Source organism: Anastrepha ludens, chromosome 4 (assembly GCF_028408465.1).
Source record: "Anastrepha ludens isolate Willacy chromosome 4, idAnaLude1.1, whole genome shotgun sequence".
Taxonomy (NCBI): Eukaryota; Metazoa; Arthropoda; class Insecta; order Diptera; family Tephritidae; genus Anastrepha; species Anastrepha ludens.
Window position 1 is genome coordinate 108,070,180 of NC_071500.1, and position 72,089 is coordinate 108,142,268.

At 37.6% G+C, this 72,089-nt stretch overlaps 1 protein-coding gene across 1 annotated transcript; it reads right to left on the reverse strand.

Moving 5' to 3' along the window:
* Positions 1 to 31,544: 31,544 nt before the first annotated feature.
* On the reverse strand, positions 31,545 to 58,061 carry LOC128860532 (hemocytin). Its single transcript, XM_054098117.1, has 41 exons — positions 57,621 to 58,061; positions 54,872 to 54,973; positions 54,555 to 54,626; positions 54,349 to 54,441; positions 52,734 to 52,772; positions 51,592 to 51,836; positions 51,344 to 51,503; positions 51,126 to 51,253; positions 50,955 to 51,050; positions 50,665 to 50,862; positions 50,375 to 50,538; positions 50,124 to 50,281; positions 49,046 to 49,200; positions 48,349 to 48,951; positions 48,054 to 48,282; positions 47,105 to 47,991; positions 46,780 to 47,029; positions 46,385 to 46,711; positions 46,001 to 46,317; positions 44,766 to 45,142; positions 44,434 to 44,605; positions 42,499 to 43,547; positions 42,158 to 42,422; positions 42,006 to 42,099; positions 41,692 to 41,944; positions 41,150 to 41,629; positions 40,794 to 41,082; positions 40,553 to 40,730; positions 40,173 to 40,483; positions 39,062 to 39,161; positions 38,583 to 38,998; positions 36,714 to 37,197; positions 36,348 to 36,553; positions 35,960 to 36,270; positions 35,602 to 35,886; positions 34,110 to 35,100; positions 33,834 to 34,049; positions 33,314 to 33,772; positions 33,097 to 33,249; positions 32,931 to 33,034; positions 31,545 to 31,778 (listed from the first exon to the last, which is right to left on the reverse strand). The coding sequence occupies exons 1-41, from the start codon at positions 57,722 to 57,724 to the stop codon at positions 31,650 to 31,652; spliced, it is 11,649 nt and encodes a 3,882-aa protein (XP_053954092.1). The 5' UTR covers positions 57,725 to 58,061; the 3' UTR covers positions 31,545 to 31,649.
* Between the last annotated feature and the right edge of the window lie 14,028 nt (positions 58,062 to 72,089).

Sequence of the window (72,089 nt, forward strand, 5' to 3'; positions counted from 1 at the left end):
AAGTCTACATCATAAGTGGCAAAAGGTGGGAAAACAGCAGCCGAGACAAATTCCTATGCACGAAGCGGATTTGAAAGATTGCCAAAAACACGAAGCAACGCTGAAAAGGAAGCAAATAAAAAACAAATAAGTATTTATGTAGTAGGGAAAGAAAGAAGACCAGCAGAAGTAGTAGTAAAATAAAATATGAAAACAAAAAATTATGAAAAAAAGACAAAAACACAAATGAACGCGCAACGGCATATGACGAATAGCAAAAGCAAAGAAGATGGGCAGATGCATACATACATAGGTTGGCTCGTGTATCAAACCAAAAAGCAATGAATGCAAGGCATTTGCTAGATATGTATGGTACAGGCACATATATACTGCACACACATACATACATATGTACAGCTTATGTACTGCGCAACAAGACAACAACAGCACGTGCTGCGAAAAGCACATGTCTGTTATGAAAATTACTCAAGGCATAAGCAGGCAACTGACGAAGTGTTTGTTTGAAAGTATGCCGGTGGTGTGGACGCCTATTTATATGCTTTGGTTGGCTAGTTGCTGGTAAGCACATGCGCTCTGGTATATATTTACTGCAACTTGCAGGTGTAAATAAGCAAAGTAAATACAGGATAGTGGATTATTAAAAACTGTTGACGATAATAGTAACAGGAATCCAAAAATCACATAATAATCGATTTCCTAAAGGTTAAATATCTACAATTTATTCAATTCTAATGAATACCTATAAGCAATTAATTTTTAGAGCGTTTATATTATAAGAATTAAGTTACTTATTTGTTTATATTTTCAGAGCAATTTAAGCGCAAAGTTAATTACAATACTCATCGACTAGCATTTGGGACGCCGTGAGCCAGGCTTTTCGCCAGTTCAACCGACTGAAGTGTTCTCAAGTTCACTTCGCTACATTGAGTTTTTAAATTGGGTTATCATCATCATCATGAAACAATCGCACGCTTTCTTTTTTGACAATCTGGCAATGTCTAACTACCACTCAAGACTCACATTTTTCTTATTGTGAACTTCTCAAACAAGCAACATTGGATAATTACTTAAATAATAGTGAAAAAAGTTGATAGAAAATTCTGGCGTCTCTTTTAAATTAGTCAACTTAGGCAGTGAAAACGCATTTTCCATATTTGAGATATCTCCGCTGCTAAATAAGAAATATTTAGCTGGTTGCAACTTTATGATTCTTCTTCTACTTGATTGGTGCGATAACTCCTTAGCAATTTTGGCCGAGTTTAACAAAACGCGCCAGTCATTTCTCTCTCGGGCTAACGCGGGCCAGTTGGACACACCAAGTGAAATCAAGTGCTTCTCCACACGGGCTTTCCAAGGCAGAGGAGGTCTTCCTCTTCCTCTTGTATCCACTTCGGACGACATGACCCAGTCAACGTAGCCGCTGGATTTTTATTCGCTGCGCTATGTCTATGTCGTCGATACTAGCCGTCACCAACGCGCAAAGGTCCAAAAATCTTCCCCATAATCCTTCTCTCAAACACTCCAAGGGTTGCTCACTCCAATTTACTGTCTTTGTTAATGGCATACCAGACAGGCGCGTACTAGAATGGATAAATTCGAAGCACAATACTCACAATTGGATGCTTCTGTTGCAGTGAATCACAATGTCGGACTAATACCGAAAATATCGGAACCGTAAGAGCTTCAGTTGAAAATGAGCCGAATTAGTTCATTTCACGTCAGGCTTGGAAGTCGCTTGATCAACATTGTGATTATAATTTTCTATGCCAATATTGATAAACATTTTTAAAAGTCGAAATTATTCCGAGACGTGAAGTCTGTTGGTAATTTGAAGTACCTTCACTGAGTTGGGCTGAGCAAAAGGTCAGTTATGTCCTTATTGAAAAGTCTCATACTTACTAAGGCGGTGTACGATAATCCCTACGCTTTCTTGAGTCCAATAAATATTATTTATGGTGACATTAATTGGGGTTTTGGGATTATTATCTTTTAATTTCAATTGTGCAGTTTCTTTTTTATTATGGGGGACTTAACTTCTGCTCAGCTTGGGAAGTTTTTCACTAAGAAAGCCAAGTAATCAAAGGATTTTATTACGACACATTTGATGAAAAAGATTAGCATGGAACAAACTTTGACAATAGCGCTACAACAACAAAGAAGAAGTTAAAATTTAGAAGTTTTCACGCAGAACTAAAAAAAGGGTGCGCAGTTTCAGAGTTCATTCAATTTTTGTGGTGCAAATTTGAAGTTGCCAAAAGATGCCGTTGAGCTTTTATAATTTATTTTCTTTAATAAAGATATGAATTTTTCCCATATAACAAATGCACGAGATTATTTTTTATATGGAAAAGAATTATCAAAAATCAACCAGAATTTCGATCCACCCAAGGCTAACTTTTAGTGGGCTATAAAACCGCGTACTCAAATTTTTTTTTTTTTTTTTAATCTGAAAAAAAATTTTGAAATTTTGTTGATAATTTTTCTAATGTTAATAAATCTTGTACAATTTTTGAAACTTGGATTAATATGGACTTTGTTATATCGAACGTTTATTAAAAGTTTGAGAACTTAAAATGATAATATTATACAAACAGAAATTTTTGATTATAATCTCTTAACTTCATGCCATTCATTGTTTTAATTTTATATCCGGTATACATCCACCGGCATATATCTCGATTGCACTCACCATACACCGACAGATCGGCAGCTCCTTCCTCATTTCGGAAGAAGTAAAGGTCGATAATGCCTCCAGTGCTTTATAAACTTCTCGTTTTATAGATTTACTTTTCTTTGAAGGTAAATTTTTACAACTTGGAAGTGTTGTTCTGGCGTTCATCGTTCTTCATGATGACTTTCCAAACCTTATTGAACGGAAATGTCAACCGTTTAGCGGTCGTTTTAGCTGTCAAACCATAATTAGCAATATCGTGAGTTCTCATGCAGCTAAAAACGCTTTTTCTAATAGCGGTCGCCCCCCGAGCGTATTTTTGCCGTGAAAAAGCTCCTCATAAAAACCATTCACCGTTCGAAGCCGGCTTGAAACTGTAGGTCTCTCAACATTAATCCGCACATCACAAATAGATGAATGAGCTTGGCGTATAGTCCAATTATTCATTTATTTTTTATAGAATTAGCTATATTTTTATAAACAAAATAATTCAAATTTACAAACAAATAGTCAAAACTTTTTACAATGTTGAGGGGCTAAGTTTTGTTCGAGGGCTATAAACCGTCATAGAACTGAGGCAAATAACATAGATTAGAAGTATGTGCGAAGACTGAGGATAACAGGCCAGTTAATATAGTGGCCATTTGATCGGGACTAACCCACATATCGGATCAGGAAACTTCAAAAAGTGGTCATGCATAGTTTTTTTCTCTTTTGTCTGGCTATCCTGGTTTTGATTGAAGGACTTTGGTAATAAGCAGATCAACACTCGAGTGAACCCCTTTTCAACACAAGAAATTAGTTCTGATCAAGTCACATAAACGCAACATAATTTGAACAAAAAATACTAGTAAATTGAGTTGCTCTCTTTCCAGTCCAATAATAAAACTTGGTGTATCTCCTTATGACTTCCACTAAAACATTTAGCATAAACCTTCAAACCATAGTTAAACTTAATGGCAAGCTCATGGCAGTAATAGACTAGACGACTTTCGAACGAAAAAAAAATGATATTTGTCGTTTCATGCATACGGTGGGCAACAAATATGTAACCAACCGATTGATAGTCAGAGAAACCCCCATTCAGCCACATTGGAGGCACTACCGTTAGTTATATTAATTTAATTAATCTTTAATTTCAGTTCTAATAAATCCTATTCGAAAAAATACCCAATCAATTACTCAAAATGTCTGCGGCTTAACCAAACCATGTAAACTTAATTATAATGACACGCACTGTGCCACACAAAGCAACGTTTATTTTTACACGCACACACACTCACACTCACGTATATAAAGCATACAAAACTAATTCATAACTTACCAAAAAAAGTTTGCCCAACTACAGCGATTAAAATATAATTTCCTTTTAATTAACACTTCCCCTTTTGGTAACGCAAAACGACATCAAATACCCCAACCCGGTGAGTGATGTAACAACAAAACGCATTTGCTTTATGCGCCGAAAATCAGGCAACCCATGCACGCACGCGATTCTCTACTCACTCACTCGCATGTACACCCGCACACACTTGGATACTCAATTATGGAGCTCGCAAAGGTGAAATGTCACGCCGAGCTCAAATTTATGTCAAACATTTCACGCAAAACAATTAACTGCGAATTGATTATTAAATTAAATAAACAAGAATGCAGGTGAGAAGGTGGGTCGGTTTGGATATGTGAGAGTGGGAATGACAGGAATGCAAAAGAAATGAAAGTGTGATTGCATATAAAAAATAATGAGCTTTAGTTTTAAAGCTTTTTTCGGGATCAGCTGACCAACTATAGAAACTGTTATCTAAAGTTGTTTTCAAGCGAGAGTGAGAATACTTTTTGCTGAAAAGGAGGTTGAAAGCTGAAAAAAATTCTGACTTTGCATTTGAAAACAAGGTCTACTTTGGTATTAAATTTTTCAAGATATCAGAAAAGAAGGAACATGAAATCGAGGAGAAGCCAAGTAGATATACTTTAACCCCGATCAGAAGTTTTAAGCCGACTCTAAACGGTAAATATTTTTGTTGTGTTTAGTAACAAGGTTTTCCATTGTCTGCCTAGGGACGACCGCTATTAGAAAACACTTTTCCTATCATTTTAGTATTTCATGCACGGAAATTCGAACCTGTGCACTTCCGAATGGAGCCCAACCCATTGGGGTACGGCACACGGCTAAGGAGTAGAATACTAAATTTATTTCCCTAATTAGAGCAGAAAATATTTTCACACTAGCAGTGCGAATATATCGATACTCACTCGAAACTCGCAACTGCCCAACGTTTTGTTCGTATTTTTTGAGCTTTTGAATGATTAGAGCATCGAAACAAAAATTTCTAATTTTACTTATCAGCATTTCTTAATTGTTCGACTTTAGCGCTGTGTATAACTAATTCCTAAAACTGCAAAAAAAGTTCTGACACAAGAGCGGAATTAATCAAAAGTATTGCTTGGCGCCCGCCGTAGCCGAATGGGTTGGTGCGTGATTACCATTCGGAATTCACAGAGAGAACGTTGGTTTGAATCTCGGTGAAACACCAAAATTAAGAAAAACATTTTTCTAATAACGGTCGCCCCTCGGCAGGCAATGACAAACCTCCGAGTGTATTTCTGCCCTGAAAAAGCTCCTCATAAAAATATCTGCCGTTCGGAGTCGGCTTAAAACTGTAGGTCCCTCCATTTGTGGAACAACATCAAGACGCACACCACAAATAGGAGGAGGAGCTCGGCCAAACACCTAAAAAGGGTGTACGCGAATATTATATTGCTTGGATCACTCGAAATCCAATTGTTGTGGACTGCGCTAAGAAAACCGACATATAAAAAAGCTACGGAAGGTATTCAATATCTTGGTGGAGCTTTTAAACCAAGTGCGTTTAGAACTACTCCACGGCAGCGTTTGAAAGAATAGTCAACCAACCACCGATTGACATTGCAACGGAATGTCTGGCAGCTAAATCTGCCGTAAGAACCAGCGCAACGGGTGACTTTATCCGTAAAACATTCGGGCACAGCTGAATAGGTATAATTTACAGGGGCAAGACGAACTATATGACTCCGAAATGCAATTGGGTGAAGAAATTCCGAACAACAATAGAAGAAGAGACATGGAAAAGAGGAATGAAATCTAGCCCCAATACTCTTACTGTATTTACCGTTGGCTCGAAAATGTTGGACGGAGTAGGGGCACGGATATATTGCGCAGAATTAGGCATCAGACAGCAATTTAAGCTCTCCAAACACTGCAGTATCTTTCAAACAGAAGTCTTTGCCGTAAGAAAGGCTGCGCAATTAGCATTCGCAAAGGCATCGAGCAACCCCAAATTAAAAATATAAGTTGACAATCAAGCAGCAAGAAACTCATACTAAATTTCACATAAAAATGTTCTAAAAAGATGGAAAGTCATAGACTAGCCGCAGTCAGACGGTTGTACATCTATTGGGAACCCGGATGAGGTTGCCAAGAGCGCGGTTTACATACAATTCGAACAAGAAAACTGCATACTGAAACCCCTAAAAACGATATAAAATGGCATCGTTGTGGACATGAAAACACCATATATAGAAGGTGGAAAAATCTAGCCACTTGCAAAGCCGCGAAAATTATGTGAACACAGAATGCAAATAAATCCGCCAGATTCACTCTAGCCCTGTCTAGAAAAGAAAGTAGTACTGTCGTAGGTATAATGACGGGCGAATATTTGCTAGAGGTCCACGCATACAAGATAGGAATTACACAACAACGATACCTGCAGGTTTTGCAATGAACTGGAAGGGAGAGAAACGCTAGAACACCTTCTATGTTCTTGCTTTAAAGGTGTTCTAGCGATTGAAAAGCTTTCGAGCTATACAATTTGAAAAGGTGGAATGTCTCTAGGAGTTAGAGCTTCAGAGTTTACTTCGATTCGCAAAAGACGCAGACGTATTACAAGGTGCCTACCACACAGAAACGTAAAGGTCTTGTTCCATGTGGTAACACTAAGGACTAATAGGTCTATATGATGGCTTTCAGACAGCCAGGTCAACCTCTCCTAAACTATGAATTCGCCTTGCTTGGGTATCAGAAATACGGAAACTTTTATTTCATTTATTTTATATTTATAGACAAATGATTAGTTTTCTTTTTCAGTGCACCAAAAGAATTTCCACATAAATTTTCTCTGTGCACTATACATACATACATGCAAACATACTACTTGTATGTGTGTCCTCATACATCACAGATAAGACGTATGCATCAAAAAGGTGAAAGGATAAAACCCAGTAAATGAAGCATTTATGTGTCTGTAATTTTGGTTATACAACACTTACCCGCACACACACGTAAATACTTATAAGTCAAATACACCATAAACATAGGTATGTGTGTGTATACCTGCACACGTATTTATGCTAGAGCAGTTTCGGCGGTGAAAGTGTTACTCTCGGATTAAGGTGAACACCAAAACAAAAAAAGTAGCTTACAAACATAACATAACAACACACTTAGCAAGTAACAGCACGCAAATAAATATATACACAAAACATGAAAATATACAAATTTATATACCCACAAACCCCGCAACACCTATTAGAGCGAGTTATCTGCGTAATAGCCCGGTTAAAGAGAGTGGTTGGCAGTTGAAGCAGCTATCATAAAAAATAACAAGCATAAAGCGCGCAATAATGACAACATAACTGTTTAATGTTTTATGCGCAGCAACAATGTAGGAGAACTGAAAACACAATCACACAACAAACATGCAACCAAAAACACGGAGCAGTAAGTAAGAAGAGGAAGGAAAGCATTGCCGAAAACTTCAAGTCAAAACGCAAGCTGAAATAGACTGGTAAAAAGAAGGCAAAATTTATGTAGTGCACACTTACATACCACTAAAGGTGGGCTACAGGCATACATATTGAAGAGATACTCTTTTATTCTACACCGCGATTTAGGCAGAACGGTTTCGCCTAATAAGCTGTTGCGAATGAAAATAAAGCAATTTGCGTTGATGTTGCAACATAAATACTTATATGAATGGATTACAATGTAACATGCGAGTGAGAACTCGTGAGCTATAGACACTTTTTTTTTGTTTTTTCCACTCAAGCAAAATTAGGCACGACCCAATCATTTGAATAGTTTGTTTGCCGAAACGAAGTACGTGACAAAATTATGGGCTTCTGTGGTATTATTTGCATAAAATTCGTAGTCATTTATTTTGTGGAAAAATTTTGGGCGGGATTAATTTACAATAGGATGAAAAAAGGGTTGTACTGACGGAAAAAAAATTACACGCCTCAGAGGCTAATAAATAAGTGCAGTTTTGAAGTTATAGATCTCGAATTGCTGCATTATGCAAGCAAGCGTATTAAGGTAGATTAAATTGAGTCTGATTTACAGGCTGTTGCTAGACAGAACCTACAGAAACTTATGCTGTAAAGCACTCAGAACAACTTTACACGTCTATGCTATTTTTTATTTATTTATTTAAATTTCATCAATTGGAGTATTATCTCAAAGAGATTATTAAAAAGTAAAAAATAATAATAACTTAAATACAATATTTTTTTTTTTGTTTTAAGGAGGTTTACATCAAAATGTCAGAAGCATTATTAAAGACGCCATCATATCAGTGGTATGTAAGGCATGCTTCCACTCATACTATAACAATCCTCGACCTTGGCTTAATTCCACTCCGGAACCTAAAGATATTATATCAGGGTGAAGCCGTGTTTCTATCTTCTGGCACAACAGGTAGAGGTATGCGGTTTTGCTCCTACCTCTGCCTTGAACGCAATGGGCCAGAGACCTTGCAGTCTCTTACCTGTTTAAGTGTATTTAAAACGTCCTCTACTGTCACTGATGGCACGTCTGTTCAATACAATTTACAACGTGTAAGTGGCGCAAAATCATGAAATTGCTCTTGTGAAGCATCTTGATAATCTAAGATCCCAAGCAGGACAATTAGCGTGAATTAACTCCAACCAAAACTGGCAGTTGATACGGCTCATGATCATGTCCCTAATAAACATAGCCAATACAATTCTTCTACGCATTTCTATCGTCGGCAAAGCCAACAGAAGGCACTTACTTTTATAATCAGGCATTGGAATTGTGGAAAGTGAATGGTATACTTAGTAAAGCGTTTCTGGACCTTTTCTACTCTTCAGGTGGAATCACAGTAGATAAGGATCCCAACTGATGCTTCAATACTCAAGATTTTGCCCTGCAAATGAAAAATAAAAGCTCTTGAGCGTGAAAAGGTCTTGCAATTCATTTGAATTCCTCGTTAGCAAGCCGAGCATAGACCTAAACTTATATGTATATATTTGTAATTGGCGCGTACACCCTTTTTGGGTGTTTGGCCGAGCTCCTCCTCGTATTTGTAGTGGGCGTCTTGATGTTGTTCCACAAATGGAGGGGCCTACAGTTTTAAGCCGACTCCGAACGGCAGATATTTTTATGTGAAGCTTTTTTTTTAAACCTAAACTTAGTAATCTTAAAATCTGTTGGTGTAGAAAAGGATATTTTCAAAGCAAACATAACCCCTAGGCCTTTCGTTTTATAGATTTTAGTGAGAGTATCAGTTCCTACTTTGATAGTCAATTGTCTTTTTACATATTTTTTTTGTTCCAAAATGACTCCCGTGTAGAGGAAACTCTCATGAGCACTGCTAGACTATATTACAAAATACTTTTTCATCATCATTACATCCACTAAAATGTACTGTTTGGTGTAGTTTTTGGGCTGGTGGAATACTTGTACATTTTTTTCTTCATCTTCTTACTGTCAATGGATATCGCTATATACAACTGATTGAAGATTTTTGATGAAGATTTCTCGTGGTGGTGGCATAAACTGGCCACATAAATTACACATAGAGTACTTTTTGTGGAGTTTTTTGAAAAGTTAGCTCTATGTGAATAAGCCAACAACGACTCCAACGCTGAAACCCCACATTCGGCTCGAGATCGCTGAACTTAATGCGATAATGTGTGATAATTATCCTATGACAGCCTGTAGAGGCTCTCGGTTCGACTCTTAAATTACACATGCCCCACAAAGTCTGCGTTCACCCTACAATAACTTTTTAGTGAATGAAAAACACAACCTGATTTTATAATTTTTATAAATTTGTATATATTTATATGTTTATTATATGTTTAAGTTTCAAAAACAAAAATAAATTTCAAGATTTCTCACATAAGTTTTTAGATAACGGTGAATAATGGATGTAACAAGTAAATAAAGCGACTTAAAGTCTGCGTTCAGTCTTAAAGTCTAATACAAAGACATAATATGCTATATGCAAAAATTATATCTAATATTTAGTTGGATATCCACGTTGCTTCAGGACTTCACCCAGCCTATTTGGCATTGAACTAGTTTGATTTCCTCTGCTGTTATTTTCCTCCATTCTGCCTGCATGACACTCCGCAAAATCACTTGCTGACGAATTCTTTTTTCCAATAGATCCCACAGATGCTCGATGGGGTTAAGATCTGGGTGCTGTGGCGGTGTTTTAAGCTGTTTTGGGGCGTTGTACAAAAGCCAAAGCTTAACGATCTCGGCTGTGTGCTTCGGGTCGTTATCTTGTTGAAACCAAAATATTCTTGATAAGCCGAGATTTTCTGCACTTTGCTTTAAATTCCGTTTTAGTATGTTCAAGTATCCTCATTTATCCGTCGTCGAATCAATAAATTCTAACTGACCCACCCCATTTGCCGCCATGCAGCCCCAAACCATAACCCCGCCACCTCCGTGCTTAACCGTGCCAACAAGATTTTGCTTTTCAAGAGCAGTTCCAGGTTTTCGCCAAACAATTTGACGGCCTTTTATTCCGAATATACAAAATTTACTTTCGTCTGAAAATATTACTTTTTTCCAGAACTCAGGAGGCTTATTTATGTACTCATTAGCAAACTGAATACGTTTACGTCTGTTCACAAGAGAAATGAAAGGCTTTTTTCGGGCGACTCTACCATGGTATCCAGGTTGACGTAGAACTTTTCTGGCAGTTTCAGCGCAAAGGCTTTTTTTAAATGTTTGATTTATGTTTTCAACTAATTTTGAGGATGTTATCCGGAGGTTAACCTTTGCCAAGTTGATTATAGAACGCTCTTCCCGGGTCGATAATTTTTTCGGACGCCCTGACCTGGGCTTAGATGTAAAAATTCCAGTTTGCCGAAATTTTTTACAACTCGCTGAATAGAGGAATACGTTCTCTTAATAGATTTTCCAATATTTCGGAAACTTTTTCCGTCTTTCCACATTTTTATATATATTTTCCTCTCAAAACCCTTATTTTTCCCCTTTCCTTCGATGTTCTTTAATTATCTCCAGTTATAAATAAAATGTTCAACTAAGCTTTGTTAACATTCAGTCGAAGTAATGCGTAATCAAAAATTAATATAAACAAGGAAAAATATCTTAAAATTAACGGTATCATTAAAAAAAACAGGCTGAACGCAGACTTTTTGGTGCCACATTTACATGCTGCTGAAACTATTTTCCCGTTATCTAAAAAGTGAAGTGGGGAATCTTGATTTTTCCCCCCCTTTAAAGCTGGGAATGTAGTGAATAAACAAATTGTAAAGACGTCAATTTAATCATAATATTCTATATTGTTTTTAATAAATTTAAGAAGGCTATTCGGCTGAACGCAGACTTTGTGGGGCATGTGTATGTAGTTTTTCATGTTTAATTTTTAAGGGCCATATTTTGAATAAAAATAGTGAAGCCTGCAAAAATCCAAATTTTTTTTAGTTTTATTCAAAAGACTAAATAAATAAATAGATTAAATAGGATATTAAGGGATTAGAGTGTATAATAATATATAAAATATCGATCACTGGAGTCATCTACCGGGAAAATAATGCGATAGATTTTCCCGTTTTCCCCAAACTAACATAATCAAAACCATCTGCGGCAGAACGTGCACTAATAATTGCAGGAGAAGCTCGGCCAAACATCTTAAAGTACATGTCAGTTTTATGTATGTATAAGTATATATTATATATACTTACATATATTAAACGCTTTCGTACCGTAACTCAACTCTGACATTTTTTCAGCTAGAAAACTGAAGAAGAAATTTAAGTAGGATAGCAGTTTTTCAATGACTCAGTAAAATTGAGTCATCTAAAGTGAAAGTTGTCACACACATCGCAGCAAAACCACATATATGTCTAAGTATGAGTAAATGCAATTTCGTACGAAGTAGTATGTAAGCAATGCCACATACACACATCCATATTAGACAAATTTACAATTGGCTGACTGATATGAAGCAGCTTTCGTGGTTGTAGATCATGTAAACAAATAAAGCACAGCCAGAAGCAAAGAAATGCACATCGCAATACATACCTATAGAGTTATAAGCTCTAGTATACATGCATACATACTGATATTAAATTTAGCATCTACGACATAGAAAGTATAAATGACGATTTTTTCATCTCTTGTCAACTACGTCGCGCTTTATCAACAAAAGCTCGTCAACAATGACACAGACTGTTTTTGAAGAAAGTGTTTGAGTGAAAGGATAAATTGCGCAAATGTACTGGCAGGCTATGTGCATATATCTGACATATACCTAAATGAAAATGTGCTCAAATATATGACTACTTAAATATAACAATGCCATATAGTTTTTCATATAATAGAATAAATGTATTGTAGTATACTCGTATGTTATAAATCCCAGTAGGGAAACCTGCCACTTGCGTCGAAAGAATTTCTACAAGTGGTATTCGATTTTTACTGACTTTTTCGTTTTTGATTTATTTTCAGCAGATTGGGCTTATCGTATCGTATCGTATAAAAAATTTAGAGCTAATTTTTATTACCGTCATCTCGTTAAACTCTCTAGAAGAGCTCACTTTTGTCAGACATACTAAAAGGACTGAATCGTTTGTAATTTTTCCTTTTTATTTTTTTATTTATTTTTTTTTTTTGTGTTTTTTTTTCACTATGACACTATTGAAGCATGCGAATAATACATCGAGCTTGTGATGAAACCCAAACTAACAGTAACCATTTTCTCCATAGTCCTCTCAAACTTAATCACTTAACACTCCATATCTTTCGGTCAGATCGCGTCAAACAGCACATTTTTTGAGCTGCGCGTGGATGAACTGTAACGAACACAGCAAAAAGGCGAACAGCGTAAATTTTGAAACAGTTGCTAGTTTGAACAAAAGATATGAATCAGAAAATCATTAAAATCACACACGAAACTTTACGCTTCCTACAGGGGCGCCAGTCCCTTTATTCTCCCAACTATACACACTTATGCACATAACCATCCATTCATATACTCTTTATCGCTGTTAGCTCATCACTCACTTAGTTGTCAGCTTCACGGCGACATCGTCATCAGCATCAAATCCTTAGCCACTAACTCTCACCTTCACCAGCTATATTCACGCCTTAATTTAGCAAATACAACCACCATTTCTGCTGCATCGCGTGCTTTTACCCCACACTCACTACCGTGCGGCTGTAGCTTCTCCAATTGTTGTTGCTTTATTAATCATTGTAATTTTTATTATCTCTGTTCCACTAAATCCTCTGCCTTTCACTGTTAGCATACTTTTGCGCAATGTTTGTGTTGTTTCCCCGTTTAGTGAATTTTTGCTTGGTCGCATATCCTTGCGCGTTGTTTGGTTCTAGAACAGCGGCACGTTTCTCGTCTCGCTAGTTAACAGACATTGACAAACGCCTGCCAGTGGCGATGTATGTGTTGTACACATTTTCATATGTGTGCTTATGGTAGTATTTGCCTGTTTCTTATCAGCGTACACTTATCACAAATGTCTTCTTCTACCAGAATCTTTTTTGTTTTTTTTAGTTCACCCTTTTTACCTCAATGTAGTGAGCAAACTGTCAGCCGCATGCCGTTTGGGTGTGTGTTTATATGTCAGCCGACTTGTCACTCATTGTGGGACACGCTATTGTCGCTCACTCTTTACTCGAATTTTTATTTTCCCCTTCTGCTTGGTGCTTCGTGCATGATGTGTTGTCATAACACACGCGACATGTGTCTCAACTTGGTTATATCCATGTATCCATGTTTCGCTCGAATGTGTTTAGTCGCTGTCGCTTGTATTATAACTTAATTTGTTTGCTTTCATTTTTCTCTTTTTCGCATTTTTCACTTGTCTTTTTGGGCAGTTATTTGCTTGTTTTCGGTTGTCTATTTCTGGTGTTCTTACTCATGCTTTATCATGTTTTGTTTAGGTAATGAAAATGTGGCATGCTATTGTACCACTTTTTTTTATTTTCTATTTTTTCAACAGTTTTCTGTGTCATCTCTGTAGGTGTTTGATGGGAGTGTGACAATATTAAAGGAGCCTGACAAATTTCTGCCCAAGCGTTGTGGAGGCATATAATTTGCACTAATGTGCGGGATTTTTGTGGTTTCATGACATGTTTTTTTTTTGGTATCTAACAAATTTGGGCATAAAATTTTGGGTCAGGTGTTTTGAGAATTTTAAGGTTTAATACATTAGAAGATCACGCAAAAATATGCGGTTAAATTTTACGTAACATGGATACAAAAAAATGTAACTAAAAAAAAAATTAAAACAGAAACACTTAACATTCTTTGTTTGGTATATGGCCGAGGTCCTAGTCATAATAATAAAAGTAATAAAAAAATACAATATAAACAAACTTTAACTAAAAATTAAGCTTACGTATGTATTTTCCCATAGAGAGAGGAAACGTTACTAAAAAGAATTTAATTTAAAAAATAATACATAAACAAATAACTAATTTAAAAAATAAATTGAAAAAATTAAATTTTTCTAAAATGACTGTTTTCATGAGTTTATAGTACAAATTGTCACATAGAATTTTGACTACCGTTTACCTTGGTCCGGCTCAAAGTAAAAATCTTGCATCTGGTAAGCACTCATCAACCAAAATAAGTGCTAGGAAAATTATGCCATATTTACTCCTTTTCAATCCATAATAATAGTTTGTAGCTATTCCACAGCTCCTCAGCAACCCAAGAAAATTTAGCACATTTTTGAGTGCCATGATGTTGTGGCCAGAAAATATTCTGCATTTGATTCATACAGTTCACAAAATTTCATATCCTGCCAGTTATCCTCTGAAAAGGCATCAAATCTGTGGCAGAAGCTGATAAGCCCTTTGGCAGAAGCTGATAAACACTTTTAAAAGTATTTCCTTCAAAACCTTCAGACACACGACTTTTAAAAATATTTCTCTCAGACACAATCTTGTAGACGTTTTTATTTAAACTTTCGGCTCGTAATAGAAATTTGTCGTCGAAACCAAATACCGCAAACGAAATATCTCAAATACTTCTTCTTCTTGATTAACGTTTAAGCGACTTTGGCGGAGTTTAACAAAGCGCGTCAGTCGTTTCTTTCTCGTGCTAACCGGCGCCAGTTAGACACACCAAGTGTAGACAAGTCCTTCTCCACCTGATCTTTCTAACGGAGAGGAGTCTTCCTCTGCGTCTGTTAACACCAGCTGGTACGGCACCTTTCAATACTTTCAGACCCGTAGCGTTTGTATTAATTTTATGACAGCTGTTAAAAATATGAAAGCTTTACAGCAAATATTTAATTGTTCAAGCTTTTTGTTTCATATCACCAATTGATTAAGAGTCTTCGGTCTAGGTGAATGAGTCTTTGTCTTAGGAGAACTACACATTTGCCGAAGATGTGATCTCGTGTTTCAAAACCCAAAAAGAGCAGGTGCTTGTTTCGATTAATCCTAGTTGTCTGAAAATCAAAGAGAAGACTACAACCTTCTTCTTAATTGGCGCGATAACCGCTTACGCGATTTTGGCCGAGCTTAACAAAGCGCGCCAGTCGTTTCTTTCTCGTGCTAACCGGCGCCAATTGGACACACCAAGTGAAGCCAAGTCCTTCTCCACCTGATCTTTCCAACGCCGTGGAGGCCTTCCTCTTCCTCTGCTATAACCAGCTGGTACCGCATCCAATACTTTCAAAGCTGAAGCGTTTGTATCCATTCGGACGACATTACCCAGCCAACGAAGCCGCTGGATCTTTATTCGCTGCGCTATGTCTATGTCGTCGTAAAGCTCATACAGCTCATCGTTCCATCGTCTGCGATATTCGCCGTTGACAACGTGCAAAGGTCCAAAAATCTTACGCAGAATCTTTCTCTCGAATACTCCAAGCATCGCTTCGTCGGATGTTGTCATCGTCCAAGCTTCTGCGCCATACGTTAGGACAGGCATGATGAGAGTCTTGTAGAGTGTTAGTTTTGTTCGTCGAGAGAGGACTTTACTCCTCAGTTGCCTACTTAGTCCAAAGTAGCACTTGTTAGCAAGAGAGATTCGACGTTGGATTTCAAAGCTGACATTGTTATCGGTGTTAATGCTGGTTCCTAAATAAACGAAGTATTTTACAACCTCGAAATTATAACTGTCTACAGTGACGTGGGTGCCAATACGCGAGTGCGCCGACTGTTTGTTTGAAGACAGGAGATACTTCGTTTTGTCCTCGTTCCCCACCAAATCCATTCGCTTTGCCTCTTTATCCAGTTTGGAGAAGGCAGAACTAACAGCGCGGTTGTTAAGGCCGATGATGTCAATATCATCGGCATACGCCAACAATTGTACACTCTTATAAAATATTGTGCCTGAGCGATTAAGTTCTGCGGCTCGTACGATGCTCCCCAACATCAGGTTAAAGAAGTCACACTAATTGGCACAAATAGCAGGATCGCCCTTCTTATGGATTGGGCAGAGCACACTTAAATTCCAATCGACAGACATGCTTTCATCCGACCACATTTTGCATAAGAGCTGATGCATGCACCTTACCAGCTCCTCGCCGCCATGTTTGAATAGCTCAGCCGGCAGTCCATCGGCGCCCGCGGCTTTGTTGTTCTTTAGCCGTGATATTGCTATTCTCACCTCGTCAAGGTCGGGAACGACAATTCCGTCGTCAACGATTGGGGTATCGGGATCTTCACATTCTCTATAACATGCGCAGCTGTCACTGTTTAACAGGTTCGAGAAGTGTTCCCTCCATAATTTAAGATTGCTCTGTACGTCAGTCACCAGTTCGCCGTCTTTGTTCTTACAGGAAAACGCCCCGGTCTTAAAACCTTCTGTAAGCCGCCGAACTTTGTGATAGAATTTTCAGGCGTTGTTCCTATTGGCCAGCATCTCAAGCTCCTCGCACTCACGTATTTCGGCCTCTCGTTTCTTCTGTCGGATAATACGTCTCTCTTCCTTTTTCAGCTCTCTGTAGCGATCCCACATGGCTCGCGTTGCGCCCGATCGCAGCGTGGCTCTATAGGCGGCATCCTTTCTTTCTGCGAAGGCAGTTCTCATCCGAGGCTTTGCAGTTCTTTTCATTGGGGGGGATTTTTAAGTGGCGGGTTCCAAACACTATTTCATGCCGAATACCCGACATATCTTCCTTTTAAACCATTTTATCTTCTATTAAAAAAGCTAAGAATGCACTGTTTTTTACAGGTTTTTTTCTCTGCAATATAATCATAAAATATTATAAAAGCTTCAAATTAAAGCAGACACATCTAAAATACCATCAATTAATAAAATGTTACTATATATATCTATAAGAAGCTCGTCATGTACTTGAGAACTCGTCTAGAGTCATTGTATAAGCATATCATATACTTAAAACTATTGTTTATTTTAGTACATAACATTATTAATACCAAATGAATAATCAACTTAAAAAAAAAAAAAAGGTTCCAAACCCAGCGCACAACCAGCTATCCTGGAATGCTTCGCCTTCTCACGTTAGCTCACTCCCAAACGGGTGTTCGGAAGCTACCCAGAGGATACGTGGGCTAATCCCGGCCGTTGTGAGCTGCTTGAACCATATGTAGAAGAATCGTCCTGGCCACTCCCAAGTGAATGGCGATCAGTAACTTTCCCCACTTGCGTGGACTTCTACACATGGAACCATCCACTACAATACCCTGTATAATATCAGTGAGAGTTCTTAAAATCTCTCTAACAAGAGTGAACAGCCTACTTGATGTTCTTCTAGAACGAAGGATAAATTATTTTGCCTGCATTTGTGTTGGACATTCCATTCAATGTCATGTGAATTTCTTATCTTCCCGGTCGTTGATAACTTCTTTTATGTGAGCTTTGGGAAGTCACCAAAAGGGTTCTGATCCATGCAGCTTTCTTGTGGTGCATAATTTTTACTAGGCAACCCGCCTGTTTGTTTTCGTCATGAACTTCCTGTCCTAGCACCCAGTCCAGCAAGACGGCGTTCTTTTCTCTCAGGTTACTGAGGACAGTGAAACATTTCCCAACGGGTTTAAATTTTATTATGCGAGACTATAGTACATAAAATCTTGTATAGCTGACTGACAAAACAACAATAAGCTTCGAAAAAAATTTTATTCAAACAACGCACCAGAAACGAAAAGCCTCTTAAGAGAAATAAAACCTCTAATGTTCGAAGAGCTCTGCTGAGCATAAAAACGATTTCAGGGCTATCCAAGATATGAATTTGGAAGCCAAGTAAGGAATGTTTAATAAAGCTAAGATCTGGGAGACACTTCGTTGCTAAGTATTTTCGACCAAGCGCTTAGAATGGCCATAAATGTCTTCAATATGAATTTGGGAGCCAAGTAAGGAATGTTTAATAAAGCTAAGATCTGGGAGACACTTCGTTGCTAAATATTTTCGACCAAGCGCTTAGAATGGCCAAACATGTCTTCAAATCTTCAATATCTCCTTAGCCTACTAATTAAAAAAAAAAATTTATTTAAAAAAAATTGATTTTCCTTCGCCTTTAAAATTTACACTATAACCCATCATGAATGCAGCTTCAAAACGATTTTGCACAACTATCCATTCGCGAACATAAGTCCGCCCGTCATTTGCTAGTAGCCCACAAGCCGCCTCAATTTTTTTCTCTTCCAGCAAGTTTTCTTCCATTATTATTGCATGTAAATCGATAACAACTGACACTCTTAAATCAATACATTGGATAGGCAAGTGCACTTATGCCTCAATAACAATAATGTACATAAACACTAACAACAGCACAACAACAACAGTAAGTTGCGGGATCCCCGAAACGGGGAAAAATATAAAGGGCAGCAATAAATGTTAGCGGGATATATAGCCTACTTTCACAACAACAATAACTCTAAATAATAATAAAACAACAATTGCAACAAGAATTTCACTACTTGCATCCACATATATACATACACACATATATAATATGTTCGAGTATGTATACACCGAAGGCAATAAAATGCAGCTACATTCCTACGGCACTACACCAATAACATTTGCAACAAAAATCACAACACTCTTCAATAATCACAATAATGTTTGTCATAATGACGATAATGTTGCTCGTACTTAAAAGTTATATATACAAATGTTGGAAATCATGAGGATACGCTGCTGCTTAACATCGTGAGGATAGCAGGGACTGAGTGCAGAAGTGGCAATAAAAGTGAGCAGACATATTGACACTTACAGAAGCAGCAAAGGAAACGGGGTATCAAATGCATTGCTCTCATCACATGCAGTCACATACATGCATGCATATATGTACACCAGTGTGAACAATAATAGCACCGCGACATATTAAAAGGTTTTGGATTTTATTATATTTTTATAATTTTGTTTATATTTTTATATTTATTGCGAAAAATTAAAAACAAAATTAAAACTTAAAATAACAAAAAAACTCATAAAAATTTCAAACCTTTTAACTAGAGTTTCTATAAAAAACTGAAGTATGCAGTTTCAAAAGAGACAGTTTACACATTGCATCAGTGGCACCAGCAAGAGGAAGCGGGCAGTCGCGGTAATACCGCAGACACACCAAAATTCAAGCGAAGTCCTCAACCATCTGTGGGATCCTTCTGACAGAAAAATGTAAAACACAGATACCACATTAAACAGTTAGAAGGCGTTGTTCCTAAACAACGAGAAGTGGGCATTCCCACTATTTAGGACTGGTAGCGGCAGGCTAATCACCTACCCTGGCAGAAAGCAAAATAGATTAACGAAACTAACGCAAGACTGAGTCTTCTCGAGGCCCTATGCTCCCGAGTGGAGTGAACAAGGAAAATAAATGCTGTTTTATAGTCCATCGAATTCTGGTTAAAAATTTGGTTTTTAAAAATTTAAGAAAATTCAAAAAAAATTTCGTCAAAATTTCAAACTTTCAATCAACATTTAAATATGCAGTTTCATAGCCCATCTAATTTTGGTTCAAAATTTGGTTGCTAAGAATTTAAAAAAATTTCAAACTTTTAATCAGAATCTTTAAAAAAATTAAGTATGCAGTTTCATAGCCCATCGGGTTAAAAAATTAGAGCACAATGTCGTAAAATTTTCAAACTATTAATCGGAGTCTCAAAAAAAAAATTCTAATTTTCCAATCGAACTTTAGTTAAAAATTTGGTTTTTGAATTTTTTTATTTAATTCCAAAAAATTTCATCAAAAATCAAACTTGTAATCACATGCATTTCAGTATGCAGTTTTATAGTCCATCAAATTTTAGTTAAAAAAAGTTCATCAAAATTGCTTACTTTGTACACACAGATGCACCGACATATGTACATACCTGTATACACAAATAATACACTTTCTCATTTCACAACACGGCCATGCAAATGCAAAATAGTGTACACTTTTCTGCAAAAACAACAACAACTGTTGTACCAGCAAAAGTCTCGGTTATTGAGGTAGTTGTAAATAGATACAAAAAAATCAAGTAGCATACAGCAACAAACAGTTTCAGATTTGCCACATCAGCGTCTGCTACGTATTATTGTTGTTGTCAGTTGATTTCTTATTGTATTTGCATTTGTTCCTTTCAGTTCAGTCTGACTGTTATTGCTAACATATTGAACCGCTAGTTTCCCCAACGGAGTTGAACTTGAGCAGCAAAATATTTACTATTTTTATTGCATTATCTTTGTGGTGGTGAGCTATGCTCTTTATTGTTATTGTTAATATAATATATTTTTCTATATATATTTTTTTTCTTCTCGGCCTTACTTCTTTGAGAAGCATAGAGCCTCTCTTGGTTGCTTGAAACGAAGAACTAAAAAAAGGAAAGCGCCAACTGTGCTGCATATTTCAAAAATTCTAGCGCTTGTTTCCTTCTTTTGTGCGTTTTCGTTTATTAAACCCTCGTAAAGTCTTTGAACTGTTGGCATAAACTTTTAAATAAAGTGAAAAAATAATCGGCCAAAAACAACAATAATCCTTATACAATTCCGATACTAATTTTTATTTCATTTTAAAGACCAAATTTTATATATAAGTACTCCTAGTAAAAGCTTGTACTAATATGTGAGTAAGGCTTTCTCAAGTGGGCCACAAAATTACCAAAGTGAATATTTTGCGATGAAATTCAGCCAGGACTGAGTTCTATCATCCAGAAAATTTTGTTGTAAAATTCCAAATAGTTTTTCTCTTATTAACTATCGAAGTTTCTTGCAGCGCTTGAATAATTATCACATTTCTCTTAAAGTAAGTATCCGATTACAACGATTTTTCAACTGCAGATTGATAAAGGATGATATTTTCCAAATACGTTATTTTTGTTCCGAAACTTTAACTAATTTCTGCGCCTCTGGGATGAAAAATTTTTAAGGATATTTTCGTAATAAACTTCTGTGCATTTATGTATGGAAGAAAATGCATGCAATTCGAAAAGGATTGACTACAATTAATTTTTTTGTGCCAGGTTGCGCGCTTCGACTTACGTGGACGCGCACGAGCACACAAACGGCGGCTCGCGGGCGGCTTGCGAAAAACCGTGTTTCGGACACGTCTCAACGCGATATATTCCGGAAGATCAGTTTTGCCGACATTGTCATTAGTTGTGCCTAGTCTCCTTCCGACTGCTGTGGTGATGTGTTATACTGGTGGAGATTTCGATGATAATAAAAACTGTGATATTATGTAAATCACGTACGTTAATGTGTACAAAACTAAGTATGGACTAATGTAATGCCACATGCAAATCGTTGTTGTAACCCTTTCGGAAAACAAAACCATAGTCGTGTTTACAAAAATCTAGTCCGAACAAGTGACCAAAATGCGAAATTTAGTGAAATAGCTGGACAATTTGTGTGCCGTTCTTGCAGGACATCTTTATACTAAGGAAAAGTTCACGTCTCTCCAATTGTATGTTCCACATACCTGTTAAAATACCGTTTTAAGTGTACTTATAATTATAAATGCATCATTTACAGGTTGGCCTAACTTTCAAAAATGATCCTCCGAATTCCATTGAAAATTTCCCTGACGAAATTATTACTACTGAAGATAATGAACAAGAAGATCCTAATTTCACTTGTGCGGCTGTTGATAACGAAAGAAAAATTGATAATATTAATAATTTACTAGAAAAATTTGCCGTGAGCCCGGTAAAAATTCGACGAGCGTTGATGAGTTGAAAAAGGGGCTGACTGTAGTACGCGTCTTTCTAGAAATTCTGAAATCGGAGGATTTGACAAAAACCTTGAAGAATTGCTGGTATTGCTTAATAGTAAGAACAATCGTACAGATAAAATACATGTGCTCACTTTCATCCCAGACTCATGGGCGATTAAACAAATTCGTGAATATTTTCATGTGTCTCAACTAAAACACTGCAGCTAAAAAACTTCGGAAATCGAAAGGCATTGGATCGCACCAGAGAGAAAAGAAGGTCGCCCAATCGATCCAAATATAATTGAAGCTGTTCAGAATTTTTATCGGTCTGATAAAGTAAGTCGCATGACTGCAGGTGTTAAACAATATAAAACAGTAACAAATATAGGAGCTGGCCATCGTGAACAGAGAAGATTATTATCAGATAAAATCGAAAACATCCATAGAGAATTCCAAGAGAAATTTCCAGGAATTCAAATATCACTTTCAAAATTTAAAAAATTGCGCCCCCAAGAGTGTATTTTTGTTGGTACAAAACACACGTACAATATGTGTGTGTGTAAAACTCAACAAAATATTCGTCTCAAATTTGTTGGATTGAATAAATTTATCAATAACACAGAAAATCCACTGCACTATCGAGATTATTTTAGCCGCATAGTATGAAAGTCCAAGTGACGTTTGCTTCTTGCTAGAATGCCATGACTGCCATGACTGCCCTGGTACAGAAGCTGTATCAAGAAATCTGAACTCAATTCTACAAAGTGCAAAAGCAACCTATGTGTGAATTACGATCAATGGGTAAGTACTGACAGGTATTGTGAACATTTCCAACGTTATTATTCAAATTAAAAGTTCCTATAAAATAAGTTAAAAAAAAGAACATTAAAAAAAACAATTCCAATGAAATTCAATGCAAATTAAACAATTTAGTTTGTACTTACATGCACTTAAATACTAATTGACTTAAAAATTTTTTGTTTACCTGTGCACAGTGTAAATATGACATAACATTAATGATAAATTAATTAATTAATTAATCACACATTTTGTTTACAGATGTACTTTGCAAGTAAAAAACGAACCCGTTACAGAATTCGTTGAAAACCTGAGTAAAGATTTGCTTGCTGTTTTAAAACATGATTTTTTCACGAAATCACAAGTACAGTATCTCGTCGATATTAAAAAGAATGTGATTGAAAAAGAATACGTCGTTTGCCTTGATTTCTCCGAAAATTACGCATGTCGTGTTCAAAATTCTGTGCAATCAGAATACTGGAACACAATGCAGGCAACAATACATCCTTACGTTGTGCATTACAAAGAAAACGGCGTAGAACAGCATAAGAATTTTGTGATAATTTCTGAAGCATTGGAACATGACAGTTCCACAGTCAATTTGTTCAATTCTAAATTGATTCAATATTTGATTAAACAATTTGATAAACGAAATGTGATGAAAATCTATTATTTTTCCGACGGGGCGGCCTCACAGTACAAAAACAAGTAAAATTTTATAAATTTACTATTTCACAAAAAGGATTTTGGCATCGATGCCGAGTGGAACTTTTTGGCCTCTGCATATGGGAAAGGGGCTTGCGATTGTATTGGCAGTTCCATTCTTTTATTTCAAAAGATAAAACTTCCATCGAGTGCAAAATATTTTTAGCCCACGATCAATCTAAAGTTATACCCATTATTTAGAAACAAACTACATGAAAAGTGTAAAAAGCGTGAATGATTTTCATTTTTTCTCGAAATAACAATTGAATATGCGATATCTGTATAACTTTCTATATCTGTTTAACTTTTTGTGTCCGTCCGTGAATTGTTGTTGTTTTTCAGCGAGATATTTTAAGGGCATTTGCTGACTGAACTTACAATGTATAGATCTGATATGTAAAGATAAACGTTAGTAATAAAGAAGTATATATGAAACCTTGCATGACAGCTTATACATTCCTTTGAATACATTTGATTTAATTATCATTGCGCATTTCTGCGACAGTCAAAGCGCAAATTCTGTTATACGTAAATTATCTATATGGCCAATCTTTAAAAACAAGGAAACACCAGTAATGGAAAAGTCGGCAAAACTAATCTTCCGGAAGCATATCGCGTTGAGACGTGTCCGAAACACGGTTTTTCGCAAGCCACCCGCGAGCCGCCGTTTGTGTGTTCGTGCGCGTCCTCGTAAGTCGAAAATTAATTGTAGTCAATCCTTTTCGAATTGCTCGCATTTTCTTCCAAGCATAAATGCACAGAAGTTTATTACGTAAATATCCTTACAAATTTTTCATCCCAGAGGCGCAGAAATTAGTTAAATTTTTAATTGTTTCTTAAAAAAAATTATTTACAACAAGAAAACATCAAGTTTCGGAACAAAAATAACGTACTTGGAAAATATCATCCTTTATCAATCTGCAGTTGAAAAATCGTTGTAATTATTCAAGCGCTGCAAAAAACTTCGATAGTTAATAAAAGAAAAACTATTTGAAATTTTACAACACAATTTTCTGAGTGTGCTTCTGGATGATAGAACTCAGTCCTGGCTGAATTTCATCGCAAAATATTCACTTTGGTAATTTTGTGGCCCACTTGAGAAAGCCTTACCCATGTACTAGTTGACTTAAATCTCGAAATTGTTGAGTGTAATCGTTGTCTTCCTCAGACGCAATTAGTCAAATATTCATTTAAAAAATCTTCTTTTTGAGAACGGAAAAATTTTATTTCCAGCACTGGTGCAGCTTTAATCATTTACTGTATTTAAGTTTGTATTTGGCGGGGAAAATAGCAACGAAAAATAACTGATACACACAGCATTTACCCTGAAAGATATACATAGCATATTGCATGGGAATTTAACTAGCAGTACACACACATCACGATGAACACTATGAAGTCGTGGAACAGGATACATTGTGCAGAAATCATTCTAGACAATATCGAAATCCCGAAAAACACCTCCGAATATACATATTTCCATGTGGAAATAGTTGCTCATACGTCACGTACTACCACAAGTAGGCAATGAACTTTCTATTCCAACCAAAGCTGAATTTAGATTAATATTCCAAAAAACTGCAATTACTTTATTAACTGTTACCCCGCACTCCTTGTATACAATATTTTGTGTACAGTACTTCTCCCCAAAATAAGCTACAACTACATAGGCATACCCCATAGGCTTGCAAAATTCCATATTTCTCCCCTACAAATCAATATGAGGACGACTACGTTCTTCCATGCTTGCGGGCAATTAAACTTCAAGCACTCTCCTCTACTTTGCATATCGTAACATTTATGAGTTATGAGTGTTGGCTACGCCCACACATGAAATTAGACGGCTTCTCTGCCATTTGCTATTTGAACTACATTTATTATTGTACTTTTTTTCTTTCAAAGCTTTGCACTTTCCAAAAGTTTGGCTGTATGCCAGTAATAATAGTACCGATGGGCGGGAATTTTCAATTCAATTTTTCATGAAACAAAAAATATGGATCAGTGGGCGTTTGGGCGGAAATGAGTTACAAGAAACCCGAATTAAACTGAAGAGGTTTGAACTGAAGGTTTGAGGTTAAACTGAAGGTTTTCTTACCTTCGATTGTTTTTATAGAAAAGTGCTAAGAAGTTAAAAGCGAGATTATAAAAGAAAATAAGTTTTATCAAATCCATAATTATATACATGTTCCTATATATATATGTACATAATTGACGCTTACCCCCTTATGCTGGGTATTTGATCAGACTCCTCCTCCTATTTGTAATATACGTTTTGATATTTTCCTTACATGCACGGACCTACAATTCTACGCCGCGCCCGAACGGTGGATTGTTTTTTATGAGGAACTTTTTCATGGCATAAGTACACTTAAAGGTTGCTATTGCCTGCCGACTATTTTCAAAAGCTGAAACAATTCTGCATAACTTCAGTAAAATAAGCACTTAGTCCCAACAGCCTTTATATACCTATTTTCAACCAGTTTTAGCTATGAAAATTATTTTACCGCTATTAGCTTCCGAACTTTAAGTTCACAAATGCTTGCTTTGTGGTTTTCAAAATATTAAAAAATTACTACATCAAGAAAATTGGATTGTAACTTTAAAAAATATGAACGAGACTTTATCAATAAAACGGTCCGCGGATGACATATGGCAAAAATAAATTTTTTGTTGGATGGTATGACTGTTTTAAGCTTACATGTCAAATTTCAGCGTGATATGTCACATAGTTTGTTTTCTTTGCTATTGTAAACAAGTCAAGCTCGAGTGTGTTTTTCGAATTTAACGATGAAAATTCAAGTTTTTTTTTATTTTTTTTTTTTTTTTTTTTTTTTTATTTCAAACATAATAAGTAAATTACAATGTTTAATTACACTACAACTAGTTCAGAAACTAACGAGCAGTTTGATTCGAAAATAAATTACAATTGATAAAAAGAAATTACAAACAATATTTCTTATTTTCTGTTAATAGCCAGCAAGTTCATGTGGTTTTTTCCTCTTTAATCTTCGAACTGGGCACGGGTTACTAAGGATGCTCCTAGCTTCTTCGTTTACATGCCCTTGAAGTCGAATTTGGTGCGCTTCTGCTATTTTCTTAATTTCTTCAGTTACAGTGTTAACTTTAAGGTCCCGATGAATATCAGCATTTCTGACGTACCAGGGTGCTTTAACGATGATTCTCAGCACTTTGTTTTGAAAGCGTTGTATTGCATTGATATTTTCTTCACTGGCGCAACCCCAAATCTGTGCACCATAGGCCCATAATGGTTTTAATGTTTGTTTATAGAGCAATAATTTGTTATATATGGATAAATGCGATTTCCATCCAATTAGCCAGTTCATTTTGTTTAGCCTGATGTTAAGCTCATTTCGTTTTATTTTTATATACTCTTTCCATCGCAACTTCGCATCTAGGGTAATACCTAGGTATTTTGCAGTATTAGCGAATGGGACTATTTCATTAGAAATCATTATTGGTTGGTATTTTGTAATTTTATTTGTAAAATTCACGTGAATGGATTTACTGTTATTGAGTTTGATTCCCCATTTTCTCGTCCATGATACCATAGAGTCGATTGCAGTTTGAAGGTTCCTTGCAGCTTTTTCTTCTGTCTTTTCAACACATAAAATTGCAGTGTCGTCAGCGAAGGTGGCAGTTAAACAATTTGCCATTAGTGGTAAATCTCGGGTATAAAGAATATACAGGATTGGACCCAGGATGCTACCTTGTGGTACGCCGGCTTTTATTTCAACCAGTTCAGAATATTCCTTTCCCTGTTTAATTCTTAAATATCTTGAAGTAATATATGACTCCAGCAGACTACAATATTGGTATGGGAGGCAAGTCTTTAATTTGTAAATCAAGCCTTCATGCCATACTTTATCGAACGCCTGTGCGACGTCGAGGAAAACTGCTGAACATACCTTCTTTTCCTCTGATGCTATTTCGATTTCTGATATTATTCTATGGACTTGTTCCAACGTGGAGTGTTTACTTCGGAAACCAAATTGGTGAGAAGGTATTAGATCTTTTAATTCAATAATGGGTTTCAACCTGAGGAATATTAGTTTTTCAAACAACTTGGATATTTGTGATAACAGAGAAATCGGACGGTATGAAGACACGTCGTGAGGATCTTTTCCTGGTTTTGGAATCATTATAACTTCCGCAACTTTCCACAGTCCAGGAAAATATTTTAGTTTAATAGCTGTATTGAAAAGATAAGCCAATCGTTTTAGAGCTTTATTTGGCAATTGTTTTAAAACTTCTGCAGTTATAAGGTCGAAGCCTGGAGCTTTTTTATCTTTAAGTTGCTTGATTTCCTTTCTGAGCTCATTTAATGTAATTTGTGGAATTTCAGAACGGTTTTCATATGTACCACAGGAGTTTAAGTCGTAGTTACTCTTATTAGGTGTGAAAGTTTTTTTCAAATACTTCGCAAAAGCAGTGGCTTTTTCTGCATCGCTTCTAGTCCAAGTACTATTTTCATTTCTAATAGGTGGAACATGGCATATTGGTCGTTTTAAATACTTTGTACTTTTCCAGAGAGAATAGTCATCTTTTTTATCAGCTGAAAGCTCTGATAGGTAACGTTGCATTGACTCATTTTCAATAACTGTTATTTCTTTTTTTAATGCAGTTGCTGCATTGTTGAGTTTCGTTTTATCTGCAGGTGAACGAGTTTGCTGCCACTTCCGGCGAAGTTTTCTCTTTTTTGCAAGAAGAAGTTTTATTTCTTTAGGGTAGTTGGTGCCTATCGTTTTCCGCCTCAATTCCGGCGTGTTTTCCCAAGCAGCTTTCTGAATTTTCTTCGTAAAAGAATCGATCTCAACCTCCAAACTTTCAGCTGTCAATATTGGTGCAGAAAAATGCATTGCGGTGCTAAGTGTTGATTTAAACGAAGCCCAGTCAGTGTATCTGTTGTACAGAGTCAGATTTGGTTCTTTTTCAACAACTGATTCACTTATGGTCAAGTATATAGGGGAATGGTCAGAATTCAGACTTAATCCCTCTTCTATTTTGACGAAGTTTTGGGATACTTTTCGGACCATGAAAAAATCAATTAAATCTGGTTTTTTGTTTACATCTGTTGGCCAGTACGTTGGTTTTCCAGTAGAAATGAAATCACATCCGGTTTCTTGGGCCGCTTTAAGTAGCTCCCGACCTTTGGTTGTAGTAAGGCGCGATCCCCAATAAGTATTTTTCGCGTTAAAATCTCCACCAATAATAAATTTGCGTTTGTGCATATTAATAAGAGTTTTGAAGTCGTCAGATGATATCGTGTACCTCGGTGGACAGTAAATAGCTGTGATTGACATATATTGGTGTTTTAACCTTACTGAAACAGTTGTTGTTTGGAGAATGTCAGAGCTAGTTTTATTTTCTTCGTAGTGTTCTAAACTGTTTTTAATAATTACTGCAGTACCTCCTCTTGCGCAATTGTTTGGATGTATTGTGTGATAGACATTATAATTTTTGAAGGAAATGTGGTTTTGTGTAGTAAAGTGTGTTTCGGATATTAGGCAAATATCTATTTTTTCTATATTTAAAAGTAGTTCGAGTTCCTTTTGGTTTTTTAATAATCCATTCGAGTTCCACGCTACAATTCGAAGGTTATCAATCATAACAATGTTTTTAACTTTTGTTCGAGATTATTTGGTCTCTTTTGGAGGTCTGTATTAAAAACTTCTCGCTTATTTAATTTATTAAGGATTTGAGCGAGAATATCTTCACTTTTTGTTTGGGTTTTGGTTATAACCAGTTTTTCACTACCTTTACCTTTTACTACATCGGAAAGGGTTGGTTTATTCCGATTACTATGTAAAATTGCTTGGCTATTATTATGTTTTGTCATATTAACAGGACGTATATTATTAGGCTGATTATCAGTAGCCGTATTTTGTTTCTGACCAGTTTTATTTCGCATTTTTTGAAGCTCTTTCGCAATTACGCATCCACGGTAATTGGCCGGGTGGTCTTCACCACAGTTACAGCATTTGGGCTTTTCATCCATTTCTTTAGTACACTCGATAGTTTTATGTTTTCCGCTGCATTTGACACATCTGGGTGATTTGTCGCAGAAGTTTCTTGTGTGGCCAAAAGCTTGGCAATTTTTGCATTGTGGAATAGCTTTGGAGTTTTTAACTGGTTCGATTATAACGACAGAATGCAGAATGTATTTAATTTCATAAATTTTCTTGATGTCTTCGGTGGAGTCGAATGTGGCAAGAAACATGTTTAGTGGTTCGCGGGTTTTCCATTTTAACTTGTTTACGACATTTGTTATGTTAAGGCCTTGTTCTTTAATGTCAGCCACTATCGAAATTGGGGTACATGAATGGTGTAAGTTTTTGATCATCACTTTTATTGGACGTGTTTGTTTATCTTCGTAGGAGTACCAAGATGAATTTGAAATGGTGAGCATTTTTGTAATGGATCTGTAATCATCACTTGAAGATGCATTAATTTTGTATGTTTCATTATTTAAAAGTTTTATAGCAAAGTGACTTTTGGCTGCTTTTTGAACAAGATTTCTAAGGTCCTGATAATTTTCGACGTTTGAAACCATAATTGGTGGGGGCCGAAGGTCACGCTTTTTACTTTGATTTATGACAGTGGCATTTTGAATTCTCAGTGGAAAACTATTTATATGTTCCATTTCAGGAGATTCTTCAGCCTTTCGTTTTTTGCTTTGTCAAGTTCAAGTTGAACAAAGAATTTGTTTGAAATTTTGTTATTCCAACAAAACTTCGGCTTCAGACGCCTTAAAAATGTTGCAGACAACCTATTGGGACTCTGCTCTATCGCGTGCACGTGTTTTCCAGTGGTACAAAAGTGGCTCCCCGGAGGAGCCGAAACCCAAAAAACCACGCCAAAATCGCTCCCTTCGATTACGAAGGTGTGGTGCACTCGGAGTTCCTTCCGCAAGGCTGATCGGTTAACGCTGAATATTATTTAGACGTTTTAAAGCGTTTGCGCGAGAACATTCTTCTTAAAAGGAAGGAATTGTGGGACAACAAGTCATGGTTCTTGCATAACGATAATGCACCAGCTCACACATCACGTCTTGTTCGCGATTATTTGAACAAAAATAATGTTAATATCGTTCCGAAAGCACCGTATTCGCCTGATATGGCTCCATGTGACTTGTTCCTGTTTCCCAAGCTCAAGTTGCCGCTCCGTGGAAAACATTTTGAGACAATTGAAGTCAAAAAAGAGAATTCGCAGAAGGAACTGAAATCCATACCGAAATCGGCCTTCCGGAAATGCTATGATGATTGGAAAAAACGTTGGCATATGTGTATCGCCTCCAATGGTGATTACTTTGAAGGAGATAAAATAAAAATTGAACAATAATTAACCGTTTGTGTTTTATTAAATCAGTCTCGTTCATATTTGAGCAGAATGTATATACACAAAACACAAAACCTAAAATACGTACCAATATACAAAACGTTTCCAGCTTTTCGGCTTTAGCATCAAATAGAAGAGTTAAGCTCTTGGTGCGACTATAAGCGAACTTTTTCGAATATTCATGAGTTGCAACAGAAGTTGAAGTGCAAAAACAGAAATAAACAAAATGTTCACTTCAAATCATTGCTTCTTGCCATCCATTTTACGACACTTCGATTACGTGGCAGACGCGGCAATAAATCAGCACGCTGGCAAAGTGGCAAATACTCAATGCTGTTACTTGAAATGCAAGCCACTAAAACTACTTAAGACCAACAGCATAAAAGGCATATAGAACAGTGAACTGCCTTGAAGAAGTAAGCGCTCCGCATCGACGATGACCCTACACTCATTGCTTGTGGACTGAAGAAGAACATCTATGATTCGCATCAATCGAAAGGCACCACAACTCATGAATTATTACCCAGGTCTGAAAAGAGAAAAAAATAGCCTCTAACGCCTTTAACGCAACACTCAAGAGTTGTAGTCAAGTACAATGTATAGTAGAATGAAAGAGAGTAAATTTGTTTGTAGTTTTGTATTCCAATTCAAATTTAATTTATCACTTAATAACCAATCTTAAGTGCTAAAAACATGTCTTAAGTGGCTGGCCATCTTCCATGTCGCCTCAAAGCGCTGGTAGTTGACCGGACAGCATTTTGGGTAATGCGTGCATACGAACATCAATTTTATCCCCAAAATCATAACCGGTCATTTCATCGCAAGGGCTGCACCCACAGCTCGCTGGCACATCCACCTGAAAATGGAAGTGAAAAATTAGGATCTCGAAAACTATGTCTCCATATAACTTCTCAGGAATAAAGGAATGATTTTTTTTCAATCTGAGCTTTAGACTCAATCTTAAGATCATTTGTTGGTTACAAGCTTTGCGTCACTCATTCAACAATAGAGCGACCTCAATTCATGTGCTCCAAGTATTTTGGTCATTGTCGTATATTTTTCAGAAAATTGGTTTAATTGTGAGTATAAAAATAGTAAATAGCAACAACTTTGAAGCAAAAAAACTTATAATTTTAAGAATTATTCATTGCAAAAACTTTCGGAGAGTTCTTTAACGAGGAATATCTTTGGTTCTTCTCACAATTTTTTTATATTTTTCATTATTTTTATTTTTAAGAAAAAATATTACTTTTTGAAAACTTCTTTTTGGAAAAACAAATTTTTTTATCATTTAAAGTGAAATATCTAGGGTTCTTCTTACAATTTTTTTAAGTTTTTTTTTATTTCTAAGAGTCCATATTAATTTTTGAAAACTTTCTTTTGGAATAATTTTTTTTGCCATTTAAGGGGCAGCTACTGCGTTCTGCTCAACATTTTTATACTTTTTTTTTTAATTTTTAGTAATGAATATTACTTTTTGAAAAGCTTTTTTGGAAAAAAGTTTTTTTTGTCATTTTTGAAAAATTGTAAATTTTGTTTTTCATTTTTTTTGATAATTGCGAATATTATCAGTAATCCCTGAAAGTTTTTCCATATTCCCATCAATTTTCGAGTTATATTAAAATACGTTCAGCGAACCAGCGAGAAAACAGTACGAAATCAATTGGAATATAACTCGAAAATGTATGGAAGGCCCACTATGAAATTTTCAAAAATAAGAAGAAAATTTGAGGAAGAAAGTTTTTCAAAAATTACAAAAATAAATTTTCCGAAAATTTCGAAAGAAAAAAAAAATAAATTAATTTTGTCACATAAAAATTTTCTAAAAAGTATATTTTACGCATAGAAATATTTTTCTTTACCCAAGATATTTTACTTTAAAAGGTTTTCTACAAAAATGTTCAGTATTAAATAAATAAATTATAACATTTTTTTTCAAAATTTCTTCAGTAAGTCTTATTATTCCTACGCCTACAATCGCTCCATAAGTGGACTTTCCGATACTTACCTTCTTCACTATCTTACTACCATTCGCACAAGTTAACGGCACCGGCACTGTTTTCCAACCCTTTATACTACAGCAGTGGCAATGTTTCTCGTGTGCAGCCGAAACTGTATTTATCAAAAACATAAACTGAAGATTATTTACCACTTGAAGACCTAATCAAAGTTACCTTTATTATATTTCGCACCCGACTGGCAGGCACCGTCGCAGTCTGTGAAGCCTTGGATGGGTTCCTTATTAACACATTTACCTACACCAGGCTGTGTGACTTCTATGAGTTCCACAGTCAGCGGTTCCGCCAATGAAACGGGCAAACAGTTCTCTGTAAATTAGCGGAAGATAATTAAAAACGCTGGGGTAGCCAACAATTCCTTAATACGACTTACTCTGCTCCTCAACATCCGGTTCAGGCCTGCACAGCTTACAACAGCCACTCTCGGAGGCCACCAACAAGTGCTCAGGACATGCGCTTACATCGGGGCAAGTCTCGTGGGATGATGATACTATCAGTAGCTCACCCTTGCGTAAACAAATGTAGGTGGTGCAATTGTCGGCGCTCGTCCATATCGCATCCTCTTCGTATAGCTGATTATCGATTACACATTTCTCTTGCACACATTCGCCGCAACACTTCAGCGTGGGCTGTTTATTCGCATACGTAAAGCCGGGCGGACAATACGTATCACAGGTCTCAGTCGTTGTTATGATTTGTGTGCTACCGCTCGGACCATAAGCGCACGTCTCCTGCTTACAGGGATCTGTTGGATGTGGCCATTTCGCGTTCAGCGGTTTGATGAACTTCTCGCCCAGTCCGTTTTGTACAATACACATGTCCTTGGGTGGTTCTGCATTTGGTGGTAGCAATTTAGAAAAACATCTAATTTCTTTTAGTGGAAAATAACTCACCGCATAAATAGTGTGGACAGCAATCACCCAACTCTTGTTTTCTTACTACCTCGTAGAAGCGCTCAGCGCATTCTTTCAGCGCCGGTGGGCATGTGCTAATATCACAAACGATCTCCTGTGTTGGACAGCAACCGAGATCCTCTTCCACCACCTTTTCACCTGGTTTAAGAGCGCGTGGCAACTCCAATTTTTCACATTCTTCTTTAGGCTTGCATTCTACGAATTAATATTTTCATTTAAAATTCCGTTACGCATTCATTTTTTGTCACCACTTACCACATATAAATTGCGGACAGCCATCAGCACCGGTTTTCTGCTTCTTGAACTGTCCAGGGCCGCATATCGGCATCAACGGTTCGAGACACAACTTTGCCGGCGGCAACTTCGGCTCCGGCACACATCTGTAGCGTGGACAACACACATCCGTTAATTCAATCTTTTTCGGTGTAAAGCCTTCAGCGCAGATATTCTCCTCAATCAGACATTTCTGCTCCACGCATTCGACTTTACCCTCGAGATTGCAATTACAATCGGTGCACTTGTCCTTCTTCCACTTGTCGCCAGGCGCATGCACCAAGTCATCGCATTTCACGCACGACTGTTCTAACACGCACTCACCATTATCCATTACTTGGCCCGGCGGACAGAAGCAACCTTCAAAACTTTCCTCGGCCAAACACATATCATTCACTTCTACGGTCTTCACAAACGTATCGGTCTTCATATTGACTGCATCATATTCGTGCAAAGCCTTTATGGTATCACAAGTCTTAGCGCAGCCACATGCCTCATAAACCATATCGCTGGGGCAATCGAAGGGGCACATATCGGGACGCCGCCAATTCAAACAGACGCCTTGTTTTGCGCATTCCCGCGCATAAGCGCTCATCAAATTGCACGAACTTTGTTTTTCGTTGCCGGGTTTGCACAATTCCTTCTGGCACAAGGCGACATATTTCGCTGGGTCAATGATTGTGTTGCATCGCCCGAAGAGCTGTTCATTGTAGAACAACATGCAAGGATCCTTCTCGGGCGGTGGAGGTTCACATTCATTTTCGGGTACATTTTCGCTGGAACAAACTTGCAAATCATTGCCCAGTTTGGGCTCCTCTGCCTGCCAACTTTGCAGAACAATTGCTAAATCTGTGCTAGGCTTACGTCCCTTCTTCTTGGCGGGATTTTCGAGTAGATCATTATTGGGATTGTGATCGCAGTCTCCGCAAAGACCTTCCATTTTAGAGCTGTACTTAACGCTGGGCACAGAGAGCTTAAAGTTTAGTTCAAAGGAAGAATAAGTATTAAAAGTTTAAATTAGCAAGATAAGGTATGGAGTAGATGTTATGAAGTGGGGTAAGTAGTAATTATTATAACCCCTAGTATGAAAACTGTCACCATGCGCGGTGACCAAGAAGGACTAAGGGTAAATAATCGGTCATTGCAGCGCCCCATAGCATGGCAAGGTCACAATTAAAACCTGAGGTGGCCTGATATCAGGCTGGCTCCGTTAGCATACAGCGTTATTTAATCAACCCGGCTGCCAAACCTACGCAATAGGCACGGGTCACATCACACCTAGATTTGAGAGAGTTTTTTTAATGAAGTTTACGTCTTCGACCTGTTGGTTCGCGGGGATATTTACTCTCCTACCACCCACATCTGGGAGGTGTTCCCCTATCAACCACCTGGAGACGCGCCATCTACGGATTCCAGATGCCCCCGAGGGCGCTTTGGGTACCGTAAAGCTATTAGATATAACTTTTCTACTTACCGTGTAGGCCATGTCATCATAAGACACCCGTAAGTCTACATAACTTTCCCGCAGCGAGAGCAATACTTCCTTGCCGTTTACTTCGCGCATACTGATCCAAGACTTTTTGAAAGGCACTTTCTCCTCTGCGCCATCAACTACAATTCTAGGAACTTTACCCACTTTCGGACGTTCAATATGTATGAGATGATCGCCATTGAAGACATGGAAAGCTTTAATGCATGATTCCTGAGTTGAATTGGCAGCATAACCAAGTCGCTGGCAGTAGTCCATTGTCACATAAACCTTCAAAAATAAAAGGCCACAAAGTAAAACGAAATGTTGTGTTGCTACCACAGACAACCAGCCAACGACTCACCTGGAAGTTATGCTGCCCGGGTAGTACTATATCACGTGAAAGCAGATACGTACAATTACCGTTGAAGTGGAAATTTCGCTTGTCATAAGTGAAAAATTGCGATTTGTCGAAAGAGTTGCATGCGCAATCCTTACAGTCAGCCACCGTTATGCACTTCTTACCCTGTCGCACGGTACCCTCGGGACAGTAACAGCCCGGGAAGCAGGCATCTGGTATAATCGGACAATCATCGGTATTCAGTGTGTCACAGGATGGCTCGCAGCGGCGCTTATAGCAATCGGAGTGAATAAGTGGCGCGGGACATTCAATTTCTAAGAGCAAAAAAGTGGTGAAGCAAAGTTTTTCAAATAACCTTAGAATACAATTCCTTACTCAGATAACCACTTACCACATTGTTGTATCGCACGCCACAAATTCAATTGTACATTGGGATTGATCGTCAAACACTTGGCAACAAAGTCCTGCAATGCATTGCATTTGCAAGTGTTGTCCTCACCCGGATGTGCCTGCAGGCACTCACAAGTGGTCTCGATGCATTTGCTAACGAACTGTTTGTAGTTGACCGCCTTGTTGCACTTAACGAACACCGGATGCCTGTCGGGGTGCAAGCAAAATTACATGACATTACACAAAATGCGCTCTTTGAACTCACAAAACTAAAATGCACACACATACGTGCATACATACACACAAATAATGCTCATGTGTTCTATGTAACGCGTAACAGTGGCACCCAAAATCATCTATCACTTACCTAATGGCATTGCACAACGCTAACGCCTTCTTTTGCGACTCAATTGGGCACGCTTGTGGGTAGCACATTTCCTTCGGTATCTTCTTGTCGAACCAGCTGTCACCAAACTTCACTGTGTTCTGCATCAGACTGCCATCCGGCGTGCGTTTGTCATTGCTTGGAATGCCATCGTAGTAGCCGCACAACCCATCCACGGTGCGTAGATACTTAGACGAAATGCCAATCTTGATGTAACCGATGTCATTGTAGAGTACCCAATAGCCATGTTTGCGCGACACCACCAATACAGTGCGGCCTGGCTGTGAGATGACGAAGGCCGCCTTGCAGATGGGTGAATTCATGAGTTGCGGTACGGTATACTCGAAGCCATTGAAATTCAATTTCATATTCGGCATAATCGTTAATATAGCCTGCGATTCGATATCTTTGATCGTGACCATTTTATGGCAGATTTTCCGTGCTTCATCTTCGCAGAGAAGTTGTACTGCAAACAAGATGAGAAAGAAAGGCGTAAAGAGAGATTTGCGGGAGGAATTGTGAGACTAATGGGATGATCTGAGATAAGAGTGGATGGAGGTGGGTTTATCAGACTATTTTTAGCCTAACCAGAATTCATTTTGTGATAAACTACAGAATTGATTGTGGTGCTGAAAGTTTCATATAAAAAGTTGATATATCCAGAAAGACATATTAGGAAGGTTAATTAGGAAAACTTCTTTCACGTAGAAAAAAATGAGCTTAAATTGCAGAAAAATATATATTTAAATCTATCATAAAATCCCTTGTGAGGATTGCCAATTTGTTTCACCCAAGCTTTTTTCCCAATGAATAATTGAAGCTTCCACAATACCATAAACGCATTTAGTTGTAATGTATCCAATTCAAATAAAAGTCTGTATCCAGCCTGAACCTACAATAATTAGTGATTCCACTAGATTCTGGTCAAAAAAGTTTGGCAAAGTTTCTAATCCGAAAGATATTTGAGGCGACATGTAGGGCACAGTTTCCTTAATGACGGATGACGCCAGCTGATCTGAAACCCATCATCATATTACGCAGTTGAACCGGTTTCCTTGACGGAGAAATCCAAAATTAACAGCTGAGCAGAAAAAATCGTTCCACATATCTTAACTCGTGTTGGCCGCTGTAGCGGAATGGGTTGGTATATAACTACTATTGGAAGGTACACTGGTTTGAATCTCCGTGCATAAAACACCAAATAATAGAAAAAGTTTGTCTTATTAGCGGGCGCCTTTCGACAGGCAATGGCGAACCTCCGATTGTCTTTCCGCCAAGAAAAAGCGCTTCAAAAAAAGCCATTTGGCGTTCGTAGTCGGCTTAAAACTGTAGGTCCCTCCATTTGTTGAACAATATCAGCACGCATACCACAAACAGGAGGAGAAGCTGGCCCAAACACCAAATAAAGGGTGTAAGCACCAACTGTATTAAGATTTTAGTTGTCTTAAATTGGCTATCAGATAGAAATAAATATTGATATGAGTTATTCAATTCGTTCTAAAGATCTGCTTTGGCCGTTTCTCTGCACAGAGCTTCCTCCAGACCCAATGCTCTGGTAAACTTTAAGAAAATTGTTAGCTGTAGTGAACACGTTCTTCAGCTATACTGAGCCAGCTGGCATCAGATTCGCGGCACACATGCATTGATGTCTCTGAGAGCGAGCCGCCCATCAAGCGTCAGTCGCTTGAAACTAAGCGAAGCATGTGCAGATGGCCTCTCAGCTTGTTTCAATATTTCAATTATTTTCCTTGAGAGTAGTAAAGGTGTTTTAAACTTTCTGTGTCTTTACCCTGCCACTGAAAACTTTATCTGCCTAGCCAAAAGCTGTCACCATTTCACTTATTAACTTACCAGTTATCACCCAATTGGAATTCTTGATATCACGCGCCAATATATGACTGCACGTCTCATACTTAAACTCAGTGCCATCAAAGGTGGTGAATAATTTGCCACTAATTTCGCAGGAATCATCTTTAGTCGGTTTGAGTACACACGCATATTTGCGGCATTGACCTGGCTTAGCATTCGACATATCCAATTCAATTTCGTAGTTTTCAGGGCACTTAGGCTCCACACAAACGACAGTTTCGTTTTTCTGCACCACTTTTGTTGGTATTGGCACGCACGTGAATTCGGCACATTCCTCCTCCTCTACACCGCTTACTTCTTCTGTCGGCATCATTAGGAATTCTTGAGTTTCGCTCACCATAACATTTGTCTTGATAATTTTGACCATATTATTGCCAACGGCCTCCATGTCGGTGAAACTAAAGTAAATAAGTTGGATATCATTAAGGGGCTTTGCATAATGAAATTTCAATTCTACTTACGACTTGGCAAACATCTGAGACATTTTGCGTTGTTTCTTTTCCAATAACTTTATCTTCATATTAGGCGGGCATTCGGGTTCTGGACACTTGATGATCACAGCTGTTTAAAGTGAGTGAGTTAAGTAACCGTTTTCATATCATTTTAACTATTCCCACCCACACATTTTACTAAATGTATGTCTTCCCTCTCAAAAGTTAACCGTCTATCCTGCTAACTTAAAGCTCATATAGTTCTTTAAAATGTTCTTACTTAAATATTTCAAAATGATCATATTCCCGGAATATTAAATATTTCAAAATGGTCATATTCCCGGAATTCTCATATTTCAAATTTTTTTCTGGCACGCGTTCCAAAGAACGAAAGCTATACTCTAGATCAACCGCTCCGGTATAATATTACGACCGTAGTCTCATTTGAGATATCATTTGTTCGAGTTTTTAGGAAAGCCTATCACACACTACACTTGAGAAAAGACTATTCCCAGTATAAAATAGTAAAACTGTTCCCCCTTTGTAAAACTGTTCTTGCTTAGTAAAATTAGTCCTATCTGCTAAAACTGCTCTCTCTTAGTAAAACTGTTCACATCTAATAAAACTGTTCCTACTTAGTAAAACTGGTGTCACATAGTAAGACTGTTCTCAACTAGTAAAAATGTTCCCCTTCAAACTTCTAAGTTATTACACTAATATAATTTATGAGCTCTTTAGTAGTTGTTTAGGGGACAAATATCTCCATTCTGAAATCGGACTGGTCCTAGTTCCACTTAAAATATACTGTTCCCACCAAAACATCTTAATTAACTGAAAGCCTCTAACCGAAAAATTTGATCTTTATGAACTGTTTAGTACATACAAGCGTCATATAGTAAGTTGACTGTCACAACTTCAATTTTTCAGTAATTTTCCTTTCGTAAACCATACGACTAATTTTTTAATTATTATTTAGCAAATAATTTTTCTTGCGTTTAAAAAAAAGTGTTCGAACTTACATATCTTACACAAATTTCTCTTCCCACCATCACTTACACATATCCCCAGATATCAAGGCTATTAGTAATATTTTCTACATTATGAACAAATTTTTCCCACCCAAAAAACGCCAAATACTCACTTTCATTTTTATTAACAATTGGTTGTGGAGTCACTTCGAACTTTTTCTCGCACGAGTCATCCTCGTCATCAGCGCAATCTTGTACGCCATTGCACCAAAGCAGTTCAGGTATGCAGTCACCACTTGACGGACAGATGCGTTGATATTTCGGGCAAGGTTCACATTTGCAGAAGCAATCTGGCGTAACCAATGAACGCAAGTTAGTCTCCACACAAGGTGGGCACTTCTTCGGCTTGCAATTGGAGTGGCCGCCTAAAACACAGACACATTCCTCGCAATGCTTATTTTCATATTTAGTGCCGATGGGGTAACTATTTATAACAGAATTAAAAGTGAGAATATAGAAACAGCTTGGCAGCTATGCACATTCGCAAACTTACGTGCTATATTCCTCAACACATGGGCATAGATTACTCTGCACGCAATTCTGTCCATCCCAGAACAAACCGTTACTGCACTTGCAGCCTTCACCTGGCGCGGTAGTATCTAGAACGCCATCACAAACATGGCATTTTGATTGAGGCTTGTCAAGCTCAGGCTCCTCTTCCTTAACCTCCACTGAAAAAGTTAAAGTTGGAAGTTTAAGTGCATAAGAATTCATGCAGAAATAATGCCACTTACAATATGTTTCGAAGCAGCCCACTGGCTCTATACGCATATTAATATTCTTCTCCCACTTGGAAGGCACAATCTTGAAGTACTGCGTCAATATAGGCGAACGGAAACTATTCACAACCTCGCTATTTGAATCGTAGTTGCCGCGGAACTGCTCGGGTTGTCCATCGAAATAGAGCACCTTATTCCAAATCAACTTATTCTTGGAGAACATAACCTTAAAGCTGGTAACCCAACCATCAGGGCCGCCTTTAGTGATAAAACCAGAGACATTACGTGGTGCCAAGAAGTCAAACTGTACAAAAGGCAAAAAGTCATCAGTGCATCATTACATTTTTTATATCTTTTACTCAAGTCCATACCTGCACATATTCATTCGGTGTATTAGCCACAGGCCGCCAGCCGACAGGAGAGGACAGCTTGAGCAGGTCTATTAAGCGTGGTTTTTTGGCCGGTTGTGGTAATTTCCAGATACTGCTGGCCTTCACTTGCTGCGGATGCATTTTACCATTGTCCACACCCATGCGATCCAAGCACTTCCCTGCACCCGGCCAAATAATCGGTTTCATGGTAGTAGTCATTATGAGTTTCTCAAATTTGGGCTGTTCAGTGGTTGTTGGCACTGTTGTTGTGGCCGGTTCCCCACAACCGAGCAGCTCTGCACGCATAGCGATACGACCATGCCATTTGAGTGGATAAATGCGTACAGATTTCGCTTCGACGGGAATGTTGAAGAGTGTCTTCTGTGGCGTACGCGAATCGAGGGGTCCATTGAACTTTTGTGGTGCATCGGTTTCGTCTACCAAATAGTAATAGGACTCGGCGTCGTGGCTGTAGAGCATCTATACGGAGCAGTGGATTAATTCGCGTTGTGTGCAACAAAAACTTGCGTTAAGAAACTTACCTTAAAAAGCGTAACATAGTTATCGAAATCGGGACTGCCGGCCATAATAACTCCGAAAATAGGTTCAGGCTCTGCGAAACTGATCTGCAGATACTGCATCTGGTCATCAATGATAGGCGACCAACTGCCGATGCTGCTCTTTGGATTCTTAGGAATACGCGCCATGAAGGGTGCATTGAAGGCGTTGAGTGAAGAGCTCGCGTTGAAGACGCTATCAGGCAATGGTTGATCGCCTTGTATTAACGGTATCAAGCTAAAAGCAGTGGAGGTTATTTTTGTGTACACTTACAACGATCTTCCAAAAGAAAACTCACCGTTCGGGCTCACAATGCAAATGTGGTGCCACTGTGGGTGGCAGAATTTCTGGTTCGTGTTCTTCCGTTGTAGGCGTAGTACTTAAGAAGTAGGCTGCTTGGAAAAATGTGCACTTTAGGAAAGAGCTAGCATAAATGCAATAAAAACGTACGTAATTTAGTCACCACCGGCAACTTATTTGGCACGCAGGTATATGCGTTGTCAATGCACTGACACACTTCGTCCTCGCCGAGTACAGGCATATGTGGCTGCACGTACTTCTCCGATTTATCCATGCAAGGGCATTCATCCATTTCTACGCAAGTATCCTCATCGCGCCAGTACTTACCCAATGCCCAACAATCGGGTCGATGCTTGTCCACGCATCCAGGCTTACAATGCTCGCCCTTCTTGCAGAGACCGCGCTTGCGCAATATCTAAAAGATGCATTGAGTTTTCATTCATTCAACTCATAAAAATTCACTCTCTAAATCCTCCGCGCTGCGTACTCACCGAACCATAGTAATCGCAAGTGAATTCGCACTGATTTGCACACTCCACCATCACTTTTCCTTCAGCGCACTCACTAGGTGTTTCAACCTCTGAGCTTGATGGTATCTTGCCACAGCTCGGTTTGATTTGCTGCACAGTCGCTATATGATCGCATACATACACGGTTGGATTAAACATCATATATTCACCACAAGTCTTCTCCACATATGTCCAACCGTTGCCATCGTTCGTTGGCTGGCAATGCAGGAACTTATGGCAGTCACCCGGGTACTCCTTATACTCGGCTATCAGCGAGTTGCATGGCAGTCCGATTTGTGGCTTCTCAGTCGGCGTCGGTGGTGTTACTACCTCCTCATCGCACTGGCAGAAGACACGTAACTCATAGTCGTGGCACTTGCCCTGGCAAACAAGTCCCTCCTCTAGATTACAGCGCACATTCTCATCCATGTAGTCAGGTGATTCATGTGTGCCCACTACACGGCATTCAATCTTCTTCATATACTTCTTCTGGCAGGTACCATAAATACTCTCCATGCGATCGTAACGAGGCAGCTTCTCCTCATCGTTTAGATGTATAATATTGCCCGACGTATCGGAGTCCTTATCGAACCAGCGTGTCCAACCACGTACACACTTCGGCTGCGTGTCGGTGCCCATTGGATGCTGCGTAGTGCTATCGACCACAATTTTGCTTGGGTGCTCAGTTGTTGCAGGCTCCTTACACTTAACGCCACTGCATACCTCTTTTTTCTTCGAGCAACGGCATGTGGCACAATCATCCACATACGTTACATCGCCTTCGTAATAGGTCTTGCCATCGCGCAGCATGCATACCGGTTTGCAGTCAGCCTTCGGTACGCATTCTTTGTAGGTATCATTGAGGTAGATCATGCCGTCGTCGCAGGGTTTGATGAAACAGCCCTCAAGGCAGTTCTCGCGGTTGCACATGCGTTCTGTCATGCCTTGGTCGAGGAAATTGTCGCAGGTCTCAACAGCGCAGGCGGGTGTGCAGGACTGATATTCCGAGCAATGGGAGTCGCATTGCATTGCTGGAAAGTGAGAGAGAAAATGCCGAAACTGTAGTCTTCCAAATTCTTTAGGCTATCCTTTATATATTTTTTTCTTTTTTTTCTTGCATTTCTATGCGAATTTCATCGCCGAAATAAAGCAAACACAAAACTGAAAAATTTGTACTTCACCGTATATATGAATTCAGGAAGACAACAACCCCATTGAGTATTCCTGAGTTCACATATTTCCTAAGCTACTTCGAAAGTAATTATATAATAATCAAAAAACCAACCAAATCGATTTCTCCTGCCACTTTGTGTGGCTGCTGAATGCCAATAAATTTTAATCTCAATATTTCTGTCAAGTGTGAATAATTGCTTGCGATCAAAATTAAAGGATTTCCTGCGCAGTCAATATGTGATTTAACTATTACGAGACTATTCAGCTGCGGTATAAGTCTCAGCACCAAGTACGATGTCTGTGTATGCAGGTGTGTTTCATGTATGGTTGTGTGCTTGTACAAAAATCACAATGAATAATTTTCAAGTATCAATTACGCCTAATCGACAAGTCTACTTGTAGAGCGGAGCACATGCACTTTTACATATACATACAAACATATCAAAGTATATGCAGTTATGCCTTTTTGGCAGCTCAATCGAGCCTGAGAACTCTTGTTTTTTTACGAGTTCGTTCGTAGGCTCCTGCTCGTCCTTTAGCTTGCCAGTTGCATTGTCGTCAGCGTCGCATGTGACGATTTGCACTAATGAATAATTGAAGAGACAATGATTTTCAGCAACGCAGCAACGACATATATACATCACTCACATGCATACACACTTGCTATGACACTTTTGCAACTGCCTTACACGTCTACTTGTGTCACGGCGCTACTATTCATTCATATGCATTTGGAGTACTTACGACAGAAGTGTGGCGTACGCCAACGTATATTGATGCCCTTTTGCGAGCAGGCGTGCGCATAGGTGGCCACCGCCGTACACAGGCATTCGCAATCGCCTCCCTGGTCGCAGGCGCACGTATCGAATATGCAACGTTTCAGGTACTTCTCAACAGACACTTCAGCGTGGCAATCCTGCGTTAGGTAGATGTCGCGGATGTGAAAGGAGTAAGCAGAAAAAAAGAAGAAGCACACTTAAGTATTAGCAAATGCAATGCGTATTGGAATTTTAATTATCTGTTTTCTGCTGTGCACGGCAGCTGTTCTTTGCCTCACCAGCACTCATGCCGCTTACCTTAAATATTTCCGATTTTAGTACACCACATTTGAGTTGTGCCCACGTCTCTCGTTCCGGATGCTCTCTGCACGCATCTATGGGTGTCGTTGGTTGTGCGCAAAATTGTTGCATCTTCCATGCATGTCCGAAGATGAGTGGACTTGTTTCGATGCCTTGAGATGGCGTTTGCATGTCATCCATGGCGTTGTCATTGTAATTGCCGCACAATCCTTTCACTTTGTTCTTCCACTCGTTGCCGAGTTTCACGTAGACGCGTGTGCCTTCATCCCATTTCAATTGCAATTTGAGTGGTATTACTTCGACCACAATGAATACGCCAGCTTTGTAGATGTGGAAGGCGCCATGACCTTTGGCATTGCTAGCGTCACGGATTTCTGAAAATATTACAAAATAAAAAGCTCTTGTCTATCACAATTACAAAGACATACTATTTGTATCAAAAACTGTAAGAATTTCATTAAGAGAAATAATTATAATAAGAAAACGGAACGAGTTGCATAAATAAAAATAATTGTCGTAAAAAATGAAAATTAACTCACTCATGACTATTTTCCATATACAAAATTAATAATAGTTACAAAGTAATATAATTTCAACTAGACACTGTACGAATTGCATACAGAAAAAGTATAGGAACAATTTATAAATCCATTCACGACCATTTTTTTTGTAAAATTAAATGTAACTACAAATTCACATGATTTGAATCCCAAACTTTAAATATTACAATACCTAAAAAAAAGTACAGAAAAAACATTAAAAATTAACCTATTCACGACCACTTTCGCTTTGAAAAATGTACCAATAGCATACAAACAATTACAATATTATAGATAAACAAAAAGCCAATTAACCCATTAACGCTTTTTTTGGTGAAATTAAAAGTAAGAGCAGATTCATATTATTTGAACTAAAAACTAAGAGGACTGCATAGAAACAAATACTTCTCGCAAGAACGGAAAAATTAACCTACTAAGACCCCAAATAAAATTAACTATTTATCCTAAGAAATTGTAAGAATTGCATAGAAAAACGGATACTAAGAAGGGAAATTAAACCCGTAAAAGAGCAGGGATTCGTTTACTTTTAAAATCTGCACTCGTCTCAGCACATCTTGAAACAGCCTATTTTGTTTTTGTTACCGTGGTTAGCCCTTAGAGAAACTAATTGATACACTTTTTACTTTAAAGAGAGGGAAAGAGTTAAAATTGAATCCTAACTCCCATGCTTACTTTTAATCGCCGATTTGTTCGGGTCAGTTGTGTAAGTCGAATCTGCAGCCAGTGTAATGGTATCCTGTACACTACCGGTTAATGAAATCTCGACCGACTTCGAACAAGTTACGCCCATTGTACCACACAAGACATTCTGTATTGTAACAGTAAAACCATCGCCATTGTCTGCCACACCCTTGGAGAGTATATAATCGCAGGCCCCTTGGAAGTCGAAGTCGTGATTATCGTATGTAGTGAAATGCGAGTCCCCCCATACGGAACAGGTCGAGCCACAGCCATTGGAGGAACACGACCAATTGCCACTCTTACAAACGCTAAATATGTGAAAGTAAAAGAATTTACAAAAAACAACAACAACATTATAGTTATTTACAAAATTACCATATATTACAATCCTCCTTAATCTTTTCGCCATCAGAGTAGCTCTTGCCGGCGTGATGACATGAACAATGCTCGGGTAGGACACAAGCTTTGCGTGAGGTGTCATAAACATAACCGCTCATGCAGACACAACCGGGCGCGCAGTCCTCAAGATTCTCCACATACTCATGCATATTCTTGCAGGTTTTCGGTTCATTGGGTGCACACTTAGAGAACTCGGCGTAGGGGCGATTCGCACAGTCGGCGCGCAGTTGTGATGAAGGTGGGTACTTCTCCTCATCACCAGGTTCGGCATCCTCACACTCCCATATGCCATTCGTGCAAGTGCTGAAAGCGCATACAAATCTCAGCACAAGTAGTAGCGAATAAGAGCAGTTGCTCGAGGTAATACTTACCACAAATCCAGGAACTTTTCACCCGGTCGCACTTCTTTGTAACCCGGTTTGAAGGTAATACTGTCGTAAGTGCAAGTACACTTGTGCTGTGGCACGCACTCGTTCTTTTCGTTCAAGTACTCACCATGTGGGCAACGACAACCCTCAACACATTCTTTCTTGCAACTATTTTTGGTAGCCAAATCGCTGCAGGTACGCGAACATGTGTCGCCGCACTCGTCATACACTTGACCCATTGGACATTTAACAGCTGTGAAATGTGAGTTTTGCGTTTATGGCCAAAGCCGAATAACCAATTAAGTAACTATCTATCTATCATACTTACCACATTCCTTTACCGCCATACGCCAGCCAGTTTTAATACCTTGACGCGTACACTCAGTACCGTAGGCAGCCAAGATGGGACAGAAACACTTGTCAGGCTCATCTTTGCACGCGCAGACATCATACAAACAGTCTTCGTAGTATTGCTCAGGTTCAACGGTCCAATGACAGTCTTGGAATATGTCATCCATAATCCAGTTACAGTATTTTTCTGCAACATCACGCTTGTCGGGGTTTGCGCTGCATGGATGTGGACCAGGTACAGTATCGGTTGGGAAATCGCAAGTATCCTTTGTGCGCCACTTGTCGGCAAACGGCTCTACAGCCGTCTCAATATCACCTTCCGGCGTTAAGAAGTCATCTTGTGTGTTCGAGTTGAAGGTGCCACATAGGCCTGCAGTCTGATTGCGATAACTTGGCGGTGCATCAATATAGACACGTGAGATACCATCCCACCAAATGCGTACGCCATCGGGGAATTCAACTGTCATGAAGCTCGAACTGGCCAAACGTATAAGTGCCTCGCCAGCGCCAAGTATTTTGGGAAACTTTGTGATTTGTTTCTCGTTTATATGCACAAGCATATCCTGACTCAGGCGCACAGTGGTCGGCACGCCGTTCTTTAGCGTAAAGCGGAGCGTAACCGATTTGGTGCATGACGGATTCTCTGCAGCGGCCACCAAATTCAAATTCTCAGAAATCGCGCCAGAACAAGCCACATTCTCTGCTTCCACCGACAATTTAGCTGTCTTAAGCAAATAGTAGGAGCACTGACCCATAAAGTCAAAACGTTTGCCATCGAACGTCTGATAATGCGGATCGCCTATGGCGCCGCAGCGAGCGCCACACTCCTCGTCCGTGCATTTCCACTGGCCAGATTTGCAGGTGCTATCGGTGAAGAAGGTGCATTAGTGTAAGTAAATTATTAAAAATTGTGACTTACTACTTACCATGTATTGCATTTCTTTTTAATGCTCGCTTCTGGCTTGAACTCCTTGCCGCGCATAGTGCATGGGCATAGCTCTTGTGTGATGCAGGCGTCCTTGTACTGCACTGTACCTTCAGGGCAGAAGCAGCCTTCATTACATTTTCCTTTGCTTGGTGTTACTGCCATGTCACAGGTGGGCTCAACATCTGGACCACATGGCAAATACACACGTCCATAGCTACAGCTTACAGCTGTGTAAATTCGAAATTTAAAAATTGCGCACAAGCACCGCCACCAAACAAGAATTTACTACTTACGACATATTTCTAAATCACGCCAGCCATGCTCCAATTTGACACCCTTGAAGATGCACTCCTTGGCCAACATAGAGACTGCATCACAGTTGCAAGTCTCTGGATGCTCACGATTCGGACAATTGCAATAATCGTCGACACATACGCGCAGCATTGCCTCAAAGTTAATGCCCTTCACACATTGCTCCAGTTTTTCATTTGACAAAAGCCGACTGCAGACTTCTACTGCCTTCTTCTGTTTGGAAATTTCACAGGAATCTATGCCAAAGTCTAACTCACGACTATTTTCCATTATACACAAATCTGATTTGTCATCAACGCGCCACGAGTCTGTAAAGGACTTAACAGTCTCCACGACCACACCACTTTTCGCCGTCAAGTCATTCTTGTAGTCACCGTCTAGCGAGCCGCACAAACCACCAACTTTAGACCACAGCAAAGGCCCGGCATGGATGCCCAAATACTGATGACGGTCCCAATCAATTTGCAGGCCAACAGACTCCAGCTGGATTTGCATATGTTGAGCAACAGGTATGATCTTCATGCCCATCACCTGTACGGGTATGGGTAATTTTTTAGCTGGCGTGGAAAGATGAATCGTGCCATCTAAGAGAGAATCAAAAGAAAGATAGAAAGAAGAATTAAGAGATTCAACTACTACTCACTACCAAGAAATATATTTTTTGCTTTTATTGCTTACTCAGATTGTCCAACGTATATGGTATGGATTGCCAGTATATCTGTAGCGAATGAGCACAGCCATAGCCAGAGCCATACGGACAAGCTTTGAGTGTTACATCGAACGTAGCATCGACTTTATCGTTCACTAGCGTATGGGAGCACGAAAGAGGCGCTCTAAAAAGATACAAATTGAAATGATGAAGCTTAAAAGCGGAGTTTAAGATTAAAATCAAAAGTAAAATAAATTTACAGGTCAAGGTTAGAGATTAGGATACTGATATGGGAGATTCAAGGAAAAAAAGTTTGAGATAAATATTAAGTGCTACATGCGGAAGGTCAAACATCCATCTTTCAGATTGCAGCTTAATATTGTAGTTGAAGACAACTGTTTAATAGTTGCAGGTTAGGGTTTAAAACTTAAACTTTAAACATCAATGACTAAAGAAGATTGAAGACTGAAGTTTGAAGACAGAAGATTACAGTATAAAAGTTAGAGGTTAGAGGTAACCGGTTAACGATTTGAAGGCTACAATTTAAAGATTAAAGCTTAAAGATTAATAGTTAAAGCTTTGAAATTTAAAGGTTAAAGATTAAAGATTAAAGTTGAAGGATTAAATATGAAAATTTAAGGGTTAAATGTTGCCTCAAGCCTGATTCGAGCGAAGGCTGAAGAAGTGGTCTGCCGTCTCATCCTCATCTCCATATGCTGGGCAGAGTGCACTGTCTGAGATGCCGACCTTTTCCATCTGCTCCGGCCATAGAAAGAGGCCCGTCATCAGCTGCCTATAGTCTCTTCTACTTATTAACAGAAGGATCTGCGACAGTCAGCCGAGCTTCCTTGTGGGTTGAAGTAACCCGTTTGCTAATCGTGGCTTTGATGGCTGCAGAAGGGAGTGGCAAAAACAATATTCAAGGTTGAAGGCTAGGGGCAATACAAGTATAGATATTTAAGATTAAAGGTTAAAGGTTCAAGGTTAAATGTTAATGCTAAAAAAACAAAGGCAAAGCAGGTAAAAAAAATGAAAACTCTAACTTGAAAGTTAAATTTGAATGTTTAAAATACTCAACTTCTAAAAGCTTAAATTATGGACACTTACTTAAAAACCAATCCATCGAACGTCTTCATGTTGACACCACCCCAAGTGGTGCACAACGCAGGCTTTGGTGCGCGATCAATCATCACATCCACGTCGCCCTCCATATATAGTGTAAAACGAGTCGGAGATATTGCCGTCTCTTCCGAAGACCACCATTCCTATATTTTCCAAATCAGAGTATGTTTTTTTTTTTTTAATGTAAACAATTTGAGAATTAAATTAAACGAAAGTTATGTGAAACTTCTACTTACACTATGACGCTCTATATCCTTATATTTGGCCAGTATTGCTTGGAGGCGCTCGCGTTCTGTGGTCCACTGCATACCAAATTCTGCACTACCACCACCGATAGTATAAGCCGCACTCTTCGAATATTGTGAAGCATGTGAACCAGGACGAATGATGTAACCAGGAGCTAAGCATGAAAGAATTTATTAGCTCGATAGTGGTAAATATTATTTGCTTCACAGGAATCAGATCGAATGTCAATAGCGAGAGTGTCGCTTCCTTGGATTTTAAATTTAAGTGAAAATCCACTCACGATATATACACTTCGGCAATGGCTTGGGGAAGAATTCGCCAACACTGTATTCGCAGGCATAGTCAATGTCCAAGCTGCCCTGCACTTTCAAACCCAGCACCGAGGGGCAAGAAAATTTGCATTTAGCTTCTATGCCATCGTAGTTACACTTGTAGCTGCCATTAAAGCCAGTCTTCGTCACATTGCAAGCTTGCACGCCTAGAATGGAGAATGGAGATTGGATGCCAATGTAACAGGCAAAGTAAAAAAGCATGAAATTGAACTGCTTGAAGCCAATGGTAAATACTCACTGTGTTGGCAGTAGTTGCCGCGATATTTTTGCGTACACTGACAAACATTAAAGGAAATGCATTGACCGTCGTTCTCGCAGGGTGGTTCACAAATTGCTAAAGGCATATGTGGCAAAGATTAAGAAATTGGGCTTTAAATCATTTTACAGTTTATTTTCTATCTCAACTTACGTCCGCAATCAGGTGGTTTTGGTGAATTTGACTTCTTATGAAACCAAACACCATCCACGCACTCGAGATTGGTTATAGTACTGCCATCCGGGTACTGAAAGCCACTCATGCACTCGGCATTGCAAACGCTGCAAGAAATTCAATACAATTTTATATTATTATACACTTTTTATTCAAATTTAAAACCAACAATTTCTTAGAGCAATGAAAACACTTACTTATTACTGCAACTAACTCGCGAGTTCTTCGGTATTGGTGGCTTACCGCCACAGAATGTTTTCTTATTCTGACACCATGGACCGTAGAAATTCTCAGCGCATTTACAAATGCCTGCTTCTAAGCAAATGCCGTTATTCTCACAGGGTGGTATGCAAGTAGCTGAAAGTGGGCGAGATATTTATTGTCATTAAAAGTAAAAAATCAGTTCTGTTTTTTTGGTTTTTTTTTTGTGTTCTTTGCGCCTCACCTTGACAGGGCGGCACAGTCGTAATAGCCGAATCGCGTATTATCCACGATCCACTCATGCAGATCATTTTCAGTAGGTTTGTGCCATCTGGAAAACTGTATTGTGGCGGACAACTTACTTCACATTGATTGTCCCGACATTTCACCTTCACATTCGGGGGTAGTCTGTATGCTGGGCAATTGGCGTAAGCGGATATTTGGGGGCGTTCGTGCGTCAGGAAGTCGTTATTTAATTGCACATTAGAGCTGTTAGAGATTTGGAAAATATATTTTTTTTACTACTTCTGCTTAGTATTTTAACGTAAAAAAATTTTGATGTTGAGACTTCAATTGAAAAGGAAAAAGCGATAAAAGTTTTTTTTTTCTTTTTATAAAATAAGCTTAAAAAGTAATTCTTATAATCTCGAGACCTTACGCTCAGTGTGTGTGTATAGACTTACAGTACTTTTGTACATTCAATTCTACAGTATAGGTTGGTTATTTTAACGAATTTGGTTATTGAATATATTGAATCGGAAGATGGGAAGGATAGGCGGATAATTGGGTTTGAGTTGCAGAACATTTATCTTCTGCGGACGAAGTACTTGTGTATTGGGCAATGGAGTATTATATAGGGTATGGTACTTATTACGCCCAGGTTGTACGAGCATGTAATTGAGTAAAAGTTGGTTATTAGATGTCCGTGTGTAGTCTTTGTATACCCAAGACGAAGTCGTCTGTATTTTATGACGTCAAGTCAAGTCACCTTATTTTTATTTTTTTTTGTAGTCTGTTGTATAGGTTTTTGTATGGTTTATTTGTTGGTACCAGTTATTAGTTGAGCTCCATTCATGGTGCTATTTGGTATAGAAATGTTTTTAATATGCTTTTTTCAATGTCATGGTGCTCAATATGCTAATAGTTTAGTGGTATAGTCGCCGAATTTTTTTCCCGTTATGTTAAATTCTATTTTAAAAGAAAAATATTCTCGATACTTAGTAATTTCATACTCTTCTAAATTTACATAAGATATAGTTACGTAAATATTTACAAAAATACTGAATTTTGAAAAAATCTTTTGTTTAATATATTTTTTTCTTTTAATTGTTTTGAAATTAAACTAAAATTTCTTTTAAAAATAAAACAAATTCATTATTCACTTACACTGTCTTTACGCCGAATGCTGGTGATAAGTTGTAGGAGCTGTAAAAATCCCAATAATACAACAAGGCATAAGTTATAAAAATATAAATTGTATCAATAAAAATATATGTATTTATTTTGGATTTGCACTGAAAAGAGTTTGGCAGCTCAGACAGGAGTAATAATTTTTTTTATTTTTCTCTAAATATAAACTAATTTTTTGTTTTTCAATTACAGTTTGCTATTTAAATTTGAAAAATGATAAATTGAAACGAGATCCATATTTACGTTGCTTGCACACTTAAGTCGATAATTTGCCGAGCTCGGCTAGTTGCCCGAGGACCTTACCACCACAATACTAGAATTCACTTGCTAAAAGCAATTCCTGCTATATCTGTTGTCACCCCTAGCGGAACGACAAGGAATTCAGCTGGTTAAATTTATATTGGAAGAGGAAAAATTTGTGCTATACATGTAAGGAATACCGAAAAAATTGGCTTCACTAGTAAGTCTAACCCTCGCTGAGTCCTACTCAATAGTGATTTTACAAAGCTAAGCTTCTGATTTATTCAGAGTTAAAACAGGAGTAAAGCAGGGAGACGCGTTGTCTAGGCTTGTGTTCAATCTGATTCTAAACTAAGTAATTAAAGATTTTGATCCATCAAGGGCTATATTCAACAAAACTTTTTCGCAATAAAGGAGGTAGGAGGCAGTCTTAAGCGAATAGCTTTTTCCGGCTATAATTGAATAAAAGTAGTGTCAAAAAACCATTTTTAATGTAATTGCACAAAGTTGAAATATTTAAGCGTAATAAAGGAAAATTCCTCATTTGCACTGATAGCATGTCGCCCATTAAAGTCATACAAAACATTTATAGCAATAGCAAATTGATCGAAAAAATAAGAGACCTTTCGTAACATAAACAAGATCAATATCATGCGGGTACCAAGCCAGAAAGGTATCCGAGGCAATGAGCGATCCATTGAAACAACCCGACTTATGCCATCAACAAACCCCTTACTTCTAGTTTTTTCAGAAAATGATTTACACAGATATATAAAAAGCTTCTTGAATCTATTAAACTGGTAGAATGGAATACGCTTAAGCAACGATATACTGCATTCAATGGCACGCGCAAATCAGCCCTCTATCCAAGCTCACACAGTACAGAAGCTACCCAACGACAATGCCATCTGAATCTATGAACGATTGGGTCACCTTAAAAACTATCAGAAAGAAGCACCCACTGTTTCTGTCGGCAATATAACTGCTTTAAAATTTTTTAAAGGATTATAACTAAACTACTATGATTTATTATGTTTTTCCAATAATAACCCAGGCACTTTTATCAAACTATCGACTTTTAGACCCTAGTACTCGTTCTCGTATTAGTTTTTAATATAAAATATTAATTCTAATAAATAATAAAAATCTTCCTTTCTCTTCCGAAATATGTACCAAAAAGTCAAATTTTTTTCTATAAATTATACAGATTTTCCCAAGCGTGTTAAATGCGATTTTTAAGTTTAGCAGGTCACGGTATTACAAATAAAATAAGCTTAATTTGTGTATTTACGCTGACAAAATCGTATACGGATAAATTAATTTATGCTAGCAAGTACAAAATCACACATACCTGCCGCCACCGTAACCATGACCATGGCCGTAACCACCAGGACCACCAGAACCGTGCCCATAGCCAGCTTGACTTGTCTTGATGCCAAAATGTCTATTTTGCGTTGGTTAAGCAAAAATAAGAGTTAAATAAATTTCCATGTATGTACTCGTATGGCTTGCGTATATATGTATAAGTATAAAAATAATCTGTTAAAAAAAACTTACGCTCCGCCGCCGTAACCGAAGCCCCCGCTCTTAGCTGCGCCATAGCCGCTATTACCGCCACCCAAGCCTATGCTGTAATTTTAAGGTTGCAAATAAGATTAATTTTTTTTATCGAAATTCACATTTTTCTAAGCTTCCGCTTCGGCTTGATATCGTGAAAATATTTGTATAGCCACTGCTTTAGTTTTGTATATTTAAGTTGCGACGTGAAACTCTTTCAAACGCGCAGGAGCTATGGTTCCTATGATTCATAGCATTGCAAATTTACTTGATAATTTTTGATGTTTTTTTTTGTGAACCTTAAATTTATTTCTTACCCCACCGTCGGCACTGCTGCTGTTTTTTTCTTGAATAGTCCAAAAAAGTCACGCTCCTCGCGGTTATTATCAACTTGTTCGTCTTTTTCGGCGCTGATTGGACTGGAAAAGTAATAATAAATAGTAAGTGAAAATTAATTTTTAATTAAAACAACAATGGTTTATATACATATAGTATATATGTATATATAAAATTGACGCGTACACCCTTTTTGGGTGTTTGGCCGAGCTCCTCCTCTTATTTGTGGTGCGCGTGTTGATGTTGTTCAACAATGGCTTATAGTTATTTCTATTTTTACAAAAAATATGTATATATATAATGAGAGTATGTATATATGTATACATACTTATAGACATTGGGCTTTATCCTGAATATGAGAACTGACTCGATTTTCTGTGACCTAATCTGCCCTAGAGTGGATGACTATTTGAAAAAACGCGTTGAACATGGTGACCTTCCATGTATCAAAAACCTTAAAAAGAGGTAAGGCATTTCACATATCAATAATAGTGCAAAATTATAAGTTAAAAGATACTCCACTGCCAATTCCTGTAATTTTGTTCGGCTGATGCGAAGGTAATCGTAAAATGTCCCCCGTCTCTTAACGAGGCAGCTTCGCCAACAGTTTCGAATATTTTACTGCTGTTATAAAATTTATAAAAGTTTGTACAAAATGACGCGTGAATATAGATTTCGTCTTTGAAAAGTGAGTCTCTTCATATAATATATTGATATTTTCTTCACATATTCATAATTTCCAAATATTTCACACATATCTTTTTTAATATTATTGATAATTTTTATTGATATTATTGGTAATAAAAATGAAAAATAAAAAACGACGTGAGAAATTGGCTGTCAGTTGTCAACAAAATTTTTCGAAATTACTTTTCTTTATTGTATTTTTTCTTCATTTTTTTGAAATAAAATAAAACATTTTTGTTATATTTCTAATAAAAGATAATAATTTCATAACGCTGTTCCAGAAAAAAGTTATTAGCTCTCAAACTAACTTTTCCAAATTATTCCTAGACTTTTATTACCTGTTGCAGCCTTTTGTTAACTCACAGACTAATTTTTTTAAATTACATATATAGGTATATAATTGGCGCTTACACCCTTTATTGGGTGTTTGGCCGAGCTCTTGTTGCTATTTTTGGCGTGCAACTTGGTGTTATTCTACAAATAAAGGTACTTACAGTTCTATGCTACGTCAGTAAGGCAGATGGTTTTTTTATGAGGCGCTTTTTCATGACAGAAATCTACTCGAAGGTTACATTGCCGACGAGCAACCACTATAAGAAACTCTTTTTTTTACCATTTGGTGTTTCGTGCTTGAGGTTTCGAAATCGAGCACTTCCAAATAGTACCCACACACCAAGACCTTCGGCTACAATGGCTACCGGAAGGATAACTTTTCTACAAAAAATTGCCAACTTTCAGCCGAATTTTTCTAACTTTTTTTAACTTTTGCAAAAGAAAATTTTTTTTACTAGAAAAATCCAGAAAAAAACCCCAAAAAAAATTGTCTACATTCTGCTGAACCGGTAAAAATTATTTGGCTTTTCTTTCCCTTTTAAATTTTTCGAATTAAGCAAGAAAAAACTTGTTTTAACTTGTACCCAAAAGAAATTTTTATTTTTTCTCAAACCATAAAAATAACACCCCAAACAAATTGTCAGCTTTTATCCCAAGTGTTCAAAATTACTTTTATTTTCTTTTTAAATTTTTCGAAATAAGCAAAAAACCAACTGTTTTTATGTTTTTCCAAACCAGAAAAATAACACGTCAAAAAAGTTTCAGCTTTAAGATGAATTTGTCGAAATTTTTTCTTGTATATCGGTTTCCTTTTAAATGTTTCGAAAAAAGTAAGAAAAATAAAATTGTTTTAACTTGTACGCAAAAAAAATTTTTTTTTCCCAAACCAGAAAATTAAAAAAGTGTCCGTATTCTGCCGAAGTTTTACAAATCAACTCTGAGCTTTTATTTTTTTTAAATAAACAAGAAAAAAAATTTTTTATAACTCTTACACAAAAACATCTTGTTTCTTCAAAACCAGAAAAATAACAACACCAAACAAAACTGTAAGTTTTTAACCATATTTTTTAAAATGATTTCTCGGCCTTCATTTGCTTTTCACATTTTTTGAAATGAGCAAGGAAACACTTTTTTTTAACTTTTATTCAAAAAATATTTTCTTTTAGAACCGAAAAATAACACCTCAAAAAAATGTTTACTACTTACATATGCCGACTTTTTCGATATTATATTTTGGATTTTATTTTTAATCTTTTCCAAAATAAAACAGAAAAATACTTTTTTTAATTTTTACACAAAAAAATATTTATCATATCAAAACGAGAAAAATAACACCTCAGAACACATTGTCAAAATATTTTTTTAACCAGACAAATAACTACGCCAAGAGAATTTTCAGTTCTCAGCAGAATTTTTCAAAATTATTTTAAACTATTGTATTTTTTTTCTTTTCAAAATTAAAACAAAAAAAAATTTTAACTTTTTTAGAAAAAAAGTTCTAGCCCTAAAGAGAGTTCTCTGCCGAATTTTTCGGAACTATTTCTTGATTTTCATTTTATTTTAAAATTATTGATACTACTACTTCACAGAAAAGTCTAAAGTTGTCTAATTTATCAAAAATCATATATGTATAAAAAACATTTTTTTTTGGTTATCCATTTTTCAGAATTTCTTTCCACATAATTTTGAAACGAAAACCAAAACACTTACTTTGGCGCCACCGCTTCCACAATATCGCCAGGCTCCGCCGCTGTTGGGTGGCCATAAAGCTGCATTAGCAGCAGAGTCACCACAAAACACCAATTCATTTTCATTAAAATCACAAATGTTTTTAAGTTTTCACTTTCAAAGTACAGTTACTGCAAATCCACTACCGGGGTGGCATCCGCTTTAAGCCAAATGCGCATATAAATAAATACGAGATCAAATACAGCTTTAAATTTAATAATCCTTGCATTTATTATCCTTGATTATCCTTGATTATCCTTTTTCTAATGGACTATGCACCAGGTGGTGTAAAGGACATATATAATTTTGTCCTTTAACGGTGCATATCCTTTTCAACACTTTTCACTATTTCACACTTTTATTTCAATTATACACTATTTGTTCACTATGTCCGAGAAACTTACCGACGTACCGAAACCGAGCGCCTTGCGCACGAAAACTGGCCACACCAAGCGCGCGCAACCGTTTTTATAGCCGCGGAGAGGGTTAGAAAAAAAATCCACAATCAATTTACTCATAAGAAAAATCTATTTGATTTTAAAGTGTTCCTTTGCAAAGAACTCAGTATTTCTCCAGATTCAGCTGGGCAGCTTTATCGCTGAAATATTTATTTATGTGAGTAGAAAAAAGGCAAAAACGCGCGAAAAATGTAGGAGCGTGTCATGCGATAGCGTTGCCATATAGTATAAGAACATTGAAATACAGCTTCATTTGCTGCTTATAGTGCGTAATTACATACAAACAAATGTAAATAGAAATATATATATTTCGGCGTAGTAGTGCAGCCAACCCACCCGCAACTCGTTATCGGGGCAGCTGCATGCGCATGCCATTCATCCAAAAATATTTAAATCGCATAAAATATATTTGAATGCACACACACCCACAAATGTACATACATTCACAGCAAGCATTATTTTGATAAAAATGCGTGAATTGAGTAAAAAAATGAATGTAAGCACAAAGGAGTTGAAATGGCTGTTAATGAAAAAAAAATCGCACTACTTGAGCTTGACATACTTTTCGCTACGGATAAGCAGTACTTGTGCTCTTGCTCCACAAGAATTTTTGCATGCACGATATAGCGGTATAAAAAGTTTTTCGCAAATTTTGTATTTAATATTTTTTTTGTATACACTTTCAGCAGTATTTTATCTGCACTAACCACAACCCAAAAACGCAGATTGTTTGCTGGCATCATTTTTGCAAAAGAATTGGGACAAGGCTAAAGTGAATTTTGTCGAATTTGCAAAAAAAACTAACGAAACCTTTTTTTTCTTATTTCACTTTTCAAATGACCATGAATGGTTCAATGAACGAATTACTTTATTAGAGCAAAACCAAGTACGCGTACTCAGGCACTCGTATCTGCAGCCAGTTTTAGAAATATAAAGATTTTGTTGAATTTCGATTCTCTTTTCAAAATTCAAATCAAACAGTTATATTTATATTTTATATTTATAATTTTATTTAATGCAAGTACATATCAGTGCAAAGGAGAAATCGAGGTACAAGGAACTTGAGTGCTTCTTAAGTTCAGGCAGCTTTCTTTTCATTGGAGCGTTACGGCTGAATTCATTGAATGGGGAGTGCATAATCTTTACAGCTACATAGACATAGTGTAGCGAATAAAGATCCAGCTGGATCCTGTCGTCCGAATCGATACAAACGCTCTGACTCTGAAAGTATTGAAAGATGCCTTACCAGCTGCTGGTAGCAGAGGAAGAGGAGGGCCGCCACTGCGTTGGTAATATCAGCCAGGTCCGGCTTCGCTTGGTGTGTCCAATTGACGGCGGTTCGCGCGAGAAAGAAACGACTGGCGCGTCGTTAAATCGCTTAAGTGGCTATCACGGCTTTAAAGAAAAAGAAGAAGTTCATGTATATTTATATTTGGGGCAAACCGCGTTAAGTTTAACCGGCTAAAAACTTCATCACCTCTATTTTCGATTCTCGAACTTAAAGAAAAAAAAAATTTACCAACAATTTTTTAATTTTTTTTTTTCAAATTAAAAAAATATTTTGAACTAAAAAATGTTTGAATTTTTTCCCCCAGTTTTTATCGGAAATTACGGGAATAAAGCCTTTTTTAATAAAAAGTGTTATTTTGATATTCAAAAAAATGTAATAGTGGAAAATAACACCAGGCAAATTACCACCACGACCACGCTTATAGGACGATATCCTTTTCATGAAATTTTCCATAACCGAATTGCAAAGTGGCTGCCCTATGTCCTCGAAAGCCTCACGAGTTCCATCTTTGAGGTCTTGAATCGACCCTGGGCTGTTAGCGTAAATCTTCTCTTTCACGTGGCCCCAAAAACAAAAATCACAAGTTGTTAAATCACAAGATCTCGGTGGCCAATTGTGATTACCTCTTCAAGAGATAACACGGTTCAGAAACTTTTCCCGTAAGAGATCAATGGCTTCGTTGCTTGTGTGGCACGTAGCGTCGTCTTGTTAAAAATAAACGTTGTCCAGATCAATACCGTCCAATTACGGCCATAAAAAATCGTTAATCATCTCTCGATAGCGCAATCCATTCACCAATAACACTTGTTATTGGAAAACCATTTAGCTTCCAGAATACATTTTTTTCTCTTATGCTCGATTTCACCAATCAATTTTAAATTGACCAAACTGTCAAAATTAAACGAACAAAGCAAAGTTTCGTAAGCAAAAGATTTGATCGCAAAAACAAAGTTTTAACCGCCCATACCGACGCAGATAAATCGAATACCTTAGCACCAGTTTAGATTTAGACGTAGTAATTCGACGATAGAATAAATCCACAAAGTTATACATAAAATAAACGGCGTTTTATATAAAAAGCAACTGTGTGTAGCTGGATACAAGGGGGCGCTAAATTAATCACCCTATCGAGAGATTCATAAGTGGCGGCATTCATATTTGACACTTGTGAAGTATACAGCGGCAGTATATAAACAAGTCATGCAGCGCGTAAAGGTCAAAATAAAGATTTTCATCACTCAAACAACTTTTTATTTTTTGTTTAAATTAATTAAAGAACCAAAGAGAAGAAGAAAGAACCTAAAACCAAATTAGAAGATTAATTTTGTGCCACCTTGTATTTTGACGTAGCAAAAGCCGCTGGCAAAATAGGGCATACTAGTCTTTCGTAAAAGTCGAAAATCTGACTACTACCAAATGTTGAAAACCATTTAGAACAGCAGATTCTTCAGCAAGGATGCATACTTTGACACGCAAGCAATGAACGCAAGAATTCCTGAAAGAAGCGTATTTAACCCCATGTTATATCTCGATTCAAGCTTAAGGTCATAGCAACTATTACCTTTCTTCTTCTTAGCCTCACAGTGGTGGCCCATAGTTTCATCAACATTTTATCTCCACTTTATTCTATCCATGGCTTCGTCTCCTCAGTTTTGTACATTGATTTCCTTCAGATCGTGACTCTGCTGCATGACCGATTAAAGCATTCGGTAAATTTAAAGGTTTTAACATTTACCTTAAAACAAAATCAATGCAATCGCGTCACAAGGGTCTTATCCTTACTTGTACTCCCATAGGTTTTTCAGTCAAAACGAATTTAATCTCACCGAAAGAGAAGCCATTTGGGTTACCAGAAATTGAAAAGCGAGTAAAAAGAATACAGCTCCCCTTGAACACCGGTAATTTTTCCTCCAAAGATATATTTGATTAACATTTCGGAAATTCTAAACCCCCACCACTCAAGGGAATTTCCTTCAAACGTTCCTTAAACCGGATGGACGGATTTTTTAACTTTCCGTGAGAATTAAAATAATACACAAAAACTAATTAAACCCATCCATTAATAAAACATTTGTTTATGTATTTAATATATATGCTTACCTAAATACAAAAATATTGTATTCATATGTGTGTACATACACATGTAAATTCCAAGAATCTGAATAGGGAGTTTTTCGATCGCAAATTCCACTTTGCAACGTCAAATACGTATAGCAGAAAAATGTTATTATCTACATTTAAACAAACACAAAAGTATAATTATAGCTACATAGCTGCTGTAAAAGCAAATGCTGATAAATAACAAACATGAATCAACGTGTAGAAAAACAGCAGCAAAAACACGAAAAACCCTGTGACATAAACTGTAAATGAATTGCGATTAAACTTTGCTGTAATATCTGAAAAAATTATATAATAAATTCTTCATTTTTATACGCATCGTGAACAAGTGCCTTGAACTTGAAATCAAAAGTCTTGAATTGCACGAGTTACAGGCTGCATAAACTGTGCTTATGATTACACAGTACAACAAATTTAAATTGTGGAATTGGAACAGAACAGAGACTAGTAATACTGGATATATTTTTTTCCTTTTTTGGTTTTTGTTTTGCAGGAAAATGTTTGGCCTACAACATCAAAATTTATTTGCAACTGGTTTGTAACAAATAAATATTTCTATGACCAAAAGTTCAAAACTTTAACTCACTGTGCACAAAAGTAACTGAGATATGTTGGATTATAATACATTTTTCTCTAAAGGTAGTACACTCTTGTTTGCCGAGGGGCGACCGCTCTTAGAAAAAACTGTTTCTATTAATCGATGTTTCAGGTCCGGAGATTCGAACCTGGGCGCTTCGAAATGGTAGTCACCCAGCGACCCCTTCGGCTACGGCGGCTGAATAGAAAGCTTCAGCAAATACTCCACCAAAATTTAGTGCGAGTCCCACTTCGGGCTTATTTAGCCTGACACTAACCACAGGTTAGCAGCTACTAATGCAACACAAAAATTGAAACTGGATAGCTAGAAATCCCCCTACTTGACATCCACCTTAACGCAAATCGAAGTAAATGGAAGAAAGAAGAAAAACTCGTGGCGAAACCCAAATTAGATTAGGTTATGTTTTAACTCTAGAAGGAGGAGAACTGACTTGGACGATAACTAGAAAAACATCTACTGAGATGTCACTGAACTAAAAAGAAGAGGTAAAAGAGAAAACGTTCGAACGATAACGATTAGGAATTTCTAACGGAAAAAAACACTAAGTTACTTTCTTACTTACACTTATATAGCCTGATGAAGAATCATAACCTGTTACCGGGCCGAGGCGGACTGCAGCAATTCTCGCCAGGCGCCTCTGCTTTGCGCGCGCCTTCTCCAATTTGTTGTACCAAGCGATGATAGGTTTCCTTTGACTTGGTACTTCCATCGGAGTCATGGTCATCCCTTACGACGTTGTCCTCTCAGTTGCCATCGGAACACCTTTATTGCTGGAGTTTCTGCTTCTTATATAAAATAAAAAATGGTCGACTAAGTCGCAATCAAAGTAGCACTCGATTGGGTACTAACCAGTGTAGTACGCGTTGAAAAAATAATGTTAATAATCAGTTCATTAATACGCGTTTGAAATTAATTTGAATATGTCTGACTTCGCATTAGGTCAGGAAGGCTTAAGCTTCATCTATAAAGCTTATATAGGTCATTAGAGCTAGATGATCTTTGTATACAAAGAGAATATGGGGTTGAGGTATATTTTGGATACCTGTAATCTGTTCTAGGAAACGCTGGCTCGAAGACCACTCTGAAAACATCAAGAAACTGAAAATACCTAACTGGAGGTATGCTGCCTTGAATGTAACTTTTAGAAATCTAGTAAATGAAACTTAAGCTCACCCCGAGCCTGATGACGATGATAGTGTGATCTGTTCTTTGTTAAGTAAGCCTCAAATCGGCCAGCTCAAAGTGAGCTTTGTTTGCAATTAACGAAATCCTTTTGAGGAAAGATGGATGGAAAAGAGGCATTCGAGGAAACTTCCAAGCGTTAAAGCTACAATTCGGAGTAGGGTGGCTCATTTACTGTGGCTACCCAGTTGAAAATGTGATTCCATGTTGCTTGGAACTCCTACCGAGAACTTAGCTGAATAACTTACGTAAATTTTTTTACACCTCAACTTTGTTGTTCAACTATAGATTGTATGCCGTGATTGAAGTAGGCGTTTTCAATGGTTGGGAAGAACAGCAGTGTGCATGTCAGTTCAATTCCATGTACGATAACATTGGTTGTAGTGCTGTTTATGCCGCTTTAAAACATTAGATATTTCATTAAACTGCCATATTTTTAACGATATTATCAAAATTCTGCATAGCGAGAAAGCAAAAATGTAGTGAAAGCGAAAAAGTAAAAATATTAAATCATATTTATTCATCTGTTGTGGCCTTAGACATTTTCGAGCCAAGTTTAGCCACCTCTCTTGCATACTAAGTAGGCATTCAGCTCATTTTCTATGTATAATACAAATGTACACACATACCTACAGTATCTTTATTCAGTGTGGCTAGTGTTTACAGTCATTCAGTCAGTCAGTTAATCAGCCGAGCATGCAAAACTAGCCAAGCTGCACAAAATGCAAACCAACTGCGCTTAGAAAATCAGAATGCTTTCGAAAGTCAAGCTGCCAACCAGCATCCCTGTCACATGCAATTCCCCACACCACTGCTCCCCAATGAACAGACTAAAAATATGTAGCGCTCAAGATAGTTGTATATTCAACATTAACTGCCAGCAAACAATGGCCGCGGCGAAATGGCGAGTGGCAAATGGCAAGTGGTGACTGTTGAACGACGCTTGACATCAAAGCATCAGCAACAACTGCAATTGTAAATCAGTTACACTTCTGCATGACAGACTGACAGATAAACTGACTCATAGGCGTAGACAGATAATGTTCAAATGTTCTATATTCAATGTTACAGGCAACATAGAAAGAAGAAGTTGTTGTTGAAATGATGAAATGAAGTTTCTTTTTTGCATTAAGATGCAGTCTGACTTTTGATGGAGAATTCAGGATTTCACTATCACCACCGTAAAGACTTTAAAGCAATATTTGGATATTATTTTGAAATGTATTTGCTGACTTTTTTTGTATACTGTGCTAAAAATTTCCTAAAATAATTAAATCTGTGATGAAAGCTGCAAAGACGAATCAACGCGATCGCCAAAACAAATTCATTGAGAGATTTGCAAGTTTAGCTCGTATTAGAAAGTGTCAAAGAAAATAATCACCTTGAGTTGTATTACAAACAATTGTATCTAATCATAATTGGACATTTTTTTAAATGGAGACACACAACACCGCAAAAAAAACAAATAAAAAATCAATTAAAATTTGCAGGCACCTTAAAGTTGCATTTTGGGTACCGAAATTTACTGGGCTTTAAAATAACATTCTCAAAATGTTACGAATTAAAAAACAATCGGATTAAAGATATTGAAATTTCGGTGAAAATTTGTTAAATTTCTTTTTTTTAATTTCCACTAAGTCAAAAACTCTGGTTTTATAGTAGAATGAATTATATTTTCATAAAAAGCGATTAAAAATTAATTAACTAAAAAACAGAAAACTTGTAAAATAATAAAGTCATATAATGAAGCGCCCTTCATGTACGCATGTATATAGTAAGGTGAGATAAATTGAGGTAACTTGAGATGAGATGCACTTTAGCTGACTTAACTTTATTTTTTATTTCTGAGGGAAAAGAATAATGCTTAACAACATCATTATTTTTAATGAAAATTATAAAACTGAAGAACTAAAGATTGTTTTTGATCAAAAAAATATAACTCGATATGTGATTGTGTTTTCTCTACTCCTCCAGTATTGACTGTTATTTGTAAATACTTTAGCCCAGTAATGGATTAATGAAATCTCTTAACTATCAGCAACTACTTTGAATTTCTTTGCTGACATTTTTCCTTATTGTACCAACTTCATCGACTTTTGCATAGACGAATTCAGGTTTCATAAATAATCACAATTTGGTTGTAAATTTCATCTTCATCCGCTTGGCACAACTCCAAAATGCTCTTCAATCATCACTGCTTGTCGAATGGTGTGCACCTTCTCGGTACCAAATACACACTAAATTTTTCCATGTGCAAATATTTTTGTAAAATCTCTCCGGTTTATTTTTTGCTCATCTATAATTCTTCTGTTCTCAGCCACAATTTAATTATTCGATCAGCCAGTACTAATTTTCAGACTTTTAGACATTTTGTTCGCTTACTAGTTTCACTGAGCGAGCTGGGTGGGTGTCATCTTCAAAGAGTGTTAGCTAGGGAGAGCAAGTAAAACAAGGATAGCCAGCGAGTTACTTAAATTTTGGATTGATGAATTTATTGAACTTTTTGGCTCGGAAATTACTTGGAATGAGTCATTCCTAGAGAGAAGAGCTTCTGTGTATAATTTATTTCAGTCAATTTTTTATTCCAGTCCTTTGCAGCAACCTATTAAAATCTATAGTGAAAGTGATAAATAAAAGCGCAACAAGCAAGAAGGAAATTTAGCGTAAGTCCCTTAAGCATTAGTTTCCTTCCTTGCTGAAAAGTTCGAGCTAATTTGTTTACCCTTGTATAAACAAGTGAAGGTGGAGGCCTCAAGGACCGATGGCATTTCTTAAGAGATTTATTTTGGTGTATTTCCTTTTTTTAAAAAAGAATTTCTTCAAAGCGCATTGTTCCGAGTTGTAAGAACTTCCAGTTCATATTGGTGTGATGTAGTCTCTTGTTCCTTGCATAACTGTTAACGAATCAAATGAAAAAGTTGTCATTTATACTAACAATGAGTGACATAATTAGTGATATCAGTAACGAGATGACAAGTCATATCTGAGTATCCTAGCTCGCCGAATTTATCAGCCTAAAGCTAAGTAATGGAAAAGTGTGCAAAAGACAGGCAGGTGTTTTTCCAAGCTTACTTTAACGCTACGAACTCTCACTTTTTCCACATAACGTTATTTATGTCGAAACTGTCAAAGAAGCCAACTTCTCACATATCAACACACACACAGACAAATCCGACTCTGCCAAAAGCATAACACCAACTCTGTTGCATCAATCACACATCACTTAAAATGCATTTAAATATCTCCAAATTGCAAACAATCAGCCAAAAAACTAAAAGTGGAGAAACGACAACAAACTGGTAACGAAAATGGCAATTTGTCGCAAGCAAATCTGGCAGTAAAACTTTTGGCTATGAATTTATGTATGCAAAACTTGAAGCGCCACTTTGACACTGCAATTACGACCGCCACCAACCGCCAAAAAAATTAGCTACTAATCAGCGTATCAACAACTTCGGGGGATTTGTGGTGAGGGAGAATGGCATAAGAGGAAAAAAGTCAGCGCAAGAAGTACATTAAGATTAGGAGAGAAGAAGATAATGAGATGTGCAGTAGAGGGGTGACAATTTTACACATTGCGCGACAGTTGAGGGGGTCAAAAAGGGGAAACGTTAAGCGTTGGGATAAAAGTGGCGGCAACTTAAAAGAAATTAGATACATATTCAAGTATATACGCACGTACATAACTATGTATGTCGCCTGTGGGCGCCACAAAATTTGTTGCCAGATAATTTTCAAGCTGCAAACTAATACCAGCAACACCGCAGCCGCCGCCACTAATGAAGACGAGGCTAATGATATTTACGCTGATGAAAGCCATAATGTTGATGAGCTAAAGATGCTGACAGAAATTTCGTAAATACTCCTGTCAACCACCTACCCGCTCACGCTTCAGCAAGAATAGTGGCGTGAATAGCTGCAAGGGACAATGCTGCTTGCGCTTGGGTAAAACATTTGTAAATCTCACAAAAATAAGGACACCCGCAGGCATTGCCAACGGATGTAACGAAAATTCACGCACACTACTCTCCCACACCCACACACACGACTGCATAAGAGTTTAAGAAAATCTGCAACTAACTATAAAGTTGTGAGCAAGCCGCAAATGACAACAATAACAATAAAAGTAACTGCACTAACAAGTGACAGTAAGTAATAAAAAATAATAAAAAAAAAGTATTAAACAAGTGTTGAATTATGTGGAGAAGTGCAATGAAGTGAAGGCGCTCACAATTACGCTGCAACAGCAAAACCACTGGCAGTGCAACTGCTGCACACAGCCGAATATGGCAGCAGAACTTTGACAGCGTGTGTGAAGATTGGTGAGGGGCAAGTGGAGCGTAACTGGTGTTGGTGGAAGATGTAAAATTAATATTCATGCCTGTAGTGTCATTTCTAGTGCGCCGCATATCCGCGCAAACTTTCGCAAGCACGCGGAATAAGTTGAAGATTGATAGGCTAAGTGCAAGGTGCAGCGGGTTGCGGTGCGGCAGTGGCATGAAAGGCAGAGAAACGCACCAGTGCACCGGATGTTGCGACCGCGCGACGCGTGAAATGAACTTTTCACCGCAAATGAAGCAAAGCGAGATGGGTGGTATAACAAAAGCAACAACAACAACAAAAGGAATGTTGTGCCAAACAGTAAACCCGCTGCAGAAATTTCTTGAAAGCAATTTCTATAATAATTTTCGAAGTGTATTTGTGTCGTTTTTACAACTTTTATAATAAATATTTGAGTGTTGTTGACAATTTGATAAGACCCGGGTTCGATACTTACTCTGGGTACGAGGCACTAAATGATAGAAACGATGAATAGCGATGGTCCTACCTAGGAAGTGGCAAGCCGTCGAGTGTATTTTTGTCATAAAAAACTAATCAAAATAAACCATATGTTATTCGACAGCGACGTTAAATATTTGGTCTCTTCACCACATAGGAGAACTTACGAGTGTGTAAATATTCGAGAATTGTTCAAAGAATTATCCAAATTACTCCCATCGTTGGTGGGTGTAAGTGTGTGCGAAATTTTAAAACTACACTTCTACTGGCGGATGCAGCCTTGAAAGGTGTCGCTCAGGGATTTTATCAAGTATCGTAATCCGCATCTTCCGACTCGGTATACCTCACGCCGAAGAACCGTGCGGCATGAGCTAGTTCCGAGAGCTTTCGACATCAAGAAGGTTGGTTGCCACATCAGGATGAAGTATTGCTAAATAATTGCTGAGCCGCTTTCATTTTCTCTTTCTGTGGGGAGCTTAGTTATTGTACTATTAGCGTTCCACGGTACTTCTGTCTTCTTAGTATAGATAGGTAGTGGACTCCCTGCCCACGCATCGCTCAGTTTAGGATGTTCAGTGCTTTGGGGTAGGGGGCTCTGTTTATTAGCGAGCTTAAGTAGAGTTTCATGTCTCTTCTCCAGTCACGCAGATATCTTCCCACGTATCTTAGAGCTGTTCATTTCGAACCAGAGTGTTGCTTGCATTCATGAGGAACTGCTTCGATAGTGCAATACTACTCTATCTCACAGCCAAAATCTGGACTTTTTCTCGAAGATAGTGTTTCTATGATAAAAGGTAGTGGATTCTGGCTACGTACAGGGCCGCGTTCTGGCATGTCCACCCAGTGAACATTTTGCAAATTTCCCAGCTCTTCAAAGAAATAATCGCCAAGATATTACCAACCAATCGTAATGTACAGTTCGTTTGTCCTTAAGTCCTCTACCTCTCGCTGAAAGTCAAGCTCTCAGCCTTTCCTTGTGCACTCATCCACTCGTTCGCTTCCCTCCACTCTAGAGGAGCCGGGGACCCAACAAAGTGTGGTGTTTTGTTGTTGTATAAGCAAGAGCGACCTCCTGAATTCTTCAGCACATTTCGAATTGATGCGTACTGAGGCCAGTGTCTTGCGCTCCAGTCTTCATATTGTCACAGGTTGAGTGTTGAATGATTTCCATACGTGAAAAGGCCATCACTGTTTTGATAACATTTTCTGTTAGGCTGGCAACAGCCAGGGAGTTCCTTTCCGAAAGTGAGTTAAAGTTCTTTAGTGTAAAAAATATTTCAAGAGAAATTGATTACCTAGAGAATTTTTTTGTTGAATTCCAGTTAATTATAAACTGGAGTTAAGGCTCAATGGAAATAGTCAACTTGTCTAAAATCAAAACGAAAAATACTGAACTTGTTGCCTACTTCCGGCAATAACATTTCACTTATTGTTAGCTTCGAAAACTACTGAAATTGTTGTCTTCTCACGGCTATTACATCTCAGTTGCTGTTGGGTATCAGATCTACTCGCGTATTCGAACAAACCACTTTCCCGTGTGTGCACTGGGTATCATGCAATTGGCCTATACAATATTTTTTTTTGTTGCATTTTTCCTACTTAAGTGCCGCCTACAAATACACTACGGTCCCCTACCAACAGCTGTCCCTCTGGCTGCTGCTTAGCATGTAAATCCTTAATTATGACATTACTTTGCATATTAGCATGCACGTACATACGCACACACACTTACACTAACTGACGTCCATACATACACACAGATGCGCACCAGTGCTGGGAGCTGCAATTTAGACCCGTTAACAAAGTTACGCTGCTCGCTTTCGAAACGAAAAGCTTTTTTTTATTTTATATTATTATTTTTTTTTGTGTTCTCCTTCTCTCTCTTTCTCTCTTCCTTCTCAAGCGAACTACTTGAAGTTATTATGATAAATAGCGTTAGCTGAGCAGCCAGCTACAACAATAGCACTGTGGCAATGTATAAGTTGTGTGTGCATTGAATTGCTTGTAATAGTTGAAGCGTGCGAGTGCATGAGTATATTTCAACTATCGCAACGTCGGCATGACACTTCCTTTTTTTGGCTGTCACACGCTTCCTTTCTGTCTGTCTGCCTGCCTGCTGCCTGTCTATCTTTCATGTGGCATAACTATCAGTATTTCTTTTGAGTACATATATTTTTCGCTTAACTGTAAAACTTTTTATGCACTTAGTATGCGTCTTTAGTTATTATCGAAAGCAAGTTTTACTAAGTAAAAATAGTGCTTGCGCATGCGTGCCCCTACTTTCAGTTGCTAAATCATTTGACTTTTTCCTTGTATTTTGGTTGCTTTCTCATTGCCTCAGCAAAATGCGTGATATGAAATTAAAATACCATTTTTTCATTTTTCATTTAGAAACTTATGTTCTTACACAGACTCGCTTTGAGTTTGCTGAGCAGAGCTGAAGTGTTAAGCAAGCCAAAATCGTTGAGTGACACTGACACCAGCGTTTTTGTTTTTGCACCGGAAAGTTGACAGCAGACATTCTGCTTTGTTAAATGGCATAAAGCTTTTATGCTCATACGAGCATGTGTTTGTAATAAATATTACTTAGGGAAGAATTTTGTAAATTTTATTAAAAAAATTGTATTAAGATCAGAATAAACGCATCTCGCAGATGAAAAGTTTGTACGCGGAGTTTGCTTTATGAAAATATATGCTCTGCATTCCCAAAAACAATATTTATAAATTTATTTTTTAATATCACCAAGTACAGAGTTCTTCATACAATATAATCTAGAGAATTTAATTTAAATAAAGGATGTGCACAAGCAAATTTCTTCTCAGGGAATTTATAAAAAGGCGGATTCGTGAAAGATGTAATCAAAGATTGACTTGTAAGCTTTTCAGGTAAAGTTGGGAAAAATGGCATCAAAACCGAGTGCGAAGTTTTTAGTATTTTTTGGGAGAAAGATATTTATATCGATTGTTGTTCGAGCATTAGCAGGGCCTAGGCTATCAAAAAAGCATTCGAAAAAACTGGGTATGAATCTCCAACGATCCTGCAGAAGTTATAAGAAGCAGTGAAATGAAGAAGAAAAAGCGTTTCTGCATCTTTAATTTAACTGCCACGCTCTACGCTAAACCAGCCCGCACAATCTGAGGTCACTTTTTCTGGCCGCCCTAAAACTGGTGGGATGTGTCAAATTCAAGTGTTCAATGAATTCTCTCATGAACACTGAATCTAAATGAGGCATGAAAATATAACTTTATCTAGACTTAAGTGTGTGGTGGTGCCCACCAATCAATATTTATAAAAAAAACAACGTCATGCAATATGCAAAAAATTTATTAAAATCAAAAATTGACAACTTGCTTGGTTGTCTACTTTCCAACTCTTTACTTCAGACAATTGCCCCAGACGATTTAAATCGTATTCCCTCCAACTCTTTCTAGATATTTCATACTACACATACATACATAACTCACATATATAAATAACGCACATATATTCAATGCTGTGCAGCCAATTGTGACAAAATCATTGAAATATGCTGAATGCGAAATTCCAAACCAACAAATCTCAGGCGGCTAAGACAATTATTCAGCATATGCCTGCACTTGCTTGCATGTGTGTGTGTTGTTACTTACATGTTGCAATGATTGCATTTTTCGGTCTAAGGCAGTGCTGGTCACTGATGCGTATACGTAACTATAGCTTTTAGATGGATTTAACTAAAGTTATGTACTTGGTTAGAATTGTGGAAGACTTTATTTTGTTATAAATTTTGCAAGACTATGACTAAAAGCATTTGGAGTGTGTGAGTTTTTTTTCGGAATTTGGAATTTTGGAAATGCGTGAAAGCAAGGTATGTATGTATGCGTACATATATGCACATAGGGCCATTCAAACTTTATTTCCTGTTTCTAAATAAAACTACCAAAATAAGAGAAGTGTTCGGCTTATATTTCTGTTTGAATATAATTTAATTTCATGAACTATTTTTATCTCTAAAACCATCAACCTGCCATAACTAGGAACTATT

Excerpts from the sequence above, each read along its gene's own strand:
- LOC128860532 (XM_054098117.1), bottom strand. The coding sequence starts at position 57,724 with ATGAAAATGAATTGGTGTTTTGTGGTGACTCTGCTGCTAATGCAGCTT. Across the intron at positions 48,283-48,348 it reads GCGTGATTTAGAAATATGTC|CTGTAAGCTGTAGCTATGGA; the intron begins GTAAGTAGTAAA and ends GAATTTACACAG. Across the intron at positions 36,554-36,713 it reads GCGTTGTGCAATGCCATTAG|GCATCCGGTGTTCGTTAAGT; the intron begins GTAAGTGATAGA and ends GCACCCCGACAG.